Source organism: Lactuca saligna, chromosome 8 (genome assembly GCF_052625555.1).
Source record: "Lactuca saligna cultivar CGN05327 chromosome 8, ASM5262555v1, whole genome shotgun sequence".
NCBI lineage: Eukaryota > Viridiplantae > Streptophyta > Magnoliopsida > Asterales > Asteraceae > Lactuca > Lactuca saligna.
In genome coordinates this window covers 165,119,947-165,192,035 of record NC_136424.1, presented here as the reverse complement: position 1 = coordinate 165,192,035, position 72,089 = coordinate 165,119,947, and positions in this window count along the sequence as shown.

The following is a 72,089-nucleotide window of genomic DNA, read 5'->3' as shown; positions in this document are numbered from 1 at the left end:
TAGTTATACAATTAGGGTAAACCTTAATTGTCATGACTTTCCATTTCCTTGGATCCATGGGTTCAAATACACCATGGAGCATCATATGGGTTTTGGCCCAACTAGATAATCCATGAAGCATTAGCCCACTATACAAGTATGGATGATTTACACAATCAACCCATATATTTAATTAGTCTTCTTTTGATCACTTAATTAATCCTAGATTAATTCTTGATTAATACTAATTAAATAATCTTATTATTCTTATTATTAATATACTAGAACTTATAATATATTAATAACCATAAGTGTCTTATTTCTCTCATTATAGTCTATCCAAGTGCATGATGCCATGCAACCCAAATGGACCATGCCGGGTCGGGTCAAGTCTTACCAATTATAGTTATGGACTTAGACATTAATCCAACAGTCTCATACTTGGATAAGTCTAAAACTATTATTGCGTATGACTTCAAGAACCGACCGGCAATCGTAGCTCTCAAAAGCTTCTGTCGAACTTTGACCTTGTAGATGAACTCTGACCTTTGTCAATGATTTGTCCATTAGATAAGAGATCATATATTCCTCCATTCTAGATATCATATGGATTGAGACATGGATTATAATCATTCTCTCTGTCCATTTGTTGTTTCCCGATTTCCAATTTATGACGACTGACTAATTGAAAAAATTAAATCAGTCCTACCCGCCCGAGCACTTCCATTTGTCATCATCAAATCATCGAGGGGCCCACAGATATCGCTTTTATCCCGAAGGTAAAAGGAATGGATAAACTTTGACTCATATGGCTTGTTCTACTACTTGTTGAATCATACACAAAGGCACATTTTATAGCACCGAGTTACCAAATGCGTTTTCGTGCAATCAATGTACAATCAACTCATAGTAACAACTCATATCTCTAGGTTTGAAGAATATAAGATATTATCGTCTCATGATCACTCGTGATAAAATCCATGAAGTGATTCCAATGAGCGCGGGTTGAATACAATACTCAGAACTTATGAGCACTCATGAGTGTTGTAGCCCTTTATCTAACACCTTAGACCTCTACAAGCCAACCCATGACAGTCTTAATTCATATCTACTTCCAACATATGACCGACTGTGGATGGTTTGAATAACTTAGTCATTCTGGAAGAATAACCTAGTTTATTCGGGAAATCAAAACATGCAAAGTGAAACACAATAATAATTGAATCCAATATGGTATCAAAACCTATGAACATAAATAAAACACATTTTATTTATCACCATATGATTACACATTATTCATTGTATACTGTTTCAGCTATCAACTTTATTCTTGAATTTAAAACAATAGTTGTCCCATGCTCCAAGCATGTACACTATGTTTTCTAAACACTAGTCATGCCATACACCAAGTATGCATACTATGTTTGTCTATGATCTTTACTTTGTGAACTAGATCAAATGAACATAACTTCAATGATTCTCTTTTCACACTCCCAAATCCTTACTGCAAATGCAAGAATTCCAAATTCATGCCATTTACTGAAATCTGTTAGATTCTAAACTTATATGCATTGATCCTCTTGTAACGATTATGCACAAATTCACAAAAACTTGGCAAAAATCATTACAGAGTATTCCAAAGGTATCAACTCCTTGGAAACATCCTTCTTGCATTAAGTTTCCTAATCTCACACAGATTGAATAATTTCTAACTTTGAAACATTTCCAGATTCATTTTGACTATCACTTCTGAACAAGAGTTGCCTCCTTACAGATTATGTCAATATGGTCCTTCCAGAATTATCACTATACTTCCAGCTGTCCTTGAGCACCCAATCTTTGGTAAGCCTTAGATTGTCCTCGACAATTGTTTAATCCTTTTAGTCATATCCAGTTCTAAACCTTTTCCCTTCTTAATGCCCCAGGCATTTGGAAAATTTTTAGAAATGATGAATACAACACATGTAATCGATCCTATATCCGAAGCATATGGGACACGATTCATGATGTCTCACATAAAGACTAAACCAGTCTTTTGCTATAACATTTCCATTTCTATTTGCCAAGTTCTCATAATTCAGATTATGAAAAGGGATGTCGTAATCATAATCGAATTTTAAAACGCAAATAATGGACCCATATACAAAATTTCCTTATGTTGAACCATTCCAACATGAAATTCATATATTTTTCCTTGACTAAATGATTAAAGCCTCACGATCTAAGCTTATAGATTTGAGATGAAGTATAATTTCCTCTCCCTTAATTATAGCAAAACAACATTTTCCTAATTGAAACCTTTTGTTTTCTATAATTAACATTGCTAGCTTGCAATACTTATCATAATTATCATGCTCCCACTAACATGATGATTATTAGCATAACACTTATGCTCCCACTAGCTTTGACATGTACTCAGAAATCAGCTGACTTTCTTACCAAAGTTCAGATTTCTGATACTAGATTGTTTTGATAAAATTTTATCAAAAACATACACCTTCCCTTAGATAGCACACTTGTGTGTCTAAACAATTATGAAGAGGGATTCCATAATCATAATGGTTAGACCTATTTGCCACTTCTCATAAGTCCATGTTAGTGTGCCGGTAAACCACACACGCTCCACTAACGACTTTGAGAATGCAAATATCACAATTGCTGTCTAGCTAAAATCTACTTAGTGAAAGTGTTTGCTCACCATCATTTTTCGTGAATCGGAGAGAAACCTTATGACACTTAGATTTAATGGTGTATGTGTTCTTATCCATTTGAATTGTCAAAACCATAGTCACAAGACAAGGATAATGACAGATCCAAACTCATATGGACTGAACTCAATCTTAACTTCTTGCCACCTGGCAACTCAAGAGCCTTCCATTGCTTCCAAGTTGTTGTGCAACACATTGAGAACTCTAAGAACTCATATGCAAAGCCAACTTTAACTGGAATGGGCACAAAATATGTCAACACGATAGGTTATATACCTCACGTCGTGTGCTAGTGAAGAACTTCAGGTTCTATTCTTGATTAGTTCTTGAGACTTTCAAGACCTTTAAGACTCCCGCTGTCCTCTTGACCTATAAGACTCCCTTGTCAAACATCCAAGAGATAGTGTGGATTTTAACCAAGACAAACACTTCACACAATTGGCCTAAGTTGGTCTTTGTTTTATCCAAAACATCACAAATTACCAATTTCAAATGTACAAGAGTAGAAAACTTTTACTCTTACATTTGACAAGTGTTTTAAACCTTCTTTGAGACATGTCACTCAAGTTACAATCTTAGAGTATGACTCTAAGAATTGTTTTTGGAACGAAGTATGAATCATCTTCTTGATTTAACCACTTCAACAAATCATAGTTCCTCTTCTTAGCTATAAGAAAGCACTTAGAGGATGAATTGTGGTAAGGTCTCTAAATCATTAAGATGATCGTAAAACTGATACGAAAGTACTCTCCCATCTTTTCAGATTTGAGAAACTTATATCCTTCTGCCTAATTTGATTCTTCTTATTCACTCTGCCTTACATTGGAACTTTTTTCCAATGTTTCAGAATTACACTTAAGCTTGTAAGTATAACCATATTTACTGAACTTTAGTAAATTATGACGAATAATCTTATTGATCTTTTATGGTGGACTTGACCAGTGTACAAGAATGTGTACTCGATCCCTTAGTCCTTTACTTGACTCACACATCCATGTGAACAAGTAATTAGTCTTAATTTTCCAATACTTGGAAGTTCTCATTCATCATGCTATACAACTTGCATGATTCCAAGTTCCGATCCAATTGAGACTTGGGTGATGAGAATCTTTCCTTATTTGGTAAATTTAGACATTACCACAAATGAAGGAATCAATTTCATATTACCACTCTTGCTATTAATGGAATCATATAAGCAACAATTTTTTCCTCAAATGCCATTGTAAGGATATCTTAAAATAAATAAAATCAAAAATTTTCTTTTATTTTAAACCTATGCGGAAAACCTTATCCTTACAATCCATATGAAAACTTGTTGTTATCTATTCCTAAGCAATATCTCCTAACTCCTAAGAAGTAGCTCAAGAATCCGATCTTCAAACTACGCGATAGAAATCCATCTATGCGATCAGATTCAACATATTCTTTCTTTAAGTTTCTTCACTTTTCTTTGATTCTTAAAACATTACCATGTGACCCGGTCACATCATGTATCAGGAATCTCAGAATAGAAACTTAACAGAGTTAGATAGTGGACTTTACCTGAAGTAGAGTCAAACTTATTGACTTTAACCTCCTTAGGTAAATTTGGCAGCTTCACAACCAATGCCCCTTCCTTTGGCAATATAAACATATGGACCCTTTGATAATGGTACACGGGACTATCATAGACTTAGCCTCTCTCTTTACCATTTGGTCAACCGAGTTGACTATGGCCGATCCCTTTCCATTGGGAAGAGAGCTTTATTGGATATCCAATGTCATTATTGTCAATGTCCACAAGTTTTAGGAAGTTGATCTTAACAAATAGATAAGATCATTAAGGGTCTTGTTATAGTCTGTTTCATAAGTGTCCCAAAGGAACTCACTATGTAACTTAGAAAGTGATTGAACCACCATCTTTCTCAAGACTTTAACACCCAACTCTCCCGGCTTGTCAATATGTGACTACATCTCCAAGATGTGACCACACCTAGACCTTGCCTTGCCAATAGGGCTTGAGTGATCTTAAACTTTTCAAGAACTTGTGGGTTAGGGAGAATAATTGGAGGAGGTGAAAGAAGTATGATTTCCAAGGGATATCATCTTCATTAGGAAAGCTTGTTTCAAGAGATTTGGGAAGATCATAAATGTCTAAACTAGACATCTTTTGGGAGATATTTAAGATAGTTGATTTAAAGTCCTTAATATGACACCCAATATGAATTATTAAGGCTAGGACCCAACAAACTATTTTATAACTTAGAAGAGGGATGCCGTAATCCAAGCTAGAAAATATTTGAAGGTAGGTGAATGACGATTCACCAATTTCCACCAAGATAAACGAAATGTATTATTAGGTTTTAATTGGATTTGAAACTCCTAGATCTTTGAGATTCATTGAACTGTTCAATGGCATGTTTCAATCTCGAGTGTGCCCTTCAGGTTTTGTGACTGGGATGCCGAGGATCACAAAACAAGGTGTGAAGTAACCATGCAAATTACTTGGTACCCTTAAGTGTTTAACCCTCAATCGATGTGCCGGCTAACCACACACGCTCCATCGATACTATGATAAACATTAAGTTACCCTTTTCATACCTTGTTAAATACGAGTTAGTGTGCCAGTTAACCACACGCGCTCCACTAACCGTCTTAAACAAAGTGCAAAGTGTAATTTCATGGATTAGCACCTTATTCACATTTTCCTAAGTAACTAAGATTGGGTATTATTAAGAGTTTAGTTACTTAGTATTTATCATTAATACTTTTAATGAAGGGAGAATTATAGTCCTGTCAAACCCGTTCGGCTAACGACCCTCCACCAGTCAAGTAAGCGATGGGTGAGAGTGGACACCCATTAAGTTGCCATTTTATAGGCAACAACCTTATACCCACCTTATAGACCGGCTTCGTGAATGAGGCGTACTAGCGGTAAGACTGACTTTACTCTTATACATATATATATTATTAACTTATAATATTATAAAGTATAAGGGTTGAATTTTAACTTTTAAAATTCTAAGGGCTAACTTGGAATTAAAGTATTCATAAGAGAGAACTTTACAAATTCCAAAACTTGAGGGCAAGTTTTGAAACTATTCAAAACTAATTAATTCCATAACTTATGTCTTTAAAGTAGTTTTAATCCAAAAACTCTTCAAGTTCCATAACTTGAGGACAAGTTATGGAAGACTTTAAACTAATAAAAGAATTAACTTTTCTTTATTTTATAACTTATGGAATTAATTAAGGTTACACTTTTTTTTATTTATTATTTAATGAAGAGACTCTTGGTCCTCCATAACTTGAGGACAAATTATGGAGTTATAACACCAATTAATTAGAACTAGACTCTTCATTTTGTAACCTTTCCCAACTTTTATGAGTTTTATGGAACTTAAATGTGACTTTTCATATAAGTTGAGGACAAGTTACAAAAACACATTTAGAATCAACTCTTAGATTAATTTGGATTGAAAACAACTATTTCACTCAACTTTTCTATTAATCTAAGCAACTAATAAGAACAAGATAATTCAAATCAAACTTTTTCATGTAATTAGTCTAACCCTTAAACTAATACAAAACATGAATCTATTGACAATTATCTTTGAAATTGGATTAGCATGAACATTACCACATAAAAAACAGGTTTATAAGTTCAAAAACCTCTTAGGGTAATGTTCCTAGTCCAATTCCAGCCAAAAAGGTCAAATTTATTCTGTCTGGGGGTCTAACTCGTCGAGTGAACTAACCAACTCGGCGAGTTGGATGCTTTTTGCCTTGGACTCATCGAGTCCATTCATGGACTCGGCGAGTCTGTTGGGCAGACAGCATCCAAACTCGATTTTTCAGCTCCATTTGCTAGTATAACATGAAAACAAGCCTAGTCTCTGATACCACTGTTGGGTTTTGAGCATTCTAACACTCCTAAGTGTACATGCAACCCTAAATACCTTGGATCTATGTTTTCTCTATTATACATGCAAATATAAACATCCAAGGTATTATTCTAATCTAGCATACAAAACAATGACTATAGCAAGATAGATTACATACCTCATTGACGTAGAAAGTCTTCATGAAGCTTGAGTGCCTAGTGCCCCAAGTGTGACACCTCAAATGGTTCACACAACACCCAATACACTTGGAATAACTTGAGAGAATTCTACACTTCATGAGATCGGCTAGCCCTTTCTTACTCTCTCTAGTGTCCGATTTTGGTCAAGAATAAGATGCTTATATAGTTATACAATTAGGTTAAACCCTAATTGTCATGACTTTCCATTTCCTTGGATCCATGGGTTCAAATACACCATGGAGCATCATATGGGTTTTGGCCCAACTAGATAATCCATGAAGCATTAGCCCACTATACAAGTATGGATGATTTACACAATCAACCCATATATTTAATTAGTCTTCTTTTGATCACTTAATTAATCCTAGATTAATTCTTGATCAATACTAATTAAATAATCTTATTATTCTTATTATTAATATACTAGAACTTATAATATATTAATAACCATAAGTGTCTGATTTCTCTCATTATAGTCTATCCAAGTGCATGATGCCATGCAACCCAAATGGACCATGCCGGGTCGGGTCAAGTCTTACCAATTATAGTTATGGACTTAGACATTAATCCAACAGTGAGGTGATTGCTAAAAAGTTGATGTGGCAGCATGGCATGCCATGCACCACTTCCTCAAGCATTGATCCATCTATATTATATAGTTAATAAATTATGTGTTAATTAATAGATCTTATAGATTTCCATATCTAGTATTGGCATTTAGACCAGAAGGAGTGGTGGTGTGCATGTTATGCTACTACATCATCATTTGGCATGCCACTTAAGCATATCATTATGCTAGGGAGTGGTGGCGACCCAAGAATACCAAGTACTGAAATAGCTTAAAAACAATATCAAGTAGCGAACCAAACTAACGTGACCGGTGCCAAACCTGGGTATGGTATCAATTTTTTGTATGAGCACCGACACCGATGATACGGAATCCTAATCTTTTTGATTTTATACTATTAAGTACCATCCTATATTAACATAAAGAGTGTTGGATCAGTTCAGCAAATTCAGTCATCTTGCTCATGCTTGTCTCTTTCTGGTTTGTCTATCTATATATCTATCTATCCATTTGAGCTTACTCCCTGTGAAATACCTACACATATAACTAGCATACCATATGTCAGAAAAATTAGCTAGCACATTACAAATTCACATTGTTGAGTAATTTCGAGATCAAGATTATTGTAGATCAAAATGTAATTGCTTGTATGGTGATTAAATGATGCATTCATTATCCTAAAAAAACTATTTGTCCACTATGCATGAGCTCTACATAAAAATTTCTAGTGTAAAGATGGTCACAAACACTTCATCCTATGAACAAAAGCGAACAAATGACCAAAATTGTATTGTGAATTATACTAAATTTGGTTGTTTGGGGTATCATTTTTATTTGTACTCACAAAATCAATAAAATGGATATGGATGAAGAAAAATATAGTTTTAGAAATTTATTTACGGTTATCAAGAAGTTATAATCGCTTTTCAAAATTTTCATATAACAGACTTTAGCATACAAAAGCTCGTGGCACATAATAGTTCTTGGCTCAAATGAATTATTGGTACACAATAATACTTACTAGATCATAGTTCCTTAAAAACTCAACAATGTTTTTGCCAATTCAATAGTTCTTTTATCAACTCAGCAATAGTTCTTTTATCAGCTCAAAAACTCTTTCATCAATTCTTTGATAACTTGGAAGTTCTTTTACCAAGTCGGTAGTTCTTTGCCAACTCATTATTTCTTTAGCAGTCCAATAGTCTTTCCTAGCAAGTCATTATTTCTTTCCAAGTCAATAGTTCTTTGCCTTATATTATATACAAGGTCATAATGATTTTGACAGGTTAAAATCTGTCTTTCTACACTAACTCGCTACTTCTAAACATGTCATTTCACTTTATTCATCTTCCAAATTTACGTGTCGGTTTGCACAACTGTTAACTCCACAAATCAAGAAATATGTGTGCTCGACACTAAATCGCAAAAGCAAAAAACTATAAAATTATATTTGTCCAAAGTGTACGAACCCATCACTTTTTTTCTTGTTTTTTATAACAACTGGTTTTTATTCTTAGGGTATTAGGATAACAAAATGGATAAGAAAAATTATGAAGTTAGAAAATCTAGTTGGCATATGGATGTGGGAGTTATTGGAGTAAGGGTAAGGGTGGTACCAAACTGAAAGTATTGAAAACCAAATTGTTCATAATTGATGGTACAAAATCTTGAATGGAATAATGGTAGAGGTGTCAGTATTTGTATCAATACTTCAATACCACCCATAAGTACCAAAATTTTAAGGGAATAAGCATGCTATGTTTGAAGGAATGTAACTCAACCATTAAAGATTCTAATTAAGGTGATTCTAGATCCTAACTTCTATCCAACACGAAGAAGAATATGTAGGGAAAACTCAACTCTTTATGAGACCGTATGAGAGAGTTATGACAACTAAAAGCTTACAAAAACTTATGAATAACCTTAAAATTGTTGAAAGACAACAATAACATTCCATATTTAGGACACTTTAACCCAACCACTACTAATCTAATTAAGCTGATTCTGGAACCTAACTTGTAGGCTACAAGAACGAGAAATGCACAAAAAATCAACTCATTATGAGCTCGTTTGAGAGATATGACGGTTCAAAGACAACGTAAAATTTTGCATAAACTTAAAATTGTTGAAAGGATAACAATAACAACCCATGTTTAGGAAATTTAACTTAGCCAATACCAGTAAAATTAAGAATAAGCTCATTTTGAGATCGTACGTGAGATGTGAGAGTTCTAAGACGATGTAAATTCTACATAATCTTAAAATTCCTTAAAAAAACAACATTACAACTCATGTTTAGGGCAATCCAACTTAACCAATATCAATCAATTAAGATGATTTTATAGCTTAACTTGTAACTAAGACAGAGCAGAATATGCACGAATAAAGAAATCAAACTCGTTTCGAGCTCGTATAAGAGAGATGTAACACCCAAAGTCTGGAAGGCCAAGAAAGGAAAGAAAACCCTAATTTTAAGGGGCGACTCGGTGAGTCCAAGGAGAGACTCGGCGAGTTCGAGCGGGATCCGGGTCGAGGAGTAAGTGACCAACTCGGCGAGTCGGCCAAGGGGACTCGGCGAGTCTGATCTGTACAAGGAAAACCCTAAATTCTGGACTTGGAGCCTATTTAAGCGCCTCATTCTCTTCCCTAGGGTTCCTTTACTGCCTCTCTAACCTAGAACACCAAACCCTAGCCGCCATATCCATTGCTTGAGCCAATTGTTGCCTTGAAGAGTGCATTAAAGCTTGGAGAATGAAGAAGGATCTTGGAGGTGCAAGAAGGGGCTATAGATCTGGGATTGGGAAGATATTTCTGAGCATTTGGAGGTAATAAACGAGTTCTTGGACTCTTTTGCACCTAGATCTATGTGTGGGTGTTGGGGCTTTTTAGCCATAATGGTATCCATTTGAGGTAGAAGCCAGATCTGAAGTTGCTACTTCGGATCTAAGCATATTATGGTCTTGAGAAGCATAAAGTATCTGCCCTTGAGTTGATTATGGAGCCTCGTTGCCTTAAACCCTAGTTTATGGTGTATTTTGCCTAGATCTCCATCTCTACACATAAAATTTTCAGCTTTACGTGAGGAATAGGCTTGAGAAGGGTAGATCTACAGTTTGGAGTCCATGCATAACTCAAAACCCCTCTGCATATTTGAGGATCTGAATGGACTTGGCAAGTCCTTTGAGTGGACTCGGCGAGTAGCATGAAGATTAGGAGCAACTCGACGAGTGGGATGAACAGCTCGTCGAGTCAGATGAAGATTGCCTTGTACTCGGTGAGTCAGGTCGCGAAACCCCAAACCCTTCGAATTGAGACTAGAATTAGTGAATCGAGTGGAGACTCTGTGAGTTGGACAGGTCAGGACTCGGAAATCAGTAGACTCGGCGAGTCATGGACTGACTCGGCGAGTCGAGACGCGAATGGAAGGACTCTGAACATATGAACTCGACGAGTTAGTAGGGTGACTCGGCGAGTAGGGTTGACCTGGAAGGTTGACTTTGACCAGGACTTTGACTTTGACCAGAGTTGACTTGGTTGTTTCTCGAGGGTCAGTTAGACTCAGTGTTGCATTGATATTGGTAGTTCGAGGAGCAAGGGGAGCAGGAGTTCAGAGACTTGTCGGGTAGCAGCTAGTGAGATCATCAGCAAGTTCAGCCAGTGCAGATGAGTTTCCCTTTGTGTAAATGGGTCTAAGACCACAATACCGACCCATGTAGTTATGAGTAAAAGGTCCGAGGGTTAGCCCTAGGCACAGTATGCTAGTATGATATTCAGGACGAGGTCCATTAATAGCGAGTGGGTGCCCAAAGATTTGTTTATATGATAGTTTATAATTGTATGTGTGATACATGTATGTGCGTGGTAGGGAGGTGAGTGTAGGCGAGGTCCCGTATCTCACCAAGAGCAGAGTGTGGATGGGGTTCCACATCTCATTAGTAGCAGAACAGGGGCAAGGCCCAAGTTAGGGAAGGAGTGAGAGTGGGCTAGGCCCGTATCTCACTACCAGTAGGAGCGTGGACGGGGCTCCATGACTCATCAGTAGCAGGACGAGGGCGAGGCCCAACATAAGCGAGGCCTTAGGATAGGATCAGTCGTATGAGTTTAGCTTATGTGTTGTGATATGTTTCTGTGTTATTATTTGTTGGTGGGCGAGGCCTTGTGACAGGCGAGGCCTAAGTGAAATAGATCTGTGTCCGAGCGGGGCTCGAAGCCAGGCAGGGCCTGGAGCAGCGGGGTCGTTGTAACGGGCGAGGCCCGAGGCAGAGGGCGAGGCCCAAGATAGCGGGCGTGGCCCAGTACCTGCAGTATGTGGTGATGCATGGTATGTGGTAGGGTGGGGAACTCACTAAGCTTCGTGCTTACGGTTTTCAGTTTTGGTTTCAGGTACTTCCGGTAGCAGAGGGAAGAGCTCGGGGTGATCGCATGTCACACACCATTGATTAGAAAGCCTGGGAATGTTTCACTCTGATAACGAACATGTGTTTTGGAAATTAATACTCCGTTTATGTTTTGGATTGATGATTTTTCTTTAAGTAATGTTTTATTAAAAGAAATTTTTGGTCTTGAATTTTGGGTCGTTATAAGAGATATAAGGATCTGAACCAGTATTAATACATGGTACCGAGGACTGTGACGATGTGGAGGGACCAAGTATTGAACCGATTTATGCTATATGGTACCAGTTCGATTCAATACTAATGATACATTTACTTAGCCTTACATAGGAAGTAAGAGATAAAGATCTCTTTATCTCTCTCCCAATATTTGGCGACTCTTTAGAGTATACATATGTAACATCCGTTTCCCGACTTTCGATATACAATTCTTTTTTTGATGGTTAGAAATAATAACGACGACGACGACATCATAATCAACAACAACAGTAATAATAATAAAATCAATTTACCTAAATTAAATAGGATTTATAAGTCCATGGGTATCATGCAATTTTCCAAACATTTTGTAAAAGGAATTTGAATCTAGGGTCAATATGTCAACATGTATAACTTGAGGGGCTAAAGTTGCCAAAACCGAGTTCTTGGCGTGTCTTCTTCCTCAACAAAGAATGCAACAACGTGGTCAACTCTTTCCCCTTCCGTACCTACAAATCTCGATATTTTGAAAGAGATATAATCCTCAACCTTTAATACCTTTAGTCTTGACCTTGAGAAGCAATCCTTGTCTTTTTTTACCTAATCCCAAGAGAAAATAGTCATTGTGGTAGTGTTCGCCAATTAGGGTTTTTGGGAAGAATAAACGACCGTAGAGCTCATTTCATACCACCTCCGATTCAGTTAAGAGTTCCAATTCCTTCCTAACTCAACTCCCAACTTCCATGTCGCTATGGAGGTCGGAGCTACCTCCAATAGCCTCCAATTCGTGGGTAAAAACTGTTTCATAGGATTCACTAATTTAGGTTTGTTTCTAGCATGTTTCTTCAGTTTAAAACTCTCAATCCTTGTCAAAACTTATTATAATTTTCCTCTAAGCTTATGGATTCGTTTAGATACACATAATTACGAAAAAAATTACCTTTAAATGCTTCAAAGCTTCTCATATATGCATTATAGCGGGATTTTCATTCTAAAATATTTTTTGTCAAGTTTAGCAAGTTTTATGATTCTATCCATGGTTAAGGTCATTTCTAGGTCCATTTGACACCTAGTACGAAGCTCGTTCTACTGTAAAAAAAAGATTAGTCATCTCGAAATGCTCTCGAAGTTTCATTTATGCGTGTTTATCGAGTTTTTACACATTAAATGAATCTCTTTAGTTTAAAACTCTTAGATATGTGCAGATCTTAATGCGAGATGCTAGGTCTAGTGCTTGACACCCTTAAATCATTTGGTCTGTGTATTGACGCCTTGAAAAAATAACGACATCTCTTTATACTCGATTTTTTTCCCAAAAATCAAACCAAAGAGATTCACTTTGTGAATGATTTTGGTCCATGAATCTGATTTATAGCTAAGTCTTAATGTTAAAAACATAACCCACATGATGTATTACAAGTTTGGTTGGCTGCAACTGTTTAAAACTATAAGTAATCCACATGTTAGGATTATGTGTGTAAACCAAATAATATGTTTGGAAGTATTCATACCCTAATGTATGTATATAAAGATGTATTAAGTAGATGGTTTAACATTTATATAGTCATATAAGAGAAAGTGGGTGTACATCATGATAATAAAATAAGGCATATGAAATAAAAGTATGAAAAAGTATAATATGTGTATTATCATAAAATGTTGCACAATCGAAGCAAAACTATGATTATGGGCTGTTGGTGCTCATAGAATGAGAAGTTTATCTAGCTCTTGTTAGTAGTTTTGTGCAGACGACTCGTTATTAGGTGGTGTATGTTATCAGTTTCAGTGTGGAGGTTGTTGTTGACATTTTACTCATTAGATTCAAATGAGTTTTTTCACTATACTTTATACTACAATGTGTATCATCTGTATGTTAGGTTGTTATTATGTTGTAGTCAACAGTTAGGCATGTAGACTTGCATAGATAGTTGTGTGACATCCTGGTTTTCACCTCAACTTATTCATTTTTATTTATTAATATATATTTTAGAGTGTAATTTACATTATGTGGAAACATGTTGCGAATACGTGTGCGTATAGTCTAACCTTGTCCTTCTCATGTATCAATAAAGTACCCAAAAAACATTTAATAATAATTGGTTAAGCGTTAGGCTTAGTGAGCTCCTTAAAATATCATATACCACAATACATATACATGTATACAAGTAATGGCTCACGACCTTTCGCCGATCCACCGGTTGGTTCACGACCTATCGTCGATCCACCAATAATAAGTGTATCTAGACTTACGACCAACTTGCCATTTCATCATCAACACTCGGGTCTGTATGCTCCCGACTTGTCACCATTTCGCCGATAATCCCTACTTAACAGTACCGAATACAACAACATTTACACACATTGATACTACACATTTGAATAAGGTACAATATACGAAAGGCTCTACCCTATTGGCTCTTATATCCTAACATACGTGGATATATACTATATACATAGTATAGTGAGATAACTCACCTAAATAGGTTCTAAGAAGATTAACAACTTTCTAGGCAATCCCACTGGCGGGCAACGCGCCTACGAGTATTAACCTATAATATTATAACTTATTAATCCATATGGCAATTTGGTCACAAAAACTAGATTTTTCACCAATCCTAATGAATACCGAGAGTTATATCAAATAAGGATCATCTAGGCTAAACAGTTGGGAGGCAGGACCATTTCATCGTATAGCCATTCTAAAATCCAACAACCAAGCCAACATGAGCATTCTAGGCACTTCTCCAATAAGTAGATGAATCAATATAATGATTTGGAATTACTGATAAATCTTATTTGTAGGTTCATAACAATGACTATGACTATAAATATAAGTTACACTTGAATTAAGACAAGTGCAACTTAACTTAAAGAGATTTTAGTGTAAACCGGGAAACTGCACGGGCATAATCTCGACCTGAATACTCCTTCTCACCGGGATCCTAGAGCTTCAGAGCTTCTACTAAATTATTCTATAAGTTGGGAAGAAACCAAACTCAAAGGCTACAGAGCTTTTGAGAGGTTTAGAGTGAATTCATGAGGAGAAAGAGTAAAAATAATGGGGATATATATATATATATATATATATATATATATATATATATATATATATATATATATATATATATATATATATGTGTGTGCAGAGGCGCGCACCACGCAGGTCCAAGAGGCGCACCGTGCTCTAGAGGTCTTCTGGCTCCTCCCCTTCCTCCCTCCATTTTTGCCATGTGCCATTCCCAGAATTTTCCACATTATCTCTTCTAGAAGGTGGCCAAATGTCCCCTTTTTGTGGCACCATGTGTCACGCCCACGCCGCCTTATCTCTTGGAGGATTAGGTGGCCGACTATGCCACGTGGTGCACTCCAGTGCTACCACGTCATCGGTATAATGTATTTCTTGGTGATATTTGGACGACCATAACTTTCACATATGATCTATGTTTTCGACGTTGAATATATCCTCGGAATCCTCTTAACGAGCTCCACAACTTTCATTAAGGTCTCAACATCTAATTCTTGCTCTAACAAAAATTCATATTTAGATTGGTTTAGAGTGAAAGCCTGTTCAAAATTTATAACTCCTTCATATGGAATTTGTTCTCGATTGTTTTTATGTCGACGAGTTCAAATTTTCAAGATCTTTAATTCTTGTTTAGATTGTTTCGGCTAACAATCAACCTCTTTGAATTTTAATTTCTGGGCCCGCACTGCTGCACTAAAATTTCAAAAAATCATAACTTCCTCTCATGAAGTCATATTTGGATGTTCTTTATATGCGCACTCTCAGTTTTATGATTACTACGACTTTATTTTAGATCATTTAGGAAAATATGTAATTTATCAAAAATTCACTTTTTACAATATGTTGAGTCATGTCGGTTAAATCGCAAAACTTCGAAGAAGCATAACTTCTTCATACAAAGTCGGATTCGGACGTTCTATATATCTATGGAAATCGTATTGACCTTTCCTACAAGTTTATGATGATTACTTTGGCTATAAATTAATATATTTATTCTTTGGATTTTATAAAAGATGGTTGATATTGAATTCTATTGGAAATGTGAAAATGGGGTGTTACAACTCTCCCTCACTTACAAAGAATTCGTCCCCGAAATCCTGCTCTTAATTCACCTCATGGTAATGCCTACAAAGTACCCTACTGGGGTGTCATGAGATCAACCTAAGATGTAGCCATCACTGTTGTATTGAATTCGCCTATCTGTATTACTTTAGTCGTAGAACTTCATTTTCTACCTTAGATGTACTTCCATACGCCTCACGAAATTTTCCAACACTGGGAACTCATCGGTATGGTCTTCAAGAATCTTATGTTCTATGATGGAAAATCACCTTCAGATGCAAAATGTTGGCATAGTCGACTCGATATAAAGTGCTTTACTACAGAAATTATCTATGACATCCTAATGGGGTCCACTCTTCAGAACATGCCTCGAAAAAGGCTCATGGCATGTCCTTCAAAATACACATAAATCCAGATTGCAAGTGGTTTCTTTACCTGTTCAGCTCCTAAATTTTAATCAAATTTGTGACATCCCCATTTTCACGGCCAAAAAAGACCGATTTCCTCATGCTTTTTTTTTTTTTTTTTTTTTTTTTATTTTTTATTTTTATAAATCAGAGTAATCTTTTAAAGAAAACAGTAGCGAAAATTGTTCTCAAACAATATATGATAAAACTTTATCAAAACATTTCTCAAAGAGAATGTACTTTTCATTAAATAATAAAATCTCAAGATGTCATGTTCCGATACAGATGAAAAGCATAAACATTATAAAATATACCTTACAACAGTTATTTATAACTACTGATCTATCATCCAAAATCTCTCATCATGTCAACCAACTTATGCTATTGTGCCACTACCTGTGATACAAAGAAAACTGAGTGGGTCATGCTTGGGAGCCTAGTGAGCATATAGGGTTTTCAAACCACAATAATATAATTATTATTTTCAATCATCAAACAATCAACCCAATTACCCATCCCCATTATCTTCTTTATTTCTTAAGGTTTTACCCTAAGAATCAACTATCATTCCTTCATTCATTCCTAAGAATTGACCCAAGGAATTAGCACAAAGTCCATCGTTGCCCGAGGTTTATCTACACAGTACTAAATCCATAGCTACCAAGGTTCATCTACATAGTACTAAATCCATAGCTACCATTGTATTTATATAAGGCACTGAATCTATAGTTATCAGGGTTTTTAGAGTACACCGGTGAACACATCTTTCACAACACCTACAGGTTATGAACCTGCCAGCATTCCACTGGACTGTCTAGAATCGTCCGTGGTTGTCATCCCTACTCTGTTGAATGACGGGGCCATTGTTTGGGTAAAGGTTTCACTTATTTTTCATCTATCACCCTCATCTCTTGATCTATATCATCTTACGTGTCATCCTCAAACTCATCTTTCATCACACACTAACTATTTTATCTAACCATATTCTACCCAATATATTTGTAGATATAAATTACATATATAGTTTAAATCATATAAAAAACTATATAAAACATTCATCCAGCATCCATCTCAAATAAACAAATAATATATACACACATAACACGTTTATCATAGCAAATACTTCATAGCTATACTTTAGAAGAAAGTAACTACACACTCACTTGATTAGACGATGCTCAGACAACACTACGTCTTGTAAAGTAGTATTCTTCGATGAAACCAGGGTATCTTCACACACCAGGCTTTTCGTGGGCAGAGCTTCGGCTTTAAAACTCTTTTCTCCCTGGGATCTTTGGGGCTTCAGGACTCGCTTCGGGTGTCGAGATAATACTGAGGCTTTGGGGGTACTTCTTTGCACGTAAATCTAGGCAATATGGGTGAGTGAAAGGTGAATTAGCAACCTTGGTCGACCGCCCCTTCAAATCTATTTATAGGGCTCATTTCTCGATTTTCACGTCATAAACAGTATTTTCACGTTGTGGGCTTGATCGTCACTACATGCATCATCGCAAGTTGGGTCTACAAGCTCCAGAAGGGTCAAATATGTGAATTCACGTCGTGAACACTGTTTTCACGTCGTGGTCTCGGACACAGCTTTGGGGTTCGTGACCCGAACATCAGGAATTTATAACTTTCGCATACGAGCTCCGTTTTCGACATTCTTTATATCCATGCGTAGGTGAGATTATTCTCTACAACTCTCATTTAGACTTTGTCGGCTAATTTTGACTCTATTTTTAAAATATTATTAATATGTTATTTTTAGTAGGTCGGGATAGGAAAACTCCGTTAGAAATTCACAACTCCTTCATATGACGTTTGTTTTCGTCTGTCTTTTTTTACTGTTGGACTACTATCGATGAGATATTCGATTCTCATTTAGATCATTTCGGTGAGAAATCAATCGATCTCATATTCGAACTTCGGGCTGCATGCTGGTAAGCTGAAACTTAGAAAAATCATAACTTCCTCATACGAAGTCAGATTTGGACGTTCTTTTTATGCACGCTCTTGGTTTAACATATTATACGACTTTCATTTAGACTGCTAAGGCCAAATATCGCTCTAACATATATTCACTATTTACGTTGCGCTGTGTCGTGCTGGTTTTGTCGCGAAACTTCGACATGTCATAAATTCTTCGTTATAACTCGGATTTCGGCGTTCTTTATATGTACGGAATCCTTGTAACATATACTGCAACTTAGTTAAGATTACTCCTAAATAATCTTCCATCAAAAAGTCATTTTTGACGCTTATCGTCTCTAAATTGACTAGCCCGGATCTACGAGCGTTACAATTATCTCCCCCTTAGGATGATTACGTCCTGGAATCATCAACGAAAATAGGACTTGTATAATGATTCCATATGTTATCTTTTCATCCTAGGTAATAATCGTAACTTCTATGTTTCTTCGAATGAGTATCTAACTCTTGGACTTCTTGACCGCAGGCGCTGCTCAATCTTGCACTTGCTCTTCATACTACGTTGGACTTTCAATCGCAACCAATGAGTTACAAAATAAATCCTTATTGACGACTCCTTCTTCTTCTTAGGATAAGTACTTTCCTTTATTTATTGTTACAGACCGATGAGTCATGTTCTAATGACGTCTTATCGTATGATGCAACGCTTTGACTCAAGTCTCTTTGAGTCAAATTCAAGAATGGAATATACCTTCCTTCATATTCTAATGTGATATAATCACATTTTAGCATGTAGCATTTCTAGCTACCAATTTCACTAACAACTAGCACGATGCTATTGATCACATTGAATTCAATCTTTTGTCTTGAGTCAGAAGTTACATTGAACTTGGTTCTCTGAACCACGTAACAACTCATCGTAGTCGGACTCAATTTGATATGACCACTATGGTAGGAATAACAATCATCTCCTTAGTCATTACCGAAACAATGGTAACGACATACTTGAATAAAACGAGACCAATCACTAGCTTCTTGGTAACCTTGTGACTTTCCCTGATCCTAGTGTGAGTCCTGTGCTTCCAGTAGTATAGATCTCTACTACTATTCACACCTACTCATACTCGTCCCATGTATTTTCTCGAAGTCCCGAAGTCCTAAAATCACAAAACAATTTAACACATACGAATGTGTCCAATTAATTTGTGACATCCCCATTTTCACGGCCAGAAAAGACCGATTTTGTTTATGCTTTATAAAAATCAGAGTTCTTCTTTTAATAAAAATGTTGCGGAATTTGTTCCCAGAAAAACATGATAAATACGTTATTAAAACATTTTTGAAGAAACATATTTTATTCGTTTCAAAAAGTTTGGGATGTCATCGTTAATACAGAAACATAAGCATAAACAGAACTTACATTTATTTACACTAGTGATCTACATCTCTTTAAATCTCTCAATGTAATGTGACTTCATATCAACACCTGTGATATAAATAAATTGAGTGGGTTAGGTTGGGAAACATGGTGAGTACATAGGGTTTTCAACCCACAATAATATAATTATTATGTTTAAACAATCAAGCAATTAAACCCAATTACCCATCCCCATTATCTTCTTTACTCTTAAGGATCTACGCTAAGAATCAACTATTCATCGTTCATTCATTCCTAAGGATTATCCTAAGGAATCAACACAAAGTCTATTATTGCCACGGTTTACGCAACGGGCACTAAGTCTGCATAGTCGCCAGGGTTTAGGCATCAAGTCTGCATGATCACCAAGGTTTAGGCATCAAGTCTGCATGATCACCAAGGTTTAGGCATCAAGTCTGCATGATCACCAGGGTTTAGAGTACACCGGGTGAACATGTCATTCACAACACCTACAGGTTGCGAGCCTGCTAGTGTTCCACTGGACTATCTACAATAGTCCGTGGTTATCATCCATACTCTGCTGAATGACGGGGCCATCATTTGGGAGAAAGGCTTCTCACATCGTCCACCTCTCATCCTCACCTTACGGTCTATTTCACCTCTCAACTCATCATCCAACTCATACTCCATCTATTACATCTACCCATGTTTTACCCCAACATTATCGTAGATATAAAATACATATACAGTTTAAATCATTTAAAACATGTATAGAATCGTTCATCCAGCATAGACTACAAGTATTCAGATATTATGCATGCATAGCACGTAATTTATATAAAATACTTCATATCTATGTGTAAGATGAAAGTAACTATGCACTCACTTGAAAGGTGGTGACTTAGTACTCGAACAACGCTTCGATACTCTCAAAACAATTTCCTTCGATAAAACCTAGTACCAATACCACTAGGGTTTAGTCTAATGATAACCGCGACAAATTAATTAGTCTGAATATTATTATTATTATTATTATTATATAAGCATTAATAACACTCAATATAACTCATAATAATAGCCCAAATAATTATTTTAAGGACCTAATAACATTCCTATAATTATTTGAAAGCTATATTAAAAATTGCGTAACCGTAGCACACTTACAATGAATTTTATCGAAAACCGGAACTTTATTTGGAGCAACGTTTCGAAACCGAAAGACCCTTTTTCTCGGGACTCCGGAAGCCTCGGGGCTTCCCTCGGGGGCTAGGGGTTTTATCTAGGGCTTAGGGGGGGGGGGTTAGAAACCCTAGAGAGAGAAAGATTTTAGAGAGAGAATGAGAAATGGTGTGTTTTGCTCGGCAAAGCTCGCTTCTATTTATTGCCTCAGTAGCCTCGGTTACGCTGGGCGTAGTTCGCATTGGGCTACCAGATGGCTTCGTACGAGACATGCGTCGGACATCGGCTGGAGCTACGCGGCTTCTTGTGGACCGAGGGTGGCAGCTGTACGCGGTGCATACTCATCTTCGGATGCTGGGCGTAAGCAAGACTTCGTGGCGATCATCGGATGCGAGGCGTGATCAGCAAGCAACGGTCCAGATCATGCCACGTCATCGATTTAGCAACAAACTTCGCAAATTTCATTCTCGACTTCTAAAAATCGTAACTTTCACATACGAGCTCCGTTTTTGACGTTCTTTATATCCACTCGAAGGTGGGAACGTACTCTACAACTTTCATTTACACTCCGTCGGCTAATTTTGGCTCGATTTTTAATTTTATATTTTTAACAGACTGGGACGGGATTGGTTCGTTAAATCCTCATAGCTTCTTCATCCGATGTCCGTTTTCACCCATCCTTTTCTTGTTAAGCTACTCTTAAAGAGATCTTCGATTCTCGTTTAGGTTGTGTTGGCTAAAACCGCTCAATCTAATATTAGAATTTCGGGCTGTACACTGCTAATCCGAAAATTCAAAAAATCATAACTTCTTCATACGAAGTCAGATTTGGGCGTTCTTTTTATCGATGTTCTTAGTTTAACATATTCCATGACTTTTGTTTAGATCGCTAAGGCTAAATCTCGCTCTATCGTAAATTCACTATTTACGCTTCCCGGTATCGTACCGGTTCCGTCGCGAAACTTTAACGGGTCATAACTTCTTCGTTATAACTCGGATCTTGGCGTTCTTTATATGTACGGAAACCTTGTGACATATTATACAACTTGGTTAAGATTATTTATTCTAAATAATCTTTTGTCGAAAAGTCGTTTTCGACCCCTGTTGCCTCTAAATTGAATAGCCCAGATCTACGGGCGTTACATAATCATACTAATTTTCCTAGACTCTACTAGGACTTCTTCCATGCGTATCTTCAATCATCATTTCTAATTCAACTTGGTTCGTGATGGAAATTCCAGACGATGGGACAACTTCAAGAATTACACCAATCGTTCCATCATCCTGCCAATCGAAGGTGTACTTCAGACATACCATACTCCTTTAAATTTACTGTTATTTTATCAAACATAAACTAAAGGTAAGATACCACCTTTGATATCTTTCGATAGGTGTCATTCAATACATCAAATAACAAAACCAGGGTTTATATTAATTCTTGAAACTATTACACAAAAGTTCAATTTCACCCTATACTATGCCTTTAATAGGCTACACTATAAGTTACTATTCACATAGTTACTTCATAATTTAACCTTTGGATATGAAATCCTTATTTTTGATTCCCCGCGTTATTGTCTGCTTCGTCGAGGATCATGTGGAATGCCCTTGGATTTAGTGGTGCCTTTATCCTTGCTGCCCCATTTTTATTTGGGCAGTCTCTAGACATGTGCCCCTTGCCTCCGCATCCATAGCATACCTTATCATTATGTGTAAAATTCGTGGAATAGTGGCCGATCCTTCCACATTTGTAACAAGTTACTTCTTCGTTGCATGTTCCAAAGTGCTTCTTCCTGCTCTTTTCGCACCACTTGGCTCCATACCTCTGGTCATCCATGTTAGACTTTGCGAACTTTCCATTACCATTAGGTCTTGAGGATCCTTCAAGCTTCCTCTTCTCACCAACTTCGGCTTTCTCCAGACCCTTTTCCCTTATTTGGGTTTCCACATTCTTGGCTGCCCAGATGGCGGCTTTCAAAGTGGTTGCTTGCTTGACCATTGGACCAAAGTCCACTGGTAATCCATTGGCAAACTTGTTGACCTTGTAAAGTTCCTTTGGAAGTAGGTAGGGAAAAAGCTTCATCTTCTCCTTAAAACTAGTAGTGTACTCGGTGACGCTCAATATTCCATTCTTTAGATTATGGAACTCATTGTTGATTTCCAGAAGACCATGCTCAGAGCAGTATTATGTCTTTAGTTGCACCACAAAATCTACCCACGACATCTTGCTAGCTTCCCCCTTGGGCATAGAACCAGCCAGTAGCTTCCACCAGCTCAACACTCTAGATTTTAACAGAGGAATCACAAGAGTGGTCTTCTGTCTGTTGCTACACTCACAACTTTGCTTATGCTTTATTTTATAAACCAGAGTAATCTTAAAAAAAAACAGTTGCAGAATTTGTTCCCAAACAATAGATGATAAAACTTTATCAAAACATTTCTCAAAGAGAATGTACTTTTCATTAAATAATAAAATCTCAATATGTCATGTTTCGATACAGACCAAAAGCATAAACAATATAAAATTGACCTTACAACAGTTATTTATAACTATTGATCTATCATCCAAAATCTTTCATCATGTCAACCAACTTATGCTCTTGTGCCACTACCTGTGATACAAAGAAAACTGAGTGGGTCAGGCTTGGGAGCCTGGTGAGCATATAGGGTTTTCAACCCACAATAATATAATTATTATATTCAATCATAAAACAATAAACCCAATTACCCATCCCCGTTATCTTATTTATTTCTTAAGGTTTTACCCTAAGAATCAACTATCCTTCCTTCATTCATTCCTAAGGATTGACCTAAGGAATGGGCACAAAGTCCATTGCTGCCTGAGGTTCATCTACACAGTACTAAATCCATAGCTACCAAGGTTCATCTACACAATACTAAATCCATAGCTACCAAGGTTCATCTACACAATACTAAATCCATAGCAACCATTATATTTATATAAGGCACTAAATCTATAGCTGCTAGGGTTTTTAGAGTACACCGGTGAACACATCGTTCATAACACATACAGGTTATCAACCTGCTAGCATTCCACTGGACTGTCTAGAATCATCCGTGGTTGTCATCCCTACTCTGTTGAATGATGGGGCCATTGTTTGGGTAAAGGTTTCACTCATTTTCACCTGTCACCCTCATCTCATGATCTATATCATCTTACGTCTCATCCTCAAACTCATCTTTCATCACACACCAACTATTTCATCTACCCATGTTCTGCCCAACATATTTGTAGATATAAATTACATATATAGTTTAAATCATATACAAACCTATATAAAACATTCATCCAACATCCATCTAAATAAACAAACAATATATAAACACATAACACGTATTTCATAGCAAATACTTCATAGCTATGCCTTAGAAGAAAATAACTACACACTCATTTGATTAGACGATGCTTGGACAACACTACAGCTTGTAAAGTAGTATTCTTCGATGAAACCGAGGTATCTTCACACACCGGGCTTCTCGTGGGCAGAGCTTCAGCTTTGAAACTCTTTTCTCCTTGGGATCTTCGGGGCTTTGGGACTCACTTCGGGTGTCAGGATGATACCGGGGCTTCAGGGGTACTTCTTTGCACGTAAATCGAGGCAATATGGGTGAGAGAATGGTGAATTAGAAACCTTGGTCGGCCTCCCCTTTAAATCTATTTATAAGGTTGATTTCTTGATTTTCACGTCGTGGTCTTGATCGTCACTGCATACGTCATCGCAAGTTGGGTCTACAAGCTCCAGAGGGTCAAATCTGTGAATTCACGTCGTGAACACTGTTTTCACGTCGTGGTCTCTGACACACCTTTGGGGTTCGCGCCCCGAACTTCCTAAATTCATAACTTTCGCATAGAAGCTTCGTTTCAACATTTTTTATATTCACGTGTAGGTGAGATTATGCTCTACAACTCTCATTTATACTTCGTCGGCTAATTTTTACTCTATTTTTAATATATTATTTTTAGTAGGTCGGGACAGGAAAACTCCGTTATAAATTCACAACTCCTTCATCTGACGTCTATTTTCGTCTGTGTTTTTACTGTTGGAATACTATCATTGAGATCTTCGATTCTCGTTAAGATCGTTTCGGCTAGAAATCACTCGATCTCATATTCGAACTTCGGGCTACATATTGCAAAGCTGAAACTTAGAAAAATCATAACTTCCTCATACGAAGTTATATTTGGACGTTCTTTTTATGCACACTCTCGGTTTAACGTATTATACAACTTTCATTTAGATTGCTAAGGCCAAATATCGCTCTAACGTAAATTCAATATTTACGCCGCGCTGTGTCGTGTTGGTTCTGTCGCGAAACTTCAACAGGTCATAACTTTTTCGTTATAACTCGGATTTCAACGTTCTTTATATGTACAAAATCCCTGTAACATATACTACAACTTAGTTAAGATTACTCCTTCTAAGTAATCTTCTATCAAAAAGTTAGTTTTGATGCTTATCGTCTCTAAATTGACTAGCCCGGATCTACGGGTGTTACAAAATTCTACTATGACGGGTTTACTAGTCTTGAAAACTGGAGAACCAATGCTCTAATATTGATGATGAACTCATTATAAGGATCTTCTTTTTTGAACTTTTGTGGTTACAACTGATTTAGAGGTCCTTAATCTACATCGTACGGATATTGATGTCTAATTTTCATCCTATGCTGACCTAAGATTCACTTCTAGTTTTATATTAACTTTACGCTTAGTACTAAAAGGAACAAATAAACCAAATATGTAGTCTACCATGATGCCTAAATTAACACTAAAGTATTACCATATGCTTAATGTGTATAATCCTTTTTCGAATGGTCTCTTCCTATGTGTCTCTAATCGTACTTACGAAAACACTCTCTCCTTTAATGTTGATCCTATTGTTAAAATCCTTTAGCATGGGTTAATTAAATCCTAACTATGGTTTGAATCAAACTTCTAAGTCCAATATATGTATTGAGTACTTGATGCTTTTTTTACGATCTACACGACCTACTGAATTTCTTACCTACTGATCCTCTACTGTTAGGATAAATCCTACATCCTTGAAGGCATAAACTTTTTAGGTTCTCTTGGATGTTTGAGTGAACCCAAAAATTTGATAAATTCTTATATCCTATTTGATGTTTGGGAGGGAATATCAATCTTTCCTTGAGAAGCAAGAAGCTCATAGCTCATAGATAATCTTAGCATAATACTTCCTTCTTTCTTTACCCAAAACTTAAATGAACAACCTCTATCTACTTGGGTTGCATCCCTGTGGTCCTTATTGTAGAGACCAAAATTTGAACTTCTCTTCACACTTTTGTCCTATGGGTCGGTTTTCCCCTCACGTGGGTTCGGCCCATTGCTTGTTGCTTCCTGATCAAAGTCCAGTCTATCTCTGATTATGTGATCTATAGATCCTTTTTAACTTTTGAAGATACTAATTTTTTCATATCCAATGACTTTTGATATTCTTATTGTAGTACTACTAATTATGACAAAGGTAAGTGATCTTCACATAACATGACCAAAACATGATAAGATTGTGACAAGCGCAATGTACTAACTAGAAACAACATAAGGTTAATTTTCCATATTTTATTACTTCATTGTAATATATTACATGGGGTTTTAGATAAAGTCTAAAAGTACTATTAATTTCACTGACACGATCACATTCATGTTGGAGCTTCTCCTCGATCAAAAGAACAACCCAAAACAGCCTTCGGTGTCTCCCTTGCTTCCTTTGCCATTAGGTGAAAGGATTGCCCTTTGTCTTTAGGGGCTTTAACTCTACCCTATTATCCATCGGTTATCCTTAAAGTTGCAGGTTATGGAGCTTGTATTACCCATGTTAGGTTCAAAAGAGGACAATTGGCCTTGATGTGGCCCATCTAGTTACAATGGAAATAGATACGCACTCCTTGGGTTCCCTGCAGACGATCTTGGTTGTAATGACCCCCTTGTGGAGCTTATAACATCTCAAAGCACGAAAACCCCCTCATGGGATCTCCTATAATTGCTACATCGATGACCTCTCTATCTCCTAGATCTTAGATCATCATGTTTAAATTTCTTGGTTGTATGTTAGGACGCAGTTGGATTATGCCTCTTCTCCTTTTGCTAAGTTTCCAACTCGATTTCTCTTCTCCTGACATGCTCCTGCATCTCTGCTAAGGCTTTCTATCGATTGTTTGATACAAACTCTCTAATTTTGGTCTTTAGCATACTTAAGTATCGAGACATTTGAACCTGTTTCGATGAGGCATACACTGGGCAGAATAAGGCCCTCTCAATTAAAATATTGATGATCTCGTTCACCGATTCAATGGTCTTTTTGAGTGACAAATACTCTTGAACGAGTCGATATTTTTCTATTTGTGGAAAAAACTCCGACTTGAACTTTTCAATGAACTATTCCCAAGTCATTGCGCTCTTCTCAGGAGGTGAAAAGTTTTTGGTGACAAAGTTCCACCAGTCTTTGCTCTTAGACATAAAAGATTCTACATATATTTGAACTTCAGGTTCGCCAAACAAGCACAAGTGTAGAATCATCCTTCCACATCCGAGATCCACCTCATGGAACCAATTGGATCTTTAACACCATCAAACTCTAAGGGATTGGTGTTATAATACTCTCGATAAGGCATCTAATTTTCTTCTGGTGAAGCTGCATCAACGATGTCAGCAGTTACTGTGGCGGCAACGGTACTAGCACAACAACTTATCATTCATCAAAAAGGGAGATTAATTTGGTTTTGATAATTCCGAACATTTATGGAATTATCTCTCTTACATCTGTTGATACCGCCTCCTCGATCAAATCGTGTATCTTAATCTTGTTTGGTCTTAACCTTTAGGTCCGAATCTTGATCTGCTTGCTCTCTTGATCATCACCATTTTAGGGGTGTAAAGGGAATAGTTTAATATGATTCGAATTAACCTGAAAATGGTATTTGAATCTTCTCTAGTTTCTTAGAAACTTTGTGACTTTTCTTGATTCTCGTATTGATCTTGTGCTTCCTATAGTATGGGATCATACTACATTCCACACCTATCCATACTAGATCCAAAAATTGATCCAAGGTTCCAAAGTCACTACACTTTGGTATTGATAGGTTTTTTCACACACACAATGTTTCAAGCACTTGATTATTTCTTTCCTAAACTTCACTTGGATCTTACATCTCTACAGATGCCATATCTTATGAATATATGCTAAATAAAGCATATATTAAATTTCCTATACTATTCTTCTAGGATATCTTCCAATCTATTCCACAATTGGCTGTGGAAAAACTTCTACTAATACTAACTAATTATCGAACAAATATGATTACATGCCTCTAAAATCATACAGTCTGTCGACTGAAAGATCTGACACCACGATGATTAGACTCAGACGAGAGCTACACAATAGTACCAAATCAGGAACTCTAAAACTATTTAATTTTGGGAGCAAGCAACCTAACGTATTTGTCGAATAACTAATTAATATTAATATAGGTTCTAAGCGGAAAATAACAAGCAAATCCCTAGGCTATCAGGCATCATAAGTATCAGGCAATTATGACCGATTATTCCTGAAAAGATCCCTAGCCTACATACTAGCATGCATTTCTAACGTTTTCATATATTATTAAATATAACCAATATGGATATTTTGGGTATCACTTTTCTTTTTGAGCATTGGTAAATTATACGCATCACATTGTTTGCTTTTCGTATTATTGTTTTTGTGAAAAGATTTATTAATTACTCAGGTCCTTAATTTGAGTTTGGAATCACACAAGTCTTCATCTAGTTCGTTCAAACCATGGCTTTGAAACCAACTTGTAACGTCTCGATTTCAACCAAAAGATTTTTATTTATTAAAATATATCATAGTGTAATTTACATTATGTGGAAATATGTTGCGAATGTGTGTGTGTACAATCGAACATTATCCTTCTAATGTATCAATAAAGTACATGAAAAACATTTAATAACAATTGGGTAAGTGCTAGGCTTAGTAAGTTCCCCAAAATACCATATACCACAATATATATACATGCATACAAGTAATGGCTCATGACATTTCGCTGATCCACCAGTTGGTTCACGGCTTATCGCCGATCCACCAATAATAAGTGTATCTTGACTAACGGCCTACATACCATTTCATCATCAACACCCAGGTCTATATGCTCCCGACCTGTCATCATTCCGCCGACAACCCCTACTTAACTTTACGGAATACAACAACATTTACACACATGGATACTACACATTTGAATCATGCACAATATATTATAGGCTCTACTCTACTGACTCTTATATCCGAACATACATGGATATATATTATATACATAATATAGTGACATAACTCACCTAAATAGTTTCTCATAAGATTAATAGCTTTTTGGGCGATCCTACTGGCAGGCAACCACCTAACAATTATTAACATATGATACTATAACATATTAATCCTAATGGCGATCTAGTAATGAAAACTAGATTTTTCACTAATCCCAATGAATACCGAGAGTTCTATCAAATAAGGATCATCTAGGCTAGACAATTGGGAGGTAGAACCATTTTGTCGTATAGCCTTTCTGAAATCCAACAACCAAGCCAACATGATCATTCTAGGCACCTCTCCCATAAGTAGATCAATCAATATAATGATTTGCGATTACTGATAAATCTTATTTGTAGGTTCATAACAACGACTATGACTATAAATATAAGTTACACTTGAATTAAGACAAGTGCAACTTAAGTTATGGAGATTTTAGCATAAACCGGGAAATTGCACGGACAAAATCTCGACTTGAATTCTCCTTCTCGTTGGGCTCCTAAAGATTTAGAGGTTCTACTAAATTATTCTAAAAGTTGGGAATAAATTGAACTCAAAGGATACAGAGGTTTTGAGATGTATAGAGTTAATTTATGAGGAGAAAGTGTAAAAATAATGAGGTATATATAGGTGCAGAGGCACACGCCGTGCAAGTACAAGAGGCGTGTCATGCTCTCGAGGTCTACTGGCTCCCCCATTTCTCCACGTGTCATTCCAAGACTTCGCAACGTCATCTATTCTAGAAGGTGGTCATGTGTCCATTTTTTGTGGCGCCACATGTCAAGCCTATGTCATGCCATGTCGCCTCATCTCTTGGAGGATTGGGCGACCGACCAGGCGACATGGTGCACTCCAGTACTGCCACGCCATTAGTAATGTGTGTTTCTTGTTGATCTTCGGACAACCATAATTTTAACACACAAGCTCCATTTTCGATGTTCATTATATCCGTGGAATCATCTCAGCGAGCTTTACATCTTTCATTAAGGTCTCAACATCTAATTCTTGCTCTAACAAGAATTCTAATTCTTGTTTAGATCATTTCGGCTAACAATCAGCCGATTTTAATTTCGATTTCTAGGCCTGGAATGCTGCATTGAAACTTTAAAAAATCATAACTTCCTTTCACCAAGTTAAATTTGGACATTTTTTATATGCATGCTCTTCCTTTTACGAATACTACGAGTTCTATTTAGTTCACTTAGGCTAGTAAGTAATCTATGAAAAAAATCACTTTTTACGATATGTTGAGCTGTGTCATTTAAATCACGAAACTTTCAAGAAGCATAACTTCTTCATACAAAGTCGGATTCAGACATTCTATATATCTACGGGAAGCGTATTTACCTTTCCTATATGTTTATAATGATTACATGAGATATAAATTAATATATTTCTTCTTTGAATTTTATAAGCGACAATTTATATTGATTTCAATTGGAAATATGAAAATGGGGTGTTATAAGTTGCATGTTGTTAGTGGTTGTTTGTTTGTGTATTTGTACAGATTATGAAATTGAGTTAAGCGTGACCCAACTATGTGATATAGGCCATTATACTCAGGGGGGACCAACTTTATGTATAAGGCTAGGTGTAGACCAACTTTATGTCGAAGGCAAAGGTGCGGACCGACTTTATACTAAAGGACAAGAGGCGGACCGACTTTATGCTGAAGATCGAGGTAGACCAACTTTGTGTTGAAGGCCATTGTTTGTATGAATTTTATGTATATTGTTATAGGTGGTATTTTGGAGAACTCATTAAGCATTAACTTACATTTATGGATTTAAATGTTTTCAGGTGCTTTATCGGATAGTTGGAAAGGCTTGGTTTGACTGTACAAACTCATTGGCATCATGATTTGAGATTTGTGCATGTTTTATATACTTTGATTCAGGTTTTTTCCTTGAGTCTAATTTACTAAACAACGGTTTTCTTTATCATGAATAAATGTTTTAATGAAATGTATCTTTTAAAAGTCTAAATTTTTGGTTGAAAAATGGGATGTAGCAAGTTGGTATAAAATCCCTGGTTTAAGAGATTTGGATGAACATTCGTGTGATTCCAAACTCAAAATAGGATTCGAAGATTTTTTCTAACATTTTGAAAAACAAAACTATTTATTAAATGGAATTTCAAATTATTTGGTTTCGGAAGGTGGAGTTAATCTCATTAACTGTTTTTGTTTGAAAAAAGTTTTGGGATTTGGAACATTGTTTCTGACCTAACGCATCAAGAAAGAAAGGAAGATATGCGATGTGGACTGTCTACCGGAGCTTGAACATTAATGTGGTTCTCAAAATATCCATAGTTGTTGTATATTTGTTTGATATGTGAACTGCTAGAAAGGCATGCTAGTATGTAGGCTAAGGATCTTTTTCCGGAATTGTATGCTATAAGTGTTAGATATTTAAGATGCCTTGTAGCATAGGAATCACTCCTTATATGTTGATGGAAGTTTGACTGCTGATTGTATTTTACTTCTTGAAATCTATATTGACATTTGTCAACTATTAAACGAATGTGTTAGGGTTGCATGTCCCTAGAATTAAATATTCTCAAATTACTTGGTTTAACCTTATTTCATAGCTCTTGTTTGCATCCAACCATGGTAATGCATGATCTCTCAATCAAATGATTTCTTAATTCTATTTGCATGTAGTTATTATTCAAAATATAGTTAGTTGATATTGATAGAAGGTTCTTCCCCAACGGGATAGTAGGATGAGGACTGAGTCCTAGTTACATAGGAAAAGTATTAGAATATGCTAGTCCAGACATATGCATGAGAAGAATCCTAGAAGGAGAGTCTAGGAAGATTAGTAGTGAGTACTCATATGATCATGTGTATATGCTTTTAGAATGTTTAGTAATGGTAATGAGTAATGACTCCAGGACTTTGAGACAATTCTTGGGATGAGTACGGATATGTGTGGAAGTTAGTATGCGATCGTACTATCATAAGCAAATGATTCGTACGGGGGTTAGGAAGAGTCGAAGAGGTCACTAAGGAGATGGTAGATGATAAATAGTGTGGTATGGAAATTATTCGTTTATAACATGTTTCAGTGTCTATTGATCTTATGGTTATGGTTATGTGGAAAGAGAATTATTTCGATTTTGTTTTGACCCTATTGGCCATGGTGGTTTGGGTCTTATTGGTCCATACCTGCATGAGTCATTTGATTCTAGGGTCTTGAGGGCCTTATTGGAGATAGTACCAATTCGAGTCGATGGAATCAAGAAGGAAGCGATCGTATTGGTCTATATGAAGCGTGTAACCTTCGTCAGGCTGGTCAGCCGATGGTCTATGTTGTCATTTTCAATGATAGGGTTATATTTTATTTCTAGCCTTCTGTGTTCAAAGGAGAAAAGTTTAGATTCTTTGTATACCGTCTTCGTATTGCAACGAGCGGATGTTGGAGCAATGATTGTCCCGTCAACTCGTTAGTTGGGGTGGAGATCATGTCGCGGTTCAAGTCTTTGACCTATTTTTTAGAAGAGAGGGAGTCTCCAAAGTAGATCAAGATTATGATTCCAGAGTCCATGACGGAGGTCCTACAAAAGAAGAAGGAGTTGTTGCATGGTTAGGAAAGCCTTAGTTATTTCAATAGGTATTGGAAGATACAAGGAGGAGTTTGGCGTGCTTACATCTCAAGGTGTTCTGATTGTGGTTAGAAGGATACTTACAGCCATGGTCGTCAATAAAGGAAAAAGGGAGTATAAATATATTTATGATTAACCGAATCAATTCAAGGGTTTATGTCTTCAAGGATGCATGGGTTATCCTCATAGCATAAGAGCTGTTTGAAAAAGGACTCACTCTAGCAAGTAATTCCATTAGGAGGTGCCAAGTATTTTATTATTATGAGAAAGCAAAGCGATCACTCAGATCTTGTATTTGATTTAGAGAGCTTGGTTAGATCTCAATAAGGATCAGTTACCTATCGTTAAGGATTGACAATTGTTGATCAGCTTTAGAAATAGGTAAGTGTGATTTCTTCATTATGTGCTCTATCTGGTGTCTTCATATGTGTGGGAGTGATTGTGGACAACCTTTATACTAGGTGAAGGTTAATAGACAGTAATGTCAAGAAATATGGTATCCAGGAATGTGATGTCAAGTACAATTTTGTTGATTTAGGGATGCTTGGTTCATATGATGATTCTAGAGAATTTCATGAGGATCAGAGTGTTAAATATTAGTTCAATGGTATATCACTCTTAGTTATAGCACAATGTAATAGAGTTTTTTAAAGGACAGGTTTGGAGCCTGTGACGTGGACCTCGGTCACATGTCAATTAATTTCTATAAGTAGAGCTTTATTACGACAACTAGTTAACATGTCTATATTAACATGCCATTGTATGAAATGTTGCATAAAAGAAAATGAAAGATTACTCCTTGCCAGGAAGAGTCGAAGAGGTCACTAAGGAGATGGTAGATGATAAATAGTGTGGTACGGAAATTGTTCGTTTATAACATGTTTCAGTCTCTACTGATCTTATGGTTATGGTTATGTGGAAGGAGAATTATTTTGATTTTGTTTGGACCCTATTGGCCATGGTGGTTTGGGTATGATTAGTCAATACCTGCATGAGTCATTTGATTCTATGGTCTTGAGGGCCTTATTGGAGATAGTACCAATTCGAGTTGATAGAATCAAGAAGGAAGTGATCGTATTGGTCGATATGAAGCGTGTAACCTTCGTCAGGCTGGTCAGCCGATGGTCCATGTTGTCATTTTCAATGATAGGGTTATATTTTATTTCTAGCCTTCTATGTTCAAAGGAGAAAAGTTTAGATTCTTTGTATACCGTCTTCGTATTGCAACGAGCGGATGTTGGAGCAATGATTGTCCCATCAACTCGTTAGTTGGGGTGGAGATCATGTCGCGGTTTAAGTCTTTGACCTATTTTTCAGAAGAGAGGGAGTCTCCGATGCAGATCAAGATTATGATTCCAGAGTCCATGACGGAGGTCCTGCAAAAGAAGAAGGAGTTGTTGCACGGTTAGGAAAGCCGTAGTTATTTCAATATGTATTGGAAGATACAAGGAGGAGTTTGGCATGCTTACATCTCAAGGTGTTCTAATTGTGGTTAGAAGGATACTTACAGCCAGGGTCGTCAATAAAGGAAAAAAGGAGTATAAATATATTTATGATTAACCAAATCAATTCAAGGGTTTATGTCTTCAAGGATGCATGAGTTATCCTCGTAGCATAAGAGCTGTTGGCAAAAAGGACTCACTCTAGTAAGTAATTCCGTTAGGAGGTGCCAAGTATTTTGTTTTTATGAGAAAGCAAAGCGATCACTCAGATCGTGTATTTGATTTCGAGAGCTTGGTTAGCTCTCAATAAGGATCGGTTATCTGTCGTTAAGGATTGACAATTGTTGATCAGTTTTAGAAATAGGTAAGTTTGATTTCTTCATTATCTGCTCTATCTGGTGTCTTCATACGTGTGGGAGTGATTGTGGACAACCTTTATACTAGGTGAAGGTTAATAGACAATAATGTCAAGAAATATGATATCTAGGATTGTGACGTCAAGTACAATTATATTGGTTTAGGGATGCTTGGTTCATGTAATGATTCTGTAGAATTTTATGAGGATCGGAGTGTTAAATATTAGTTCAATGGTATATCACTCTTAGTTATAGCACAATGTAATAGAATGTTTCAAAGCACATGTTGTGAGCCTGTGACGTGGACCTCAGTCACATGTTAGTTAATTTTTGTAAGTAGAGCTTTATTACGAAAACTAGTTAACATGTCTATATTAACATGCCTTTTGTATGAAATGTTGCATAAGAGAAAATGAAAGATTACTCCTTTCCTGGAAGAATAAGTCGCTCAGATCATAATAAAGGATAGTTCACATAAATATGAGTATATAGGATTTAGAAATTTCAAGTGAAGATCAGGATACCTCAAGTGACACTATTAGGAGTTTGAAACAATTTAAACATGTAGGAAGCTCTAACTAGTAAGAGATCATGAACATTACCTCACTTCGTCATGGGATGGTGATGATCCTTGCCAGAGAGGCTAGTTTAATGTGTATCTCTGGGAGGTGATCAACAATCTTAGGGTACCACTTATAAGGTTTCAGACCGATTGGTTTCCAATTTTGTGAAGTTTCCCATTTAGATGGATATGTGGTTGTGGTGTTGGAATTCTTGGGTTGGAGCGTTATGATGGTATGTTGGCAACATTTTGATGGTCCATAATTCCAAGTGGAGGAGAGTCGGCACTTCATGGTGGAAGAATAAGGAGTCGCTCGACCTTCTGACGTGATTGCTTGAGTTGAAAGGCATTTGCAGCAGTTGTAGAATCTCTAGTGTCTTGTATTTGTTTTTTTAGCAATGTTGTTATATGAATATTTCTTCTTCTAGGCAACCATGGTTGTAGATCGCAAAAGTACTTCCTACGAGTTTAAGGTGTTTGTCGATGTATAGAACTCAAGGATACTAAGGGACTCGGGCTGAGGATCGTTATCAAAATATATTTGTCTATTCTTGTTTGATATTGCTTGGTGGTTCAAGTCAAAGTATGAAAGTCTCATAAGGATAGTTATATTTCATGAATTTTGGATTTTATTTTATTTCGGTTTGACCTACTTCTGTGGTATGGTTGACGGATTGGGTTGTGACAATCGCCAAAATTATCACCAATCGTTGATTATAAACCCTATGAATGTCAATATAATAGGCTAAATAAGTGATATTTATCAAAACTATGATAAAATACAATATTACGCACTTCAATATTTGAGAAAAATCAGTTAAAACATCTGAAAACTAGAAATTAGGCAGGCAAAAAGTTGTATTATTTCATAGAAATAATTATATATTCCGATAGCACATGTCAACGTTATCCCGAAAATATAAATTTCATAAAAGTATGGCTTCATATAGAGAAATTATGATTTTTCTAAGTTATTAATTCAGCCATACGACAAGAGGAGCATCGTAATTAGCAAAAATGATATTGATCGAGTTTTAGCCTAAACACCAAAAGAAGATTCGTATTACTCCTCGATATAAGACAAACGAGACGAATAATGCCGAAAACGAACTCCGTATGAGGCATTTCTAGTTTTTGCAAAATCATTTACAGTGCACCCCGTATAAAAATATAGGCTAAAAATAAAGTTTGAATTATCCAAAAAAATTCTAAAGGAAAGTTGTAATGCTCGTCGATAGCTATGTGTGGATATAAAGAATAGAACTTGGATGAGAGAGATGAATTTTGAAGCTCAAAATTTTTACCTATTGTGAGTGACGCAGACCAGCAAAATTCGAACACGTGTTGCAAGCCTGCTGGAGCCAACACCCGAGGGTGCGACACGCCCTAAGCCTATGTGCGATGCGCCTATTGATTTTTGGCCTATAAATAGAGCCCAAAGCTCCATCAGTTTTTCACACCAAAAGATGAGCACTCTTGGTTGATTTCTTTCTTTCCTATCTGTTTAGAAAACTTCTTTTTAGTTTATTTTATTTTTATTTCATCCTTTTCCCCTGAAACCCGAGTAATCCCGAGCGTCTGATCGTATTTTGATAAGAAGAGATCTCGGTTAAAGCACGCTTCAAGGGTGTGTTTATGATCCATTTTTCAAAGATTTTCTCAAATTTAAGGGGGGGTGGGGTGGGGAGGGAGGGATACATGTTAATTTTTTTTTATTAATTATCATATATTGTTATTATCGTTTTGTATAAACATTATTATTTTTACAAAATATATTTATCCAATAGTTACTCTGCCCATTTTAAATGGTAAAATATTATACCTTACCATTAATTTGCTCGTTTTAAAACGATAATATACATACATATATATATATATATATATATATATATATATATATATATATATATATATATATATATATATATTATCCCATTAATTATATATTATGCTGTTACTCTGCTCAAATTTTATGGATATCATTACACTTAGTCGTTACTCTCCTCAATTCTTATGGATATCATTATGGTTAGTTGACACTTTGTTTAATGTTTATGGATCACATTATACCTAGTCGCCGCTCTTCCTGTTTGACTTTGCTAAGATATCTATTTTCTATAATTATAAATTAGATATATTTATACAAAACAACATTGACATTCTTTTTATATTAAGGCTAGTCATCGGGTTGTTAAATGAGATCAATTCACTCATCTTATCTAATTAGTTTTGTAACACTAGTAAGTTAGGGTTAGATGATTAAAGTATAATATTAATAATTATTAAAAATAAAATCCTAGAATAGGATAATTATTCGTTGTACGTATTATTAGCGATAAATAGATGTTTATGTTAGAAGATTATGTAGGATAAATAATCTTGATGAAAGTTATAGTAATCGTAAAAGCAAGGGGCTGCATACAAAGAACACCTAAATCTAACTTTGTATGAGGAAATTATGATTTTTTTTGAAGTTTTGGCTGAGCAGTGCGTGACACTGAAATTGAAATTTAAATCGGTTGAGTGTTAGCCAAAGCAATGTAAATAAGGATTGAAGATCTCATAAATATAAACTCGTCGATATAAAGACAATCGAGAACGGAGTTTGTATGAAAGAGTTATGAGTTTTATATGGAGTTTAACAATCTACGCCCTATCAAAATATAATTTTAAAAATAAAGTGAGAAATAGCCGACATAGTCTAAAGGAAAGTTGTAGTACTCATCGATAGCTATGCGTGGATATAAAGAACCTCTAAAACGCAGCTCGTATGAGAAAGATACAATTTTTAGAATAACATTAAAATGCGAGAACACAATGCACCTAGCTTCTAGAAGGGCAATGCGGACCAGGGAAAATGTGACACATGGCAGCTAAGCAGAGGAGCAACGTCACCACAGGGCGCGACACACTTATGGATTTAATGTGGTGCAACTCCCAATATCCCCTATATATTGTTGCATTTCAAGCTTCATTTCTCACACAATTCACTCCTGTTCTTTCTAAGAAGTTTTCTCATCTTAAATCCGATGTTTCACAGCTTTTAGAATATTTTAGTAGAAGTTCTATGCTACTAGGAGCCCGACAAAATTAAGCTTTTGGGTCAGAGTTCTACCTGCAACTTTCCTGGTTTTCGCTAGAAATTTATGTAAGTTAATCAACAATTACTATGCTTTTGAGTGTAAATTATATTTATATTCATATTCGTTATTCTGAATCTATAAATAAGATTTATCATTGACTCCAAGTCATATTACTGATTGATCTACTTACGAGAATGATGTCTAGGTTATATTGTGTTTAAAATGGGATTTCTAAGCAGTATCCTATGTATAGCAAACAGACCATGCCTCCGATATGATCTTACATGGTTATTCCTTATTTGATCAATCTTCATGTATTCATTTGGATTGCTGAGGAATCCAAGAAATAGTATTAATACGAATGAATACTGAAACATAGTAATATTTGTATTTATGAGGTTGAAAGGGATAAGCTAAAGTGATAGCAGAAGAGCTAGATTTCCTGAGGATCTTCCAACTAAGTCGGGTAAGTGCATAGTTACTTTCATGAACATAATTTTAGTACAAGTATCTATTGAATGTATTAAATATATGTCGAAAGTTTATATGTGAATGACATGCTTATTTCCTAAGATATATATTTGATGATATATGTTGTGCAAACCATATATGGTTCTATATGTGCATGATGTATAAACGATATTATTACATGGTAATAATAATAATATAATTATTACTGTAAAGAAGATAAAAGTATATTATTACCTAATAATCTATGTTAAAAGTATACACTAGATTAGGATAGTGTTGCCTAAACAGAGTTGGTATTGGAGATTGATAATAAGTAAAATTAGTCTTGCCTAGTGACGAGATAAGACTTATAAAGGATACTTAGTTGAGTTAAGTCGTAGAGATGTTAGTTATACCCTAATATTTAAAAGATACACTTAGTTCAATTAAGTTTGGAAATTGGGGTAGTTTCATGTCGGGATGTGCATGAGCTAGAAATGAAGAGTAGAACTCTTTTTATCGTGTGCTGCTTATGAGTAGGTACCATTATTTTCCATAAGTACTTTTTATGTAAAATGTATTTTTCAAAGATCTGTTTCTCAAGTTCTACTTGTACTGGGGTTTATTATGTTATGGGGTACGGGTCCTTCTCATATCAATTTACTATAATGTGCCAAAAGTAATATCACGTACAAAGTCCTTTGTGATACTATTACATGTTGGTGTACGGGAGCGTACTTGATTACTATACTAGTATTCCCTTCCCTGTTCTTTCGATAGGCTTTGTGTGTCAACGTTTCCTTTAACGAAGAAATTAAGGGAACTTTGTAGACTACCAAATATAGTATGTTAGTAACAGACCACTACTAGGTATGTCTAATGTTATTTTTCCGGATAGGGTGAGTATGGGGGTAAAATACCTCAGGACCAGACCATTGCTAGACACAGTTATCTATGTAACCACCGCTGACTTAGCTGTCTTGTGATTTTTATGAACGAAGATTCATGGTGTAAATTATTATATTTCCCTCACTCTGGTGTCTTTATTGATCCTCATTTGCTGCCAGGGAATTCCCAAAGCAACGTCATCAACTTGTTGTTCACATTGATTCTTAGGATTGATCTCGTAAAGTTGTTGTATAGGATCGGTATGTAAAGATCGATGGGATGGGTAAGATTGCCTTATATATAAGATATATCTATATTGATAATAACAGTTGGTTTTGCGAGTTTTGATATATATATATATATATATATATATATATATATATATATATATATATATATATATATATATATATATATATATTGTTGGGTATTTTATGTTGCGTCTTTTGGGCCTTTGCTTAGTCTTTTTAGATATCTGGGTTGGTCCTGTCCATCCATGATTATTGATTATGGTTTTACTTTTTAAGGTGCATGCATGCATCATGTATTTACTAATCATGTCATCGTAAACCCCACATAGCCTCTACAGTACTGGTTCTTGATCGAGCTTTTTTGAGGTTGTGACTAATAATCATTCGACACATTCTTGATTCATATTCTGTGTTTGATGGTTTTTCCTATTTGAATCTATTTGATCTTTATATTTTTGAACTCAACAATTAGTATCAGAGTAGGAGACTATATAATATATATGCATCTCTTTTGTTGAAAGAGTTTTTAGGGTTTCTGCTATTATTGGATCTAGTTCAGCCATCATCTTTGTTATTAACGTTGATCTTTGTTCTTGATATTGTCCAAAAATAGTTTTAGTTTACACATCTGATTTATACAGGTTATAATCAATCTTTAAACATGTCAGATGATTCTCATGTTAACTCCATAAATCTTTCAAGCAACATTGGATCCACAACCAGAATCCCTATTCTTTTCCCCAATGATTATGAACTGTAGGCGTTGCATTTTGAAGACTACGTCGTTGGTCTTGAAGACAATGCTTATTTGATATGGGAAGCCATTACTGTCCAGACATTTTCTAATACAAGAACAAGAAGTGAAATTAAAACTCAAAACAACGATAAAAACTTCTTCTCGATGTAAAAGACGTATCAAAAGATGAGAAGGATAGGTTGATAAGAAACGTTAAAGCACTGAGGATCATCAGGTTTGCTTTGCTACCAGAAACTTTTCGTTTGGTATGTTCATGCGACACAATAAAAGCCATTTAGGTTAAGCTTAAGGAACTATATTCAACTGATGTTGATCTTGAGAATTCTACTCAAACTCTATTGCTTTCAAGGTTTGGAGCATTTGTACAAGATCCTGAAGAGAGTCTAGATCAAACTTTCAATCTCTACAATCATCTTCTCAGTAGGATGATGAAGCACAAAATTGGACATGAACTGATTGAGCAAAAAGTCACGTTAATGAACGGGCTAAGATCTGAGAGGAAGGTTGTAGTTTCTACCGTAAAAACGCATGACCAGTTCAAAAACTATACATTGGCAAAGCTAGTTGGAATACTGAGGTCACATGAAGATGAAGTGACGAAAGAAGGGATGATAGTTTCTGGGGTGGGATCACCGGCCCTTCTTGTGAAGGGTAAAAAGGCAGTAGAGAATGATGATTCGGAGTGTAATCTCTCCGATTGTGAACTTTACAAGGAAGTGTAACATTCGAAAAATACAACCAATTTAAATTTTTCAAAACAACCCGATTTTCATTAAAATGTTTACAAAAAGGTTTTCAATACAAATTATTAGAGTATTCCCAGAATCACATTGCTACAAAATCATGAGGAGCGGTACGATTGCGCCTTCGCCTTGCCACGGTCTCCTGAAGAACCTGAAAAATATTAAACCACAACTGTAAGCCCGAAAGCTTAGTGAGATACCCCCAAAATACCATCCACGCATACGCCCTTCCAGGCTGCGACCTTCCGGTCCAAAACATACAAAACATACATAACATAACATAACATAAAACAGCCATACATATCGGGTCAACTGTGTGACTGGTCTGCCGTATCGGGCCTTCAGTCCACCCGATCCATCCTCCAGGTCTAGTCATGTCCTTCGAGTCTATAGTGGGGTTGGTCCGCCCGCATCGGGCCTTCAACCCACCTGGTCCACTCTCTGAGTCTACAGTGTGACTGGTCCGCCCGCATCGGGCCTTCAGTCAGCCTGGTCCACTCTCCGAGCCTCGGCACGTCTAGTCCGCCCTCGTGGGGCCTACAGCCTATCCGGACCGCTCGCTGGGCCTTCAGAACAACCGGTCCGCCTTGGATATCTTGGCCTACAGCACAAAGCAGGACCCGCCTCAACCCATCTCCAGTCCAAACAACCATGTGCACAAAACATACATTCATATAATAGTCATAGACAGCAAACCGCGCAAGTAGGTCACATAGCATATCATTACCCTAACCGGGTTACCGACCTAACCGGTCACTAGCATAGCATCACTCTGTATATCGGGAAACTGACCTTAGCAAGGCCTCCTAGCATGTACCATCCTAGCTACCAGGATGCAGACACATCAAGCAATAACATAATAACCATATCGTAATCTCAATCCAATAAAGGGCTGGCCTTGGTGCCTTAGACCCTGTTGATATAGTGAGGATAACTCACCTCGAAACTGTCGGCTGAAAAGATAAGATCCCGCTGCTCCAAACTCTGACACGAACTCCTCCACTGAACATCAAAACATACAGCTCAATAAATACCCTTAATTACCAAAATACCCCTGGAAGACAATTGGTCAACCTTGGACAAGTAAAATTCAAACCCTGATTGACCCTACTCGCCAAGTCCATATGCTCAGAACTTCCTTCAATCAGCGACCCAACTCGCCGAGTCACCCCAAGACTCATCGAGTCCAACAACTCTGAGTCCACTCGCACCCAACTCACCGAGTCATCCCTTGACTCACTGATTCCTCGACTCACCCAGAAATATTGGGACTTCCTCGACAAGACTCGCCGAGTCCAAATGGACTCGTCGAGTCCAAGGCTATCTTCAGCCTACTCGCCGAGTTGTTCTTCCAACTCTTCGAGTTCCAGGCCATCTTCAAGCAACTCGTCGAGTCGCCCCATGTGATTCGAAGAGTACCACCGGTCTGAATCCATACAGAAGCATCTCAGGCCATGCAATTAATCCAAAACATAGATCCAACCTCCTACAATCCATCCATCACGTAAAGTGGCAAACTTTACGTGAATCTAAAGAGATCTAGGCCTTATTCACCTTAGAACCAAGGTTTGGGACATGGTGGCTTCACTAAGCACTCAAACACAGGAACTTTAATGCACTCTAGGCCTTCAATATTCCAGATCTGTGGTAGCAACCTCAGATCTAACCTCCAAACTCCAAAACATTCCAAGATATACTCCCCACAAACCCCAAAATGAGAAACTAGGAAGATACAGCCCAAGAACGAAGGTTTTACCTCCAAAAGATGCCTCAATAGCAGCCAAACTCGAATCTACACAAAGCCCTTTGATCCAAGCCACTTCTCCTTCAAGATCTCTTCAAACAACACCTCTCCAAGCTCTAGTTTGCTCAATAATGGGACTCTCCACGAATTTAGGGTTTCTGGAACTCAAGGGGGGGGGGGAATAAAGGAGGTTGTGGAGGGGTATTATGCTCTTTATATAGGGCTCAACCCTGCAAATTAGGGTTTTCTCCATACAGCACCTACTCGCCGAGTCCATCTTTGGACTCGCCGAGTAGGCCACTTGACACGCGACCATAGCCGCGACCTGACTCGACGAGTCTATCCATGGACTCGCCGAGTTACTCTCTAAAACTTACACTTTTAGCCCTTCAACTCTACTCTTGCGATTCCGGGATGTTACAATTCTCCCCCACTTAAATTAGGCTTCGTCCTCGAAGCCTACGACATCTCATCTTCAAATTACTTCCCACGACGCGCCACCTGACCTTGACCGAACCAAGTCCATCAAGGCACAACCATAAAACCAGAAGCTTACTTTCTCCTTCCATACGGTGCCCCAACCACCTACTCAACCCGGGCACCAGCTGTACCCTCCGATAACCCCACTCAACAACCGAGAATTACCCATGATACCTTACTGCTCCAATTCTTATCTTTCACTTGACTCGTATGGCTATAAAGCCACGAACCATCAGATCCCCGATCCGAATTCCACTCTATCTATCCCACGACAACCGAAAGACCCATTCTTCCATTCCAGAGCAACTCCCCTGAGTTCTCCTCTCGCAATCACACACACATGCTGAACTAGCTCTAGCACCCTCAGGTTTGGAAAACCCGATACACTGATGATATCCTCAACATCCTTCCAGGATGAACTGCTGATACATACCCAAAACCCTGATCAGAATCTCACTGAGAGTCCAAGACTCTTTCTCTATATCCCTTCTGAACCCCCCTCCCTGGCTCTACGCCGCGGTATTCCCTCCGTGCCCTGAGCAACATATCAAGTCGAATGAACTTTTATTCTACCGCCGCAACACATTACTCAAGGACCATCGACGGACCACTCCAATCATAACTCTACACTGCCGCTTTCACTTCCGTGAATTCGCACTCCCTTTTTGGAATTTCATTCCTCCCTCTTTCCTTACCAAGGAAACCATTCGTCCGCCCAGTCACCATGACAGGCACTATGGTGCTCATCCCACGCTACATTACCTCTTTAAAGCGTACCCGACATCCATGCATCACCACTACTCTGACTCTCATCGCAGGGACTTCAAGCCCATGCACTACCTTCACTGTTCAAAATTGCTACCCGGGGCCAGACCTCCCAATGTAATCACACTGCAACATACGCAACCCATTACCTCGAACCGATCCAACAATACTCGCAGAGTCTTCAGCATGACTGGACCGCCTCCCCAGGCCTTCAGCCAATCTGGACCACTCTCAGAACCTTCAGCAAATCTGACTGGACCGTCCTCCGAGCCTTCGGTCTGACTGGTACGCCTACCGGCCTTCAGTCTATCCGGACCGCTCAACTAACATTCATCATTCCGAACTATCCCTTCGGGAAATCCTCCCGTGCATACCGTTCTAGCCCTCTAGGGGTTCCGAACTCTATCTCCATCATACATAATCGATCCCGGCCCGCTCCCATGCCTTCCACAATCAACTGCTCTAGGTCTGTATTCCGCCCCGCACGCCTGTTACTCACCCATACGAGCCTGCTCTCGACTGATAGAAATATTGCTGAATTTCCCCAAGCAGCTAAACAACCTCTCAGACCCAACGATCATCCGGAGAATCTCCAATTCTCCCCCACTTAAGATACTGACAATAAATCACCGGTCGCCATCACCGATCTCCCAAGGTAACCTTGCAGAAAATCAACACTTACACGCAAAGTGTTTCTCACCAGCGCCAACAACTTTCATAAAAATCATGTTTCCACACTGAAAAACCCGCTCAAAAGGAACCCAATCTTCAAATATCCATTCCTCAGACTGCAGAATCTACCCGGCCTTCAAACCAACGCCGCATCCACCACCAATCCTCACAAGGATAATCAATGATAGCTTGAAGTACAAATCCATAACCATGTCGATCCTTCAGGGAACAAAGGATACCAAAATGAAATGTCGATCACAATTCGCCAAACCCTCAAGGAACAATGGATACCACACGGAAAACTGAAACGCAATTTCATAACCAACCAACGAAACTAGCAGATAACAATACTCCACAACAATCATAAATAATCAAAAACAACAGAGAGAAACATACCCGCAGCAGCAAGCTGAAAAACACGACCCTAAGCCCTTGGGGGATCCGCTCCACCCTGACCTCCACCTGTGATCCTCAACGTAGCCGGTTCTGGAGCCTGCACCGGTCCTGCAGCAAGCCGTGGACATTTGACCTTCAAATGTCCAACCTGATGACAATGATAGCATATCCTCAAATCCCGAACCGGCACCGACTGCCGACAATCCCTCGCATAGTGTCCCTCCTTTCCGCACTTGCAGCATGCTCCACCGGACCGACAAACCCCGGCATGACCCCTTCCACACTTTCCACAGATGTGGCTACCCTGATCTCCCATCCTGGAATCAACGGTCTTAGACTGTTTCGTCGCCGGCTGCGACTGAACCGGAGCTTGCCTCAGCTCACGCATCTGTAACTCAATCTCTAACTCACGCCGCCTGGCGGCCTCCTGCAACTCCAGCAAAGTCTCGCACCTCTGCGCAGACACAAACTGTTTGATGTCCCTCTTTAGCATATTCAGATATCGGGACATCTGAGCCTGCTCCAAAGCGAACTCAGGGCAAATCATCGCCCTCTCAGTAAACATCCTGGTGATTTCCATCACCGACTTTGAATCCTGTTTCAGCTCCAAGAACTCCTGAGCCAACCTCTCCCTCTCAACCTGCGGAACATAATGAGTGCTGAACATCTCTCTGAACCGATCCCATGAAATCGCAGCCCTCTGCGCATCCGAGTACGACCCCGTGGTCAATCTCCACCAATCCTTTGCTCCGAGCCTCAACAGGTTCAGAGCACACCTCACCCTCTGATCAACAGGGCATGAACAGGTGAAGAAACATCCCTCCACATTTGATAACCACCTCATAGCAACGATTGGATCCTGAACTCCATCAAAAGTGGGAGGCTTCGTATTATCGAAGTCCCGATACTGAAAACCTCTACTGGCTCCTCCCCCTGCCGATGCTACTGCTGCAGTAGCCGCCACGGCAGCCGTCTCCGTGAGAGCCGCATAGCGCTCATCAAAATACTCCACCATGGCAGTCTTGATCGACCCAAACAACTCCGGCAGCTCAGCCCGAAACAATGCAGCAACCTCATCATGCAGGATCTCACGAATCCTCGCATCCAACTCGTGCGTACTCATCTGGTTGACAACCTCGGGTTGTACAGACCCACCCGGAACTCCCTCTCATGCTCCTGATCCTGACCCGGATCCACTCCCAGCGTGCCCTGAAATCTCCATACTGAAAATAAAACACCAAATCTCAGACATATTCCACTATCCCGGGAGCCAGCTCTCATCCTAACCCTAGAGGTCATGGTTTCCCTGATACGCGTATGAGTCCGTGCTTTCAGTAGTACGGGCCCATACTACCTTCCACACCTACCCATATTTGTATGAAGTACTCCCACAACACCCTAGAGACATACATAACAACGCTCTATCCTCACAACTAGAGGAACACTAGAAATCTCTCACAAGGAACCCTAGGCTAGCAGGCATCATAAATCAGGCAACTCATCAAGAAATCCTGAAGATCCCTAGCCTAACTCTAGCATGCTGTTGTATCAAATCTCAATAAAACAATTGTCATGTATGGTATTTTGGGGCTACTTACTGGCTTCGGCTGATCGTACCTCCGCGTCGTCCTTCACTTATTTTGAAAACCATTTTAAATTCTCTTTTGAAAACCCTCCTCGATTTGAGACTGGAGTCACACAAGTGTTCCTCCAATTCACTCAAACCAAGGCTCTGATACGAACTTGTAACATCCGAAAAATACAACCAGTTTAAATTTTTCAAAACAACCCGATTTTCATTAAAATGTTTACAAAAAGGTTTTCAATAAAAATTATTAGAGTATTCCCAAAATCACATTGCTACAAAATCATGAGGAGCGGTACGATCGCGCCTTCGCGTTGTGACGGTCTCCTGAGAAACCTGAAAAACATTAAACCACAACTGTAAGCCCGAAAGCTTAGTGAGATACCCCCAAAATACCAACCACGCATACGCCCTTCCAGGCTGCGACCTTCCGGTCCAAAACATACAAAACATACATAACATAACAGAACATAGAACAGCCATACATATTGGGTCAACTGTGTGATTGGTCTGCCGTATCGGGCCTTCAGTCCACCGGATCCATCCTCCAGGTCTAGTCATGTCCTTCGAGTCTACAGTGGGGTTGGTCCGCCCGCATCGGGCCTTCAACCCACCTGGCCCACTCTTTGAGTCTACAGTGTGACTGGTCCGCCCGCATCGGGCCTTCAGTCGGCCTGGTCCACTCTCCGAGCCTCGGCACGTCTGGTCCGCCCTCGTGGGGCCTACAGCCTATCCGGACCGCTCGTTGGGCCTTCAGAACAACCGGTCCACCCTGGGTATCTTGGCCTACAACACAAAGCAGGACCCGCCTCAACCCATCTCCAGTCCAAACAACCATGTGCACAAAACATACATTCATATAACAGTCATAGACAGCAAACCGAGCAAGCAGGTCACATAGCATATCATTACCCTAACCGGTCACTAGCATAGCATCACTCTGTATATCGGGAAACTGACCTTAGCAAGGCCTCCTAGCATGTACCATCCTAGCTACCAGGATGCAGACACATCAAGCAATAACATAATAACCATATCCGAATCTCAATCCAATAAAGGGCCGGCCTTGGTGCCTTAGACCCTGTTGATATAGTGAGGATAACTCACCTCGAAACTGTCGGCTGAAAAGATAAGATCCCGCTGCTCCGAACTCTGACACGAACTCCTCCACTGAACATCAAAACATACAACTCAATAAATACCCTTAATTACCAAAATACCCCTGAAAGACAACTGGTCAACCTTGGACAAGTCAAAGTCAACCCCTGACTGACCCTACTCGCCGAGTCAACCCGATGACTCGCCGAGTCCATATGCTCAGAACTTCCTTCAATCAGCGACCCAATTCGCCGAGTCACCCCAAGACTCATCGAGTCCAACAACTCTGAGTCCACTCGCACCCAACTCACCAAGTCATCCCTTGACTCACCGATTCCTCGACTCACCCAGAAATATTGGGACTTCCTCGACAAGACTCGCCGAGTCCAAATGGACTCGTCGAGTCCAAATGGACTCGTCGAGTCCAAATGGACTCGTCGAGTCCAAAGCTATCTTCAACCTACTCGCCGAGTTGTTCTTCCAACTCGTCGAGTTCCAGGCCATCTTCAAGCAACTCGTCGAGTCGCCCCATGTGACTCGACGAGTACCACCGGTCTGAATCAATACAGAAGCATCTCAGGCCATGCAATTGATCCAAAACATAGATCCAACCTCCTACAATCCATCCATCACGTAAAGTGGCAAACTTTACGTGAATCTAAAGAGATCTAGGCCTTATTCACCTTAGAACCAAGGTTTGGGACATGGTGGCTTCACTAAGCACTCAAACACAGGAACTTTAATGCACTCTAGGCCTTCAATATTCCAGATCTGAGGTAGCAACCTCAGATCTAACCTCCAAACTCCAAAACATTCCAAGATATACTCCCCACAAACCCCAAAATGAGAAACTAGGAAGATACAGCCCAAGAACGAAGGTTTTACCTCCAAAAGATGCCTCAATAGCAGCCAAACTCGAATCCACACAAAGCCCTTTGATCCAAGCCACTTCTCCTTCAAGATCTCTTCAAACAACACCTCTCCAAGCTCTAGTTTGCTCAATAATGGGACTCTCCACGAATTTAGGGTTTCTAGAACTCAAGGGGGGGGGGGGGGAATAAAGGAGGCTGTGGAGGGGTATTATGCTCTTTATATAGGGCTCAACCCCGCAAATTAGGGTTTTCTCCATACAGCACCTACTCGCCGAGTCCATCTTTGGACTCGCCGAGTAGGCCACTTGACACACGACCATAGCTGCGACCTGACTCGCCGAGTCTATCCATGGACTCGCCGAGTCACCCTCTAAAACTTACACTTTTAGCCCTTCAACTCTACTCTTGCGATTCCGGGATGTTACAGGAAGAATATGCATTCATGGTGTCCAATCCGAGGAAGTTTGAAAAGAGGAACTTCAGTCGCAACAAAAAAACAAAACTGGAAGGGCAGTTATAGCTCTGAGAAGGAAAAGGAGGAGAGTGCGAATATCTTTCAGAAAGAAGAAGTGAAGAAGGATAAAAAGCTTATAGGAGACTCTGACTATGATTATAATTACTGTCATGGAAAAAACCATGTGGCCAAGGAATGCATGCTGAGAAGATTGAACGAGATAAAGGAGGGAGAGGATGATCAAGGATATTATCTCTGAAAACTGGAGAAGATCAAAAAGAAGAAGAACGCTGATAACACCCTGCCTGCTTTAATTGTGCACGAAAACGAAGCTGAAGATGAATTTGGCAGAGTCGAGGTCTGGTCAACTAAATCTGAAGATGAAGAGGTTTGTAAGGCTACTCATGGAAGGATCTTCATAGAGAAGGATGAAGTTTTGCAGTTCAATGGAAGTTGTTTGATGGTTACAAGTGAAGTGTTAAAGATGAGAGGCTATGCAACTGATGGTGGACGTGGCGTTGATAGCTGTTTCGCTGCAAAACTGGTTCTTGAGTAGATAAGCGAGTGCGAGCACGTGATCAACAAGGTAAATTCTATTCTTGAATCTTTGAATATACATGTGTCTAGATATGAAACTGAATTGAATGACTTAAAATACACATTTTCAAGTTTTAGTGATAGTTTAAAAGAAACTCGCCTAACAAATTCTAACTTAACTGATCAACTCGACAGGGTTTCATCAAAAAGTGAAGATACGCATGTGGATTGAAAAGTTGGAATCTGATTTGTCTAAGTCTAGGGATGAGTCAATTTATTTGTAGAGAGATAATTTAGGTCTTTTAAAACAACGTAAAATTTTTTGTTTGATTTACAAAATACTTTATTTTAATATTACTCAGTTGCATCTTAATTGTGAGATTGGAAAGAAAATACACAAGATGATTTTGCCATTCCTTGAATTAAAAGTGGACGAAACTGATGCTGATTGCTACAGGTGTGAATCCATCGTCTCATTAGACGAAGTCTCAGATGCATATCGAGTTGGACTGGACAAAATAGAATCTTTCATTCAGTCCAAAGACTACAAAAACATGCTTAAACAACTTTTGGGTGAAAAACGACAAAGAGAAAATCAAATCCGAAACTATACGGAAGTTTGACTCATTAAGCACCAAGTTGAGTTCAGAAAATAAAGTTGATGTTGAAAACCTTTCTGAATTTGATGGTGAAAGTGATATGAGTGAAATCTCTGTATAGGATGAGGTGGAATGCTCTAAATTTGTTAAAAGTGAACCTAAACCTTTGAAAGTTTTAATTTATGAAAATTCAGTTGAGTTCACACGTATTTCTGAGAGCAAATCCAAAGTTTTGATAGAAAAAGAAGTTGTTTTCCAAAAATTTTGTACTGTACCTAACCAAGTTTTAAAACTAAAGGACTGAACAAAAATGAAACAGTTGAATTAACTTCCATGGTTGAGGATGATAACAAAGATGGATGTGATGAGCTCTTCTGGTCTGCTCCAATTGACAATGTAGACAAAACCAAAGGTCTATCTGAAATGACCTCGTAGAAAACGAAGAGCCGATACGTAGCAGAACTCCTAAACAAAGTCAATTCAAGCTACTAAAAGGGAAGTCCCAGTGGAACTAAGAACGTTCCAAGTGAAACATCGTCAGCTCGGACTGAAACCCCTACCAAAAAGCCAAAGCCTAGGGCTAATATTCAGAAATGCTTTGCGCAGCTCGCAACTCAAAAACACTAAAGGAATGATAGATACAACATAACTCAAGGAAAGAAAGCAGTTCTGGCAGTCTAAGAATCCCAACTTTGTTCATAAAGAAAAATCCAATCCAAATGCGAAAGTCTCTTCACCTACGAAACCTAATGATTCTCAGCGAAATCAATCTCCACAAGTTTCAAATCAAAAAGTTTTTCAAAAACCATCCTTTCCAAATCATGCGAAACTTGTGCAAAAAACCAAATCTTACTTTTCTCCTAACATGAATGTTTCACATTTAGCCAAGTCATCGCAGGATGTCAAAGGCAAAGGTAAAATAGTTTCGAAGCCTAAAGTTTCTCTTAAAAGATCCGAAACTAATCTCAAGAAAGATGAGAAGAAAATTGTCAAGCAGCAATTCCTAAATAAACAAAAGAAAATACCCTCTAAGGATACGAACTCAAAAGCCAATAGGATTACTATTTTTCAAATCATAAAGAAAGATAAAACAACCTTAATAAAATGAACTTATCTGGTTGATCTTGCTACTACTTTTCCTATGAAAACCTCACGAGGACCCAAACAAATTTGGGTTCCTAAATCTGCTTGATTTTCACAGGGAATTCGTGACGAGCAGTTTGATTCTAAATGGCATATAGACAATGGCCGCTCGCGTTACATGACAGGAAGGAAGGAGGAATTGCAAGAGTTTAGAGCACTAAAAGATGGAGGAAGAGTAAAATACGACAACAATTCACTTGGTGAAATCAAGGGTTATGGGATGATCACCAATGGAGACTTTTCAATTCGCAAGGTTGCGTATGTGGAAGGACTGCAACACAACCTCATTAGTGTTTCGTAGCTAGTAGTTGGTACAGGACTAAAAGTATCATTTAACCACGAAGGATATGAGATAATCAAAAAGAAGTCCAAGACTATGCTCCTGAAGTAAAAAAAAGGTGAAATGTATCCGTTGAATCTGAATCCCATCAAAGGGAAGCCTACAGTCTGCTTACTTGCGAAAGCTCCCTTTGATGATTGTTGGGTATGGCACGAAGACCCTCGCATCTTAATTTCAAAGATATCAACAAGCTAGTTCTTGGAGACCATGTGCAAGGACTTTCTCTCCTGAAGTATGATAAATATCATCTTTTGTGCAACCTGCAAAATGGGGAAACAGAGCAAGAAGAGTCATCCAATGATTGTGAATACGAAAGTCATTGAGCCACTTGAACTTTTGCATATAGAACTTTGTGGTGCTTCTGCAATTGAAAGCATTGGTGTTAACAAATATATTCTCGTAATTATAGCTGATTTTTCCGGATTCACTTAGGTGCATTTTCTTAAACAGAAATTAGAAGCCACTCCCAAGCTCAAGGACTTAATAAAGCAGATAGAGCTATGACTGTGAAAGCTGGTTCGTAACGTTCACATTGAAAACGGTCTGGAATTTAAAAACCAAGCGTTTGAAGAATTCCTGATTGCGAAAGGAGTAACTCATAATTTTTTAGCTCCTTATACTCCTCAACAAAATGGAATCTTTGAAAGACGAAACTGTTCATTGTGCGAAGCTGCCACTTTACTTCTGGGCGAATATGATAGGAACTACCTGCTTTTCCTAAAACCGATCTATCCTCAATAAGCGATTCTCTATCACCCCATATGAAATCACAAATAATCTAAAACCTAATCTCAAGTTTTTCCATGTTTTTGCTTCCAGGTGCTTTATTTTCAACTCAAAGGAGCAACTAAACAAATTCGATGCGAAGGCTAATGAAGGTATCTTCCTAGGGTATTCTTTAACTTATAAAGCATACATGATTCTCAATGAAAGATCGAAAAAGATAGAAGAAACCTACTATGTCACTTTTGATGACAATTAATTGAAAAAGTTTCAGAAGAATGATAGTCCATCAAAGGAGATCTTTCCCAAAACAAATCCTGCTACCATCCTACTCTCATTTCTCTACGAGGAGTTGTTGAATTTATTTAACGAACCAGAAAAGGAAATCTCCTCAGAGTCCAAAGTAGAAGACAATAAGGAAGACGAACTAAAGAAAATCATTGACGACACTGCAAAAGATATGGAACACGAGCAACCAACTACGAAGGATCTGGAAGCTTCGTCTCCATCAACAAATGCGAATGCTAAATCGCAGGGGGAGGGTTATACGTCAACCTCCTCAGATGATACACCTTTTTAGGGGGATAACAAAACCCCTGAAGTCAGCTTAGAACCAGCTTTCCAAGGGGAGAATCCGAATCCAGAAGAAGACATATAACATCATTCGAGGGGGAGCAAGGAAATGTGAATGATGATTCGGATGTACAATCAGAGTTTGAAGAAGTGAATGCCGAATTGGATCCAACATATGATCCTAATTACCCTCCATTGGCTAAATGGACCAAAGATCATCCAAAAACTCAAGTCATAGGAGATTCATCTTCAGGAGTTCTTACGAGAGCACAACAAATGCAAAATGAACTGCATTGTTCTCTAAAGTGGAATATTGCATGTTCAATTTGTTTATCTCCAAGATTGAACCTTAAAATGTTCAAATTGCTCTTGATCATTCGGATTGGGTGCAAGCAATGCAGGAGGAGCTCAATGAATTCGAACGAAACAAGGTCTGGAGACTTATTCCCACTCCAAAGCATGCATCTGTTGTTGGTCTTAAATGGGTTTTTTGCAACAAGCTAGATAAGGAAGGTAATGTGATAAGAAAAAAGGTGAGACTTGTTGTTAAAGGGCATTTTCAAGAAGAAGGCATCAACTACGAAGAAACCTTCACACCCGTTGCAAGGTTGGAATTTGTTCGCATCTTTCTAGCATATGCAGCACACAAGAACTTTGAAGTTTATTAGATGGATGTCAAGTATGCATTCCTAAATGGGGAACTAGAAGAAGCAGTGTATGTCAAACAATCACCAGGGTTCATAAATGAAAAGTATCCGAACCATTGTTACATTTTGGATGAGGCAGTTTATGGTCTAAAGCAAGCTCCAAGAGCCTAGTACAAAACTCTAACTCGTTTTTTAAAACATGCTAATTTTAAATAAGGATCATTCGACCCAAACTTCTTTCGCAAGAAAGATGGTGACCACTTGATGATCGTCCAAATTTCCGTTGATCACATCATTTTCGGATTAACTAACCCCAACTTAACAGTCGAGTTCCGAAAGTTGATGGAAACCAAGTTTGAGATAAGTTCCATGGGTCCGATTAACTTTTTCCTTGGCTTAAATATAAGACAGAGTCAATAAGGTATTTTGATCAATCAAGAGGATTATACAAAGACCTTACTCTCCAAGTTTGGAATGGTGGGAGATTAAAAAATGAAGGTTCCAATAACATTCAGAACGAAACTAACTCCATCTCTGGACAAGCCAGCTGCTGATATGACACTCTATCGTCAAATGATAGGTTCATTGATATATCTCACTACTAGTCATCCATATATCATGTTTTTGGTTTGCTATTGTGCCAGGTTTCTAGCGAATCCTCGTGAACCTCACATGACAGGTGTTAAGAATATCTTTAGGTATCTCAAGCGCACATCCTTATTGGGACTATGGTACCCTTCGAGTTCAGGTTTCTTTGTGCAAGTGTTTTTGGATGTTGATCTTGGAGGTTGCAATCTATATAGAAAGAGAACAACGAGAGGATGCCAATTTCTTGATTGCAAACTCGTGAGTTGGCAATCTAAAAAACAAACTTGTGTGTCCCTATCAACTGCTGAAGCAGGGTACATAGCCGCTGCATCGTGTACCTCATAAGTAATCTGGATTCAAAGTCAGCTTCGTGACTATGGCATCAACATGAAGCGAATCCCCTTGTATTGCGATTCATAGAGTGCCATTTGCATATGTCACAACCGAGTGCAACACTCAAAGACAAAACACATAGCACTAAGGTATCAATTCATCAAAGATCATGTGGAAGATGGAAATATAGAGATACACTTTGTAAGATCCAATGATTAGTGAGCCGACATCTTCACGAAAGCCTTACCTGAACAATCCTTTAATCGCATTCTACAAGGCTTAAGATCATGTGGAAGCGAATCCCCTTGTATTGTGATTCATAGAGTGCCATTTGCATATGTCACAACCGAGTGCAACACTCAAAGACAAAACACATAACACTAAGGTATCAATTCATCAAAGATCATTTGGAAGATGGAAATATAGAGATACACTTTGTAAGATCCAATGATTAGTTAGCCGACATCTTCACGAAAGCCTTACCTGAACAATCCTTTAATCGCATTCTACAAGGCTTAAGAATGATAGAGGCTGAATCCGATCTGAACCACCTTCGGAGTCATAAGTTTTTTATAGGCCTGCGAATCGGTGCGAACGCTCATAGCGACTCACAGTCATCTTTTAGGCATGTCAATTGGTGTGAACACTCGCAACCAACTGTTCACACTGCGAATTGGTGCAAATGTTCATAGTGACTCGTCGTCTACTGCTCATTCGTGGTTTGGAATTTTTGTATCCTTTGTACATTTTTTTTTATTTCTTTCTTGTTTTATTTTCTTTTTCAGAAAAATCAAAAAATTAAAAATATTTTATTTCTTTTGGTTTTTTATTTCTTTTTCAGAAAAACAAAAATACAAAAATATTTTTTTATTTTCATCAATTATTTCTATTATAAAATTATAAAATACCAAAAATATAGCTAATTGAACAGGTTTCAAGGAAAACATCTTGGTGATCTCAATTACGAATGATTGGGCAGGTATAAATTCTGAATCTTTGCACTAGTTAAGTATCCCTAGAAGCATGTTGCTGCATGTCGACCTAAGCCTCAAAGACTTTCTATATAGAAACCTTAATGAATCGATAACACCAATCGTTTCTTCCCAATAAGGATGTTTATTCACATAAGTCTAGAGCTACCTGACTTTTCTCATATCGAGTTAATAGTTCATTACTTAGTCACTTTCACATAGAATAGGTGCATTCTTTCTTTGGAACCACCTCATATCATTTCTCCGTCACTTTCACATTCACAAATGTAACCCTCGAGACTCTCAGATATTACCACTAAGGTTTATTGTTATAACTAATTCTGTGTTTATGATCCTAAATTCGTTATAACCACAAATTGAGTAAAACCCAAAATCCAACACATATATACAAATTCACGGTGAAGAATATACATGTTTTAGATATTTCACCTTGGAATTAATGAATGTCCACTTTCGTGGTCAGTAACAAGAAATCTCTTTTTCTTTTTGTGTAATCTTAATGAGACGTTCTACACCTAAGACGTTTCTTCCCAATAGATTCAATTTTTATTTTTCTTGAGATTTCTATACTTATCCTTGTCACTTAAAATAATTCCAAAGCATACTTGTTTTTATGGATACACTGATCAGACAAGTACTTCACCCGAACGTTCAGACTTATATCACGTTTCGTAGTTTGGTTGAAGATAAAACCACCCTTAAAGCCTAATGAAAAGATGCCTTTCACTATTTCTCAACAAACATGTGATGGTAATTCAACAGGAAACCATACAGACACTTTTGAGTCTCTCTTGACTTCAAAGGAAGAGATCATTTCTTGGGATGCATCTGTTTCGTGTCCGAATAAGATATCACTAGAATCCATTAGAATAATATTGATTTATTCCTTTATCTTTGGCACACTCTCGCACGAAGATCCGTGTGATTTTCCACAGTATGGTTCATGGTTATCATATTTACTTTTAGTTTCGCAAACGGGTTGGTGGCTATTCATTGTGAAAGTTCATAAAAGAATCAACTGAGAAAGCATGTAGCTGACCCGACATCTTAAAGGATAAGATTGGGCGCGGGAATTTGAAACGATGCTGATTTGACGCCACCTGACATACGTCACAACTGTCAATCACGCCTTTTTAGGTGCCTTTTCAGTAACCGATGCTACCAATCAATGGTTTTCTCTCACATAATATCATCAACCCTAAAGTCAATCAAAACTTCATCCTCGATCTTGACCCATTGAAATATCAAGTGTTTTTCCAACCAATTGTCGAGTGCCTGATGTATTCTCCGCTCGTTATCGTGCTTACAAAGTCTAAAACTGTTCCTCTCGTGCATCTCTCAAAGGCCTTCTCCACTGCCAGTTATACAAAAGGGGAAGAACTGATCTCGTTCGAGATTTTTAATAAAAAGACTTAAATAAAAAAATCAAGGTTCTATCAACTTCTAGGGCTACCACAGGGTCGTGACCTAATTGACCCTGAGAGCGTCTCCAACTCTGCAATCCTGGAGATGTTCTACCCGATGGGCTACATGGAATCAATGGCAATAGTTTCTAAGTTCAAGAAGCCTAACTTATCATCAATGTGGAACAGTCTATTCACGTTGATCTTCAAAAGCTTCTTAGGAAGGGTTATTGGCTCGAACTATGCAAGCAAGATCTTCATGGCTGTGATGTACGACATCTACTCCGACATCAAATTGGATTACGGGTCTGTTCATTGGGCTCAGTTGGTTCAAAGGACTCTTTCTACCACACCCCACAATGAAATCTCTTGTGCTCATTTATGGACCATCATCGTTCAAAGGGAAATTAGCAAACCCAGTGTTCCCATCTTGGAAGGGTCTTGTATGGCTTCGATCTATATTTTCCACACAACGAACATCATACTCGTTGATAACTTAAAGTTCAACTTTATCTGTTCCATTCCTGAAGTAATGCTTCGTGATGTTCTGACAGCGAGTGATGTGTTGCGAGCCTATCTTAGCTTGCCCGTCTTAGGCTTTCACCCCTTGACAGATGAAATGAGAAAGGTCCTCGAAGAGGCGCACAAACCCAAGAAGGGAGGCAAGAAGAAGGGTATGAAAGTTGGTCCATCTGAACCTGTTCCATCACGAAAGAATAGCAGTAAATGAAAACTTGATGCAAAACCTTACGAACCACCAAAGGCTCCAAAAAGGAAGAGAGTGAAGAAAATGGCTCATAGACCACAAATGAAAAAACCAAGCGATCAAGAGGATTCACAATCACAAAGAGTTTCAGATGTTCTAGTTCAAACGAAAGTTCATAACGATGAAGATGTTACATCTCCACCGAAGGTTTCAGAGCCGTCGACTACGAATCATGAGGTAACTTTCGAGATTCCTACCTCTATTCTCATCACAAATGATTACTTTGAAGACTTTTCTGTTTCTTCACCCACTGCCACTATCTTCACTCCTATTACAATTGCTCCATGCCTAGAAGTTACCTTGAGCGTTTTGCAAGTCCAAACCCTACCTTTCACTGATTCTACCGCCACCACCACTACCTCAACTATGGAAACTCTAGTGACTGTCAACGCATTTGATGCAGGGTTAGGTGATTCGGGATTCATAGTTAGTCATTCTACTCCACCCATCTCTCCTTTCCGCCAGGATGATCCAGACACAATTTTTGGCGGTGATGACGATGACTTCGCAGGATTCACCTACATTCCATTTAACATTCGGACTGAAAGTTATGATGAAGCCCTCGTCACAAAAGGGCAACTCAAGGCTATCAACAAAAAAGTGGATTCATTGCTCTAATCATTTAAAGCATCTTCTAATGAAGATTATTCTCAGGCAATGATCAAGTCCTTTCTCGAGACCCTCACGAAAGAACACTATGCTAATCTAGAGAAAAGGAACAAAGGGGTAGATGCTTCAGCTTCTGTATGCAACGAAATAACCGAAAAAGTCGATAAACTAATTACAGATGCTCGTTTGTTCATGGATAAATTTCAAAGCTCATTCGAGTCCAACACAGTGAAGGATAATCAAGTTATTTCTATCCTTGGATCCACTCTTAAAACAGAGAAAGCGAAACTCAAAGGGGTTCGTACTGGTCTTCAAACAGACAATGCCAAGCTCAACTCCTCACTTCATCAAAGATCACGAAACTTCAAGATGACTTGGCAACTGAGAGTAACATAATGGACACTCTCGCAGTGAAGGCTGAAAAGGTGAAAATCTTAACTGTCCAACTGGAGAGTGCTGAGAAATGAATAAATGATTTGTCGTTCGAGAAAGCTGTAGTAAAAAATTTCATAGAAGATGTGAAGGCACTGCTTTCAGACATTATTGAGACTCGTGACTCGATGATCACGATAACATTCAAGAATTATCTCTCCGAAAAGTTCAGGCCAGTATTCGCAATGCTCAACCGACTGGAAGGTGTTCCAGAATCAAGCTCAATTCCAAAACAAGGGGGAGAAGAAGTGCAACAATCCAATAAGGAAAAACCCAAACCTTCAGTCAAGCCCACTGTCAAGCCTAAAAGCAAAAATGAACAAAAAGGCAAAGAGAAGCTGATCAATGAAGAACCAATAATTGATAACAGTGAAGATGAAGAGCTTGACGAACATGAGCTAAAAAGAAGAAGAGATCATGAAGCTCAGATAGATGAGCATCAAAGAATTGTTTGCGAGGCTAAAGGGAAGGAAAAAGTTGAACGCAAAGCTCAAGTCACGCTGCAAAGACGAAAGCTTTTGTTTCTAGTGTGGAATTTGAAGCGGATTCTTAGTGAGCCTATGGATATGCCAAGCCTTTAATGGTTGGAACTAGTCTTGTCATTCAATCTTCAAAATACACAAGATTCGCAATTGGATCTTCTGATCACACTGAAAGCCTTCAAGTTTTGCAATTTTGTGAAAGTGGCGAATGCTCCTCCAACATATAGCGGTGCAGACCACTTGCTTTTCTGGGTCCACCTCAAGCATATGAAGTCAAAGTATGAAACCTAGAGCACAAACAAGATAATTGTTGTGATGGTTGTTGGTCCAATCGAAACTGATAGCTTCCCGAATGCAAAACGTAAGGTTGCTAGAGGTTCAACGAGTCAGTTGCATGAGTTTACCTTGCCGATCTTCCATACCTGAACCCATATGATTGCATCATGTTGTACAACTTCTTGCTGAGGGATGAACATAAATACGAGCCCATTATTTCTCACCTCAAACGAATGCTCGTTTCGTACATTCAAGAGGTTTAGAACATGGATGTTGAGATAACTACTGTGTTGCAAATGAAGCCAAGTGTACTTCCCAAAGATAATCCTGATGGTTTTGAAAAAATAAAACTTGGAAAGATACAAAAGGACAAGTGGTGTGTAGCCTACCAATTGAAGGAGAGAACTGATGCAGACTTTCACAAAGTCTGTTTCTTTCTCGACGACAAACATTTATTCATCACTTCATGCCTGGAGTATATCATCGAGTTTGTCAACAAGTAAAAAGGGAACAACAAGGGCAACAAGAAGTGATTTTTGGATATGATTCAATGGTATATCCAAGTTCGCAAAGTTCTGCTAACCATCATTCTGAAAGTTTTTGAAGTGCATAAGCGAACTCAACAGTGAAGGATTCTCGCCTCAATTGACACAAAGGGGGAGATTGTTGGGTTTTTAATGTTGCCTCATTTGGGCCTTTGCTTAGTCTTTTGTATATCTGGGCTAGGCCTATCCATCTGTGATTATTTATTAGGGTTTTACTATTTAAGGTGCACGCATGCATCGTGTATTTACCTAATTGTGTCATTGTAAACCCTACATAGCCTCTATAGTAGTAGTTCTTGATCGAGCTCTTCTGAGGCTGTGACTTATAATCATTCGACCAGGTTTCCCAACCTGACCTACTCAGTTTATATGTATCACAAGTAATGGTATTAAGTCTATGAAGACATGAGTAGGATGTTTAGAACTGATAGGTCTTTACGCTGTAACATATGTATTGTATCGGTTATGAAATCCTTAGGATTTTGTTAGTCGAGACAATTTTTTGTACTAAAAAATATTTTAATGTACTGGGATGTTCTGGAAATATTTAGAGAGCGTTTGTCTTCATACCACTAGAGTAATTCTTGTTAGGTGTGCCTTATAGATTGGACACTACCCAAGAATTTTTTTATTAGGAGTTTGGAATTGAAATTCCTAGTGACCAAGGAAATGTATGAGAATATGCTAGATTGAGCATTTGCATGAGAAGGATCTTATAAGGTGAGTCTACGGAAACCAAGATGTGCTTGATAGAGACGTGAAATACCTAGTTGAGTCTAGGCGAAAGTGTTGTATATGCTTGTTTAAACTCACTCGTGTGATAACTTGCTTTGTGATTTTTAGGTATAGTGACTTGGGGACTGTGAGGAAATTCTTGGGACAAGGATGAGTAGGTGTGAAAGGTAGTAGAGGCCTATAATATCCGAAGCACATGACTCACACTTGGATCAGCAAGAGTCACAAGGTTACTACGACACTAGTAGTTGAGTTTGTTTTGTCTGTTTCCATCATTACCTTCGTTTTGGTGACGACTAGGAAGATGATTTTTATTCCAACCCTAGTGGTCATAAAGAATCAAGTCCGATTAATATAAATTTATGAGGCAAGTTGACTGGTTCAGAGAACCACATCCTGTGTAGTAACCGAATTTAGTTAGGGATTAAAGAAGGAGATGATTGAGGAATTGCAACCTTCGATTGAACAGTTGGCATCTAAGAGATGCTACCTACAATGATGTGGTTGTACTACATTAGAACGTAAAAGAAGGTTTATTCCAAGTTAAGCATTCGACTCATAAGGACTGAGTCTAGCCATTGCATCATGCGATGGAAGGTTATTAGAGCATGACCATTCGATCTGTTACTATAGCCAATGAAAATACCTTACCTTGGGTTGAGCTTATAACCTAGTTTGAAAAGGAGAGGGAGTCTTTGATGAAGATTGAGTTTATAACTCGGATGATAGGACTAAATATCTAATAAAGGATGAATAGTGGTTGTTAGTTCAAGCACCAACAACAACGAAGAAGTCCAAGAGTTTGGCACTCCTTTAACGGAAATTACGGTTGATGTAGAAAGGATGAAAAGATACATTACGATGTTTGTCGTGCATCTATGTCCATGTACTTTAGATGTGTTCATGATGATCATTTGAAGAACGACAATTTGATCGTACAAAAATAAAGGAAGAGAAAATATTGAGTTCAACAACCATCATTGATACTAGTATTTCCCTCTTATATCATTTTCGCATACATGTACCTTGGTAGGTGATTTAGCAATTGTCATGATCTTGATTAGACTACGACTACAATATACAAGAATATAATTTGTTATGGGCCCATAACCCATAGGTTCTAGGATTGATTATGAGTAATAATGGAAAGTGAGGCTTTGAATCCAAGTGGGAGGGACCCAACCATTGATGCAAAAAAATGCGAAAAGTAACTCAACTTCGGATTCAATGTCAAGAGCAAGAAGGGTTGCACCACTAGAAGCTAAGGGAAAGTTATTAGCTTTAATTGATGTTTTGAAGATGGTATAATGGATGTTTTGGTTGGAAAATAGAGAAACTAATATTAATTATCGTATGGGAACTTGAAACCTTTACCTATGCCTATAGGTGACTGGAATGATCTTACCTTAAATCTTATCATCAAGTTTCCAAGGATGTTGTAAAACCAAGATGTGAAATGAGATATAGTTGACCAAGTAATGAAAGTATACCTTTCTAGGCATTACATATATGAAGACTTGATCTATAATTAAGATTTTTATGAAACCCACTATCTTGAGTAAATATAGGATTTGATTATTTTCTGATGATCTTGAGAATACTAATGATAATGTGAAAATAGTTGTAGTCGACAAAGTCGACACCCAAAAGGAATATGAAACAGTTAAGTTCGTAAAACTTTGTGATTTAATCCTTGGTGATAAAAGGATTGTTCATATGTGAAAATTATATAGCGAAGAATAGTTTGGTTCATCGGAATCGATGTTTTGATCTAGGTCGACAATCTGATAAGCTATCATAAAAAGAACCTAGGATTTTTGTCAAGTATTAGACAATATAGTAAGATGATTTAGTATTATGGAAGCACAGTAGGATGGCAATACCTGCATAGGATGGAGAAGTTACTTGTGGGATTTATCCAACACTGTTTTGCTAATGATTACAAGACATAATAATCCTAAGGGGGAGGTAATTGTAGCGCCAGTAAGTTAGGGCGATATGATTAAAGTATAATAGTCATAATTATTATAATTAAAATCCTAGAATAGGATTATTATTCGTCATACACGTTACTAGAGATGAGAAGATGTTTGTGATAGAAGATTGTATAGGCTAAATCTGACTTCGTATGTGGATGTTATGATTTTTTTAAAGTTCTGACTCAGCAGTGCACGACATTGAAATCAAAATTTAAATCGGTCAAGTTTTAGTCAAAATAATGTAAACAAGGGTTGAACATCTTGTAAATATGAACCCGTCGATATAAAGACAATATAGAATGAAATTTGTATGAAAGAGTTATGATTTTTATTTGGAGTTTAACAATTTAAGCCCTATAAAAATATAACTTAAAATAAAGTGAGAATTAGGTGAGGAAGTCTAAAGGAAAGTTGTAATACTGGTTGATAAGTACACGTGGATATAAAGAACATGGAAAATGGAGACCGTATGGAAAATATATGATTTTTAGGAAAAAATGAGAGCGCGCGACACACCTAAAATCTAAAAGGGAAACGCAGACCAGGGAAAAGGCGACAAATGGCAACAAATTTGAGGATTGACATCACCATCTAGAAATTGCGTGCCTATGGATTTGACATGGAGCACCTTCCAATATCCCTATATATTGTTCCGTTTCAAGCCTCATTTGTCACATAATTCAGTCTCATTCTTTGTAAGAAGTTTTCTCTTGTTAAATACGAGTTTTCCCAGCAAAAGGAAGCTTTCGAGTCGGAGGTCTTCCTGCAACTTTCTAGTTTTCACTAGAAATTTTGCTAAGTTAAGCTACACTAACTATGCTTTGAGTGTAACTTATCTGTATATTCATAGTTGTTATTATGAATCTACAAATAAGATTTATCAATGATTCCAAGTTATAGTATTGATAGATCTACTTACGAGAATGATGTCTAGGCTAGATTTAGTGAGGTGTTTAAAGTGATATTTCCAAACAGTATACTCAATATACCAAACGGACCTGACCTCCGATATGATCCTTCCTGGTTATTCCTTATTTGATAGATCTCGATTTATTCATTGAGATTGTTGAGGAATCTAGGAAATAGTATTAATAGGAATGAATATTGAAATGTAGTAATATTCATATTTAGAATGTTGGAAGGGATAAGATGAAAAGATAATAGAAGGGGTAGATTTCTCGAGGATCTTCCACTTATGTCGGGTAAGCGCATAGTTACTTTAATGAACATAAATTTAATAAAAGTATTTATTGAATGTATTAAATATATGTCGAAATTTTATATGTGAATTACATGCTTATTGCCTAAGATATATAATTTCGAAAGTTTATATGTGAATTATATACTTATTTTCTGAGATGTATATTTGATGATATATGTTGTGCGTGTTAGAATAATAAATAGTAGATTGATAGAATCTAAACAGGTATATGAATCAAAATAATAACATAATGATCAAAAGTGTGTTGAATGATTAAAAGTCACTGCCTTAGAAGAGCTCGACAAAGAACTTCTACTGTAAAGGCAGTTTAGGGTTGAGTACAATTAATACTAATCAAGGTGCATGCATGCACTATAAATAGTGTAACCCTAGCACATTAATATCGAGTGGACAGGCCAGACCCGTTATAAAAGATTAATTAAAATGATACAATACAATTATTGACACAACACAAAATAACCCAATAATCTCCCCCTTTGTGTTAATAAGGAAGGCAGATTCTTCATTGATGTTGTCACTTTTGAAATTTAAACAACTTCGACATAATCCATAGCGGAGTCTTACAAACCAGGATGTACCGATTGATCATGTTAGAAAAACACTTCTTGTTCGCAACACTGTTCGTTTTATTTTGACTCACAAAATCCACAATATATTTTAGATAGGAGGAGGAGTATAGATGTTTGTCTGGTAAATAGAAGTTGACCATGTGAAAGTTCGCATCTAGTTTTTCTGTAATCTGAAAAGTGACACCCCAATCCTTCTTTCGTATCCTCCTCAACTTCATCGTATCAAGATCTCGCCGAGGCTCCTTGGGGAGAACTGTAGGTTTCTTATTCAGAACAGAGGCAATCTACATGTCCATCTTTCCGACCTCTTGGATGTAACAGTTTAAGATTCGTTTTAGATGTTCAAAGATAGGCTCAAATTTCTATTGATCCTTCAGCAGTAGAAGTAACGGAGAAATCCAATCGAATAGGTTGAGGCAGGGCATATCTACAAGAGTAAATTCGTGCATTGAACTCATATCCCCACGAGTAAACTTGAAACGAGCATTAATGAAGTTCTTAGTTTCAATTGTTCTGAACACCTTAATAGTTGTGATCTTATTTGAGCTCCACGTTTCATATTGTGGCCTCATTTGCTTTAGATAAAATGAAAAGAGCATTTGATCAGTACCTTTGTCAGCAGGAGAAACATTCACAATCTTGTTAAAACTACGAAACAGAAAAGCCTTTGGCGTAAAGGCAAATCAAGCTGCAAATTCGAAGAGTCTCCATTACGAATGATCCAACAGGCACTAGCCAGTAAATGTTCAGATTGTCGACAGCTTCATTCAGACTTCATTCCAGTGTCCTCATAGGAAAGATAGTTTTCTAAGTTTTCAAGGTTTCCTCTGTTTCGCGAGTAGGTTTCTCTTGTTCGTCAGCTTCCCTAGCGATTCACAGATTATTATCAATTTCAACATCACGATTCATGCGCTTAAGTTTAACATTTTCATCTTCTTCCTTATCATCATCATTTATCACCTCTTATTTTCCTCTAGAGCTCGTAGCTATGTTATCCTGCAGTTTGTTTGACTTTGGATTTTCTTCATGTTCAACACTACCACCAGTTGTTTTCACAACACCAGAAGTTATTGCACATTCTCCCCTTTTTTTTGGAATAGAAGATTCTGAAACACCCTGAATGCAGTCTAACATGGAGAAGACTGGCTTTATTTTATCCACTAGATGATGACGAACTGAGACTGTTATGAGAGAATTGCAAGTTTCAGTCAGACTATGCAACTCAGCATTCACATCAACGATTCAACATCGGATGACAACATTCTCAAACTTCAGATCAACAATATGGGAATTCGAATGTGTTAACTTGACTGATAGAACTTTCACCTTCTCAGTTTTAATAGCTATCTCATCCATTATCTTGTTTTCATGAGCCAAATCAACCTGAAGTTTGTCGATTTTAAAAGAGATGGAAGTGTGAAACTCTGTATTATCAGATTGAGGGTGGCTTCATCTTTATCCAAACTCTAAAACTTGACATAAGAACGAACGTTCAGATGAAGTACTTGTTTGACCAATATACCCATAAGAACAAGTATGCTTTGGAAAATTTTTGAGTGGTTGGATAAGTTAGAAATCTCAAAAGAAAGGATCTTATGGGAAGAAATGTCTTAGGTCTAGAACATTTCATTAGATCTCGCAAAAATAAAATAATAAGATTTTAAGGTATGAACCATAAAGATGGATTCACATCAATTCCTTGATGAAAAGCTAGAACATTTCAATTGTTCACCGTCAATTCTAAGATATGTGTTGGATTGTGGGTGTCACTCAATTCGTGGTGATAACAAATTTAAGATCATGAACATAGAGGTTGTGTAACTATTAAACTCAGTGGTAATTTCTGAGATTCTCAAGGGTTACGAGAGCGAAAATGAATGTGATGGAGAAATAGTGGGAGGTGGTTGCGAAGAGACATGTACCTCTTATGAAAGTGAACAAGCAGTCAACTCTTAACTCAATGCGAGAAGAGTAAGGTATCTCAATGACTTATATGAATATTAGCCTGATTGGGAAGAAACGATTGGTTTTATCGATTCACTAAGGCTTCGAACATAGAGTCTCAGAGGCTTCAGACTACATGCAACAGCATGCTTCTAGGGACACTTAACTAGTGTAACATTTAGGGATTCAATACATGCCCCATCATTCGTAATTGAGAGTATCATGATGTCTTTTGTCAATCCTGCTTAATTATCTATTATTTATGATGTTTTAAAATAAAAATATATAATATTTTTGAAAATTTGATTTTTGTGAAAAAGAAATAAAAACAGAAACAAATAAAATAATTTTGGATTTTTGAATTTTCTGAAAAATAAATAAAAACGGAAACTAATAAAATATTTTTGAATTTTGAGTTTTCTGAAAAAGAAATAAAAACAGAAAAATTAAATATGTATAAACAAAACGAAATATACAATAGTATAAGAGAAGCTCCGAACCTCTGAATGAAAAGTTGATTGCGAGTCGCTCCAAGAGTTCGGACCAATTCGCAGTTGAACAGTAGATTGCGAAACAGTACGAGCGTTCGCACCCATTCGCAGTTGAACAGTTGACTACGAATCACTACGAGTGCTCGCACCCATTCACAGTTCAATCAATACTTTCCTAGTGCGAAGGAGGTTTCAGAACTGATTTAGTTTCTATCATTCTTGAGCCTTGAAGAATGCGAATAAAGGTTTGTTCTGGTAAAGCTTTCGTAAAGATGTCGGCTAGGTGATCAGCGGATCTAAGAAAGTATATTTCGACATTTCCATCTTCCACATGATCTTTAATGAAGTGATACCTTAGTGCGATGTGTTTGGTTTTGGAGTGCTATACTGGGTTGTGACATATGAGAATGGCGCTTTCATAATCGCAGTATAAGGGGATTCGGTTCATATTAATCCCATAGTCACAGAGCTGACTTTGTATCCAGATTACTTGTAAGGTACAAGAGGTTGTTGCAATATACTCAGCTTCAACGGTACAAAGGGAGACAAAGTTTGCTTTTACGATTGCCAACTTACGAGTTTTCCATTAAAAAATTGACATCCTCCCATTGTGCTTTTTCGATCTAGATCAGAACCTCCAAATTCAGTGTCAGAGAATGTTGTCACAAAGAGCCCTGATCTTGAAGGGTACCATATTCCGAGCGAGGTTATTTGTTTAAGATACCTGAAGATGTTCTTCACAGTAGTCATGTGGGGTTCGCGAGGATTTGGTTGGAACTTAGCACAATAGCAAACATAAAACATGATGACTGGATGATTAGCAGTTAAATACATCAATGAACCTATCATTTGACGACAGCGTGTCATATCAGCAGCTGGTTTGTCTAATGACGATGTTAGTTTCGTTCCGAATGCCATTGGAACCTTCACCTTCAAATCTCCCACCATTTCAAACTTCACAAGTAAGGTCTTCATATAAGCCTCCTGATTAATAAATATTCCCTTTTGAATTTGTCTTATAATCAAACCAAGGAAAAAGTTAATCGGACTCATTGAGATCATCTCAAACTTAGTTTCCATCAACTTTTGGAACTAGGTAGGTAATCTAGGATAAGTAGACCTGAAAATGATGTCATCAACATAGATTTGGATGATCATCAGATGGTCACCATCTTTCTTGCGAAAGAAGGTTGGGTCGACTAAGCCTTGCTTAAATTTAGATTGTTTTGAGAATCTAGTAAGAGTTTCATACAAGGCTTGTGGAGCTTGCTTTAGACCATAGACTGCTTTGTCCAGAATGTAGCAGTGGTTCGGATATTTTTCGTTTATGAACCCATGTGGTTATTCCACATACATTGTTTCTTCTAATTCCCCGTTCAAAAAGGCACATTTGACATCCATCTGGTATACTTCAAAGTTCTTGTTAGCTGCATGTGATAGGAAGATGCGAACAGACTCAGTCTCACAACTTGTGCAAAGGTTTCTTTGTAATCTATGCCTTCCTCTTGGCAATACCCTTTAATGACTAATCAAGCCTTGTTTCATATCACATTACCTTCTTTGTCAAGCTTATTACGAAACATCCATTTTAGATCAACAACAGAAGCATCTTTCAGAGTTGGAATTAGCCTCCAAACCTTGGTTTGTTCATACTCATTGAGCTCCTCCGACATTGCTTGCACCCAATCAGAATGATCAATAACAATCTTAACATTTTTGGGCTCAATTTTGGAGATGAACAAATTGAACATAGAAAATTCCATTTTGGAGAATAATGCAGTTTGATTCGCTTTTTGTTGGCTCTCGTAAGGACTCCTGCAGAGGCTTCTTTGATTACTTGTGTTTTGGATTATCTTTGGTTGATTTGGTTAGAGGAGGGTAGTTTGGATCATAAGATGGATCCAGTTGAATATTTATTTCTTCAAATTCAGATTGAGCATCCGAATCATCATCTGTATCCACATTCTCCCCCTTGAATGATGGATTTGGCTCTTTATTCGTAGCTGGATTCTCCCCCTGGATTGGACTATCATGGTCTACCGGAGGAGTTGAATGCTCCCCTTGAATCGGTGTGCTTGAGGTGAGTGTAGAAGAAAAACCCTCCCTCTGAAGTGGAGCATTCGTAGATTGTGGTTGAGAAAGAAATTCATAGTCTTTTGGACTTGGGGGCTCGTTTTCAAGATCCTTCGCAGCATCATCAATGATCTTTTTGAGCTTGTCTTCCTTGTTATCTGCTCCTTTTCATTTTGAGGAGATCACTTCATCTGGTTCGTCAAAAAGGTTCATGAACTCCTCATAAAGGCTAGAGAGAGGAATTTTCATGGGAAAAATTTCCTCCGATTGAGGTTAGTTGTTTGATACTTCTTTAGATAAGTGTCATAAAAGGTGAAATAATAGGTCTCTTTGATTCTTCATGTTTTCTTCTTGAGAACCCGGTATGCCTTCGAAGTCAGAGAATACCTCAAGAAAATTCCTTCTTCAGCCTTCACATCAAAATTATTCCTTTATTCTTTAGAATTACAAATTGAAGTACTTGGAACCAAAGACATGAAAGAACTTGACATTAGGTTTTCTTTTATTAAGAACTTCATAAGGGGTGATGTAAAATATTTTGTTTAAGAAAGATCAGTTTTGTATGAGATAGGCTGTGCCGATAGCGTCTACCTAGAAATAGAATGGCAGGTTTGCAAACGATAACATGGTTCTCGTAGCTTCGCACAAAGATCGGGTTTCGCCTTTCAATGACCCCGTTTTGTTAAGGAGTGTAAGGAGCTGAAAAGTTGGGAGCTACTCCCTTTTCAGTCAGGAATTCTTCAAACGCTTGGTTTTTGAACTATGGACTATTGTCACTGCGAATGTTACGAACCAACTTTCGTAGTTGAAGCTCGATCTGGTTTATAAAGTCCTTGAGGTTAGGAGTGGCTTCTGATTTCTTCTTAAGAAAATAAACACACGTAAACCTGGAAAAAATTATCAACAATAACTAAAATAAATTTGTTACCACTAATGCATTCGATAGAAGATGGACCACAAAGATCTATATGTAAAAGCTCAAGTGGCTAAATCACTTTGGTGTTTATGATTGTTGAATGACTCTTCCTGCTCTGCTTTCCAAGTTCATAGGCGGCATAAAGATGTTCCTTTTCGAAACTTTAGGAGTGGAAGTCCTCGCACATGATCTCCAAGTACGAGTTTATTGATATCTTTGAAGTTGAGATGTAAGAGCCTTCGGTGCCACAACCAACTATCATCCGAAGGAGCTTTCGTAAGAGGGAAAATAGTAGGCTTTCCTTTGATTGGATTCATATTCGACGGATACATCTCACCTTTTCTCTTGGAATTTAGCAACACTATTTTGGTCTCCTTTTCGATAATTTCTAATCCCTCATCATCGAACGACACTTTCAACCCAATACCTACAACCAATTAAGATACTCTAATCATGTTGTGTTGCAGGCCTTCCATGTAGGCAACCTTTCAAATGGAAAATTCCCTATTCATGATCATTCCATATCCTTTGATTTCACTGAGTGAGTTGTTTCCGTATTTGACTCTCCCTTAATCCTTCAACGATTTGTACTCTCTTAATGTAACGCCCGTGTTTCTGGGCTAAAAGCATCAATAAAGTTGTAATAGTCTAGATCAACCTTTGTAACTCATTTTGAAGTAGTAAAGAGGAATTATGTGAATATTATGTGAATTATATGCTTATTTGCTTAATTATTATGATTTAATTAATTAATAATAAAAATAAGCATTTAAAATAAATATTATAAAAAGCCGATATATTTTAAGAAAGTTGTAGTAGCCGAAACAAGAATTTCGGAGATATAAAGAACATCGAAATCCGAGTTATAACGAAGAAGTTATGACCTGTCGAAGTTTCGCAACAAAACCGGCACGGCACCGGGAAGCGTAAAAAGTAAATATTACGATAAAGTGCTTTTTAGCCTTAACAATCTAAACTAAAGTTGTAGTATTCGTTAAACCGAGAAGTTCGATAAAAAAGAACGCCCAAATCTGACTTCGTATGAGGGAGTTATGATTTTTCTAAGTTTTAGCTTAGCAGTAGACAGCTAAATACTCGAATTTAAGATCGAGCAAAATTTAGCCAACACAACCTAAACGAGAATCGAAGGTCTCGTCAATAGTAGTACAACGGTAAAAAGACTGACGAAAACGGACGTCGGATGAAGAAGTTATGAATTTTTAACGGATTTTCCTGTCCCGGTCTTTTAAAAATAATAATATTAAAATTAAAATCAAAATTAGCTGACGAAGTCTAAACGAAAGTTGTAGAGCAAGATTTTAGTTACGCGTGCATATAAAGAACGTCAAAAACGGAGCTCGTATGCAAAAGTTATGGATTTTAGAAGTTCGAGGCTCAAAATTTGGAAATTTTCGCATGAACAGTAACCGAACACGTCATCGAGGCCGAAGCTGCTGCGTCGCCGAGTCGTGGCCGAATCAGAGACCGATGCGTGCCAGCCTCTGATAGGTCGAAGTCGAGGTCCAGCCGGAATTAAGCGCGTGTCGCCTCCGTGGAAGAATCTGAAGCAGCCACGTCTCGCCTTCGCATCATCCGACACGCCCTTCGCATCCGAGCCTCGATGGCCTTCGCTGCATCCGACGCGTGTTGCTTCCAGATTCGACCAGCCTCGCGACCTATCCTCTTCCGACACGACTCGCCTCTGTGCCTCCTCCCCTCGCAGCCACGCCTCCCTT